At 50.9% G+C, this 69,442-nt stretch overlaps 2 protein-coding genes across 2 annotated transcripts; one reads left to right on the forward strand and one right to left on the reverse strand.

Annotated features, from left to right (window-relative positions):
- The first annotated feature begins 1,641 nt into the window (after positions 1–1,641).
- RMND5A (required for meiotic nuclear division 5 homolog A) lies at positions 1,642–38,126 on the forward strand. Its single transcript, XM_081264434.1, has 9 exons — positions 1,642–3,055; positions 11,682–11,824; positions 22,684–22,818; positions 24,128–24,228; positions 27,896–28,062; positions 28,639–28,804; positions 31,159–31,261; positions 32,744–32,898; positions 34,028–38,126. Exons 1-9 carry the CDS (start codon positions 2,914–2,916, stop codon positions 34,089–34,091), a joined length of 1,176 nt encoding a protein of 391 aa, XP_081120560.1. The 5' UTR covers positions 1,642–2,913; the 3' UTR covers positions 34,092–38,126.
- Positions 38,127–40,079: 1,953 nt separating this feature from the next.
- Positions 40,080–45,532, reverse strand: CD8A (CD8 subunit alpha). Its single transcript, XM_081264676.1, has 6 exons — positions 45,213–45,532; positions 44,702–45,064; positions 43,885–43,995; positions 43,564–43,674; positions 43,068–43,098; positions 40,080–41,078 (listed from the first exon to the last, which is right to left on the reverse strand). Exons 1-6 carry the CDS (start codon positions 45,259–45,261, stop codon positions 41,027–41,029), a joined length of 717 nt encoding a protein of 238 aa, XP_081120802.1. The 5' UTR covers positions 45,262–45,532; the 3' UTR covers positions 40,080–41,026.
- Positions 45,533–69,442: the final 23,910 nt, after the last annotated feature.

Raw genomic sequence — 69,442 nt, forward strand, 5'->3', positions numbered from 1 at the left:
TACTGGAGTACTGGAGTGAGTTTTTTGGTGTGTTTTATTTATTTATTTGGTTGCATGGTACAAATAGAAGTTAAATTTCTAATAAAAATAAATAATAATAATAAAATAATAAAAATTAAAAATAATTTTGCAGTTGCTCTAAAAACTAAATCTGCCCCACCTTGTTTCTAAAGATCCTTCTCTAAGGATAAAGCAATTATGCACTGGGTGGGAAGGGCCACTGCAAACTAAAGAGGGAACAGAAAAGTCTCTGCCCATACAAGTACTATTTTTATCTCTTTTCTGAATTAAATTTGAAGCCTAGACTACTTTAATTTGTTTATTCTCTTTCTTTTAGCAAGTACATAAGACTTTTTTCTTCTCTGTTGATTACATCACAAGACAAAAGAGAAGTCAGCCCTGATCTGGGAGCTGGTAATGTAGTTGAATAAACAAGGTACAAACAGGAAAACTAGAAATACGGGGGTGGTATGCACGAATGCATCAGACTATCTCATATCTCATATAGCAAACACAGGGCTGGTGACATTGGTGGGGTTGTGGTTTGGCTCAGCACAGTATCAAACCACAGAGCCATGGAAATGTCATTCTGTGCTGATTAACAAAGTGGCCATCCAGTATTGAAAATGTGGTTAGTACAATTAGGAAGTGAAATTTACCTTCAATTTTAATTTAGATAGCTTCATGTGGCTGATGCCTGTTGTACTGAACAGTGTGGTCCTAGTTCTAGAAGGTGTCAATAGTTAAATAAGGCTTGTCCTGTTACAAGAAAGGGAAGGTCTGAAAGCTGAAAATTGGTATTCCAGGAGAAAAGGCATGACTCAGCGGTACTCACTCCCGGGGTCACTGACTGCTGGTGCCTGGGGAGGAACTGTGCTGGGTTATCACACTGGGCACTTGAAGCTGTTGATACGGAAGAGTCTTGGATTATTTCTGCTCAGCGGACAATAATAGCCCTTTCCTTGTGCCACGCATTATGTTGAATGCCTTACATACATTATTTAATCACTGCAAGAACTTTTGAGGGGATGGGGAGACTAGGGTGACTTGAGTTTATGGGGGAGATTCTTGGAGGAAAGGGAGGAACAAATATAGACTTGCCAGAGCAGTTTGAGAGTGAAAGGACCAAGGAAGAGAAAAACAGCTTGAGGAAAGTTGAGTGAAGGGACCCCTACACCTAGGGTCAGACTCTTTCAGCCTGAAAGGGGGAAGAACCTAGTACGAGAGGAAGAGTGTGCGAGAGGGAGGAGTGAGCAGGAATGAAATGCAGTAGGGCCCCAGGGTGGTCCCGGGAGAGGGGAATCCTGTTCCTTTAGGTATATGAGAACTTTCACAAAACTGATAGTAGAATTTTTTTTTTTTCAAAGAGTGGCAAGATTGTAGGAACTGATGATTTTTTATCTCAGTGAAGCAGGAATAAGGGCCACCTGCCAAGAGAGAGGGGAGAAAACAAAATGGGACACACGGGGAGGAGAAAGATCTGCAACAGCGCCAGTCGGGCTTGTCCTAATAATAACCACCACCTTCACCCTGTGACTCCCACCGACGGTCACGTGCACCGCCTGATTCAGTCCAAGAATCCCGTGAACAATTCATCAAATTATTTCCAAATCATAGAAAAGGAAATTAAGGCTCAACAAGTTTACCACCTTGGTTAAAAAAAAAAAAAAGTCACCGCCGTGACACCAGCACCTTAGTAGGAAGGGATCTGCCTTCACACTGTAGTTGAAGCCGTGCAGACAAGGCACGAAGAGGAAAGGTGGCACTGCGCAGGCAAGAGCACACCCGGCGGCTGGGGGCACGAGAGGGGGGGAGGTACGAGGGCTCCGTCAACGGGAGCTGGGAGCTAAGGAGACGTTCAGGAGTCCTCCCGCCTCAGGCACCGGCGGGTGCACGGGCTCTGAGAACTGGGCCAGCCCGGCGGTCCCGGGAGTCCAGGACTCTGCGCGCTCGAGCTGCGTGCACCGGGGCTCGGGCCGCGCTGGCGACACTCGGGAAACGCCGGGCAAGGCCTGGCGCTCCGCCCCGCGGTCACCTGGCAGCAGCGCCTCTAGGACGCAGGCTGGGGAGGGCGGCCGAGTGCCGTGTCGCCAGCGCCCGGAAGGCCAGCAGCGGCCCTGCTCACCGTGCCGCTGACCGCCGGCCCGGGACCCCGGCCCGAGACCCCGGGCAGCCGGGCTCGGTTTTCCACCTTGCGTTGCTGGTCCTTCTATCAAAACCCCGGAACGTCGGACCCTCTTCCCTCCAGAGCGCCGAGGAGACGAGAAGCACTGCGGATAGAGCGAAGCTACAGAAGCAGCGCTCTGGACGCCTGCCGTGAGGCCCGCGGGGCTTCCCCAAGACAACCGGGGCTCTCCCGTCACCCCTCCAACAGCGAGCCCGTTGGTTCGGCCCTCGACCCGGATTGGCTGGGGGATCACGCCGCGGCCGGCGATTGGAGAACACTGGCTTCCGGCCTCTCCCACGCCCATTGGCTCGTCCCCCGGAGCGCTGGGGCCCCGCCCTTGTTTACGCAGCGCGCAGCCGCCTCGCCCTCCTCGCACGGACTTTGAGGCGGTATCCCCGGCGGCTGGGCCAATCGTGGCTCGCGCGCCTCCGCGCCACCCCGCACGCCCGCGTGGTACGGCCCGCGCTCCCCCGCGGCGTGGTACCGCCCTCCGCCCCTCCCCCTCAGGTCGCGGGCCTGGTGCCGCCGGGAGGACCGGGTCGGCGGCGGCTCCCGGAAAACAAAACAATCGCGGCGCCGCGGGTCTGAGCGCGGCGAGCTGGGCCGGGACGCGGCGAAGGGCTGGGCGCCATGGGGCGGGCGCGCGCGGGGCTGCCCCGGCGCCGTGGCTAGCGCGCCGCCTCCGCGCCGGGCCTCCGGGACGCGCGCGGGAGCCTCGCGGCCGGCCGCCGCGGACGCCGCCCGGCATGGAGCAGTGCGTGACGGTGGAGCGCGAGCTGGAGAAGGTGCTGCTCAAGTTCTCGGGCTACGCGCAGCTGTGCGAGCGCGGCCTGGAGGAGCTCATCGACTACGCTGGCGGCCTCAAGCGCGAGATCCTGCAGAGCCACGGTAAGGCCCGCGCCCGCTTCCGCGTCCGCGCTCCGCCGCGGGGCGGCCCAGTGACCTCGGGCCTCCGCCGTCCGGCCTCCCGAGGCCCCGACCTGCCTCCCGCGGCCCGCGGCCTTGTGCGGGTCGCGGCCTTTGGTTGTCCTCGGCCTCCCGAGGTCCCGGGCCGGCCTCCCTCCCGGGCTTTCTGTTGGAAGCCAGCTTCGTCCCCAGTTGGTGCTCAGAACGGCCTCCTGCAACTTAGCGACTGCGGGCAGAGCCGCTTTTCTGACTCGTCGCTGGCGGGTCCCTAGCAGACCGCCGAGGCGACCCGCGTCCGCATCCCCGGAGCAGCCTCCAGGGGAGCGAGGAGCGAATTGCAGCAGGAACTGCGGTCACTCGCTTTATCCGGCCCAGTCCGTACCTGTTTTCCTTCCAGAAGTCGGGTTTTCTGTAGGAGGCATTTTGCCAAGATCGCTTCGCTGTCGCCCTGCGCCCCAGGACAGCCTTGCCGAGTTGACTTGGGGAGCGTTTGTTGGGGCTTTACAGTAATGAGGAGGCCTGGCTCCTGGTCGGTGTAGCCCTGGAGATGACCCCTTCCAAGCGGCAGTGCAGGACTTTCGTCTAGGGGTTTCTCAGGAGCCCGAGCCCTTCCCCGCCTGTGGGCTCCTGCAACTTGTAAGCACAGAAGCCACTTGTGAACTTTGAGAAAGAGCTTGGGCTGAAATGCTAACGCCGCAAGACCACCGAGGCAGAACACGGTGCTCGCCATGGGCAAGCCGACTGGGCTCTGTCAGTGGAAGAAAGGCGGCTGCGTTGGTGTTGAACCTGGCACAGATAGGAAGTAGGGCGTGGGAGGGAAGACGGGTGCGTTTGGTTTGGGACACAAGAGAGGGAGGAGAGGATTTAATGAGGATTGTCAGTGGATAGACACAGGTCTAGGGCTGCTTTTCCATGTCATTTCTAAGGGGACAACAGGTGATCACTTAAGATGCCTGGAGCCACAGCCTGGAACCTGCCCCTGGAGGGTGGAAGGCCAAGGCAGAGAGCTCAGAAATGGAAAGGGGCCAGGCTAAGGAGAAGAGAGGTTGCTTTGCTGTCATTGGCTGTTTGGGAGCTGGTGACCCTTGCAGTTTTGTGGAGTTCTTAGAACCAGCTGGATACCTGGGGGTTAAGAAGAAGTTATAGTGGTTGGGGAAAGGAAGCTCAAGGCTGCTTCTGTTCAGTCCTTGAAGCCCCCTCCCCTGGAAATCACCTCTTGTGGAAGGTTCAAAGGAAGGCGCCAGTGATGGAAAAGAATGAATGAAGGGCCCAGATTTGGAGAAGTGGAGGGAATATTTCCTCTTTCCAGACCAGATTAGCAGTGCAGGGTTAGGGTAGGCCGGATTTAAGAGGGAAAGGATGGAAAGTAAAGAACCTTCCATGAGAGAGGAGATGTTGCAGGGGGGATGTGATTATGAGATTTGTTTTAGGGAATTGAGGGCCAGTACCAGGTAAAATTACTGAGGCAGGAATTTGTTTTAGACCTCTCTACTTGGAATAAAAAGTTAATTTCAGAAATTCATTCCAGAGATAAAGATGTCTGGAGTTGAAGTAAGTCTTTACATGTTTAATTTGAAGTACCTAAAATTGGACTGTCTGACATTTAAAAACTGAGCCTGCGGCTCCCGTCCTCTGTGCAGTTCCTCATACACTGTGAGTCTGCTTTCCTTGTGACAGTCCTTGGTCTTGTTTTCTGCCCCAGGACCACTGTTTGTCTGTACCGTCTAGTTTAGCTGTTAAGCATCAACTTTATTGTGCGTGCCTGGTTTCGTGACACACTGCTTTGGGTCTTTAATGACCTCTCTGGGTCTCAGCGCCCATCTGGGAACCTACCATTTTGTTCTGAAAGGTTAGAACTTGAACGTCAGTTGTGTTCTTTCACTTGGCAGATTTACCAGCTATTATTTTACTCCCCAAACTTTTTTTGTTTCCAGGGTATACCGCCTCTACGAAAAAAGCTGGTTCTGCTTGGGCCTTTTTTTTCCCTCTGAGTAGGGATCTTTTGATCAGCTGCTGTGTCCTGGGTGCTGAGGTCACTCTGAGGCAGCCTTAGGCTTCAGTGGGCCACTTTAGTTTATCAGGGACAGAAAGAAATAATCATACTGGGGATTGAAGACTGGGACACTTTACCACTGAGCTACACCCTCAACCCTTTTAAGCAGGTTTTTTTTTTTTTTTTTTAAATGTTGAGACAGGGTCTCACTAAGTTGCCTAGACTGGCCTTGAACTCATCATCCTCCTTCCTCAGCCTCCTGAGGCCCTGGAGTGATGACTGGTGTGTGTAACTACACCTGGCTGGCCTAGACTTTTAAGAAGAACCAGCCTGAGAGTCTTAGCCCTTATCTCCTAGATTTCTTAATCCTCTGGAAACTGATAGCAGGGGCATGCACCTTGGGCACTGCTGACCTTGGGCACTGCCTAGGTCAGCACTCCCTGAACGTTTAAGTGAGTCTAAATGTCACCATTCCCTCCTTTTGTTTTTGTTTTTGTCTTGACTTTATTTTGTTTATTTTAGAGGATTAACACTTTTAAAGGTGTGGGACAACAAAATTTTCCTCCTTCCTAGCCTTCTTATTGATGCCTGATTTCTTTTGACTTTTTAAAATTTTTCCTTAAAAAACTGCTCTGGATTGAATTGTGGAGTAAAGCCATCTGAAGTCTGAGTTTTCATTTGGGCACCCTTAGAATCATGCTCCCAAATAGATTTTTTTTTTGTTTACTGCATCAGAACTGCTTTCCATTTTGCTTTTTATTGAATTCTCTCCATTTTGTGAGAGTGGAGTTGTTTTCAGTAACTCAGAGCTAAATGCAGTGTATGTAATATTTATAAACTAAGATATTTTAGTTGTTTTCTGCCTCCAGTATAGTCATAAAAACGTTAAGCCAGGTGTAGGATATTTCTGGGGAATCTGACTGTTTCTACTGGAATAGTCTAGTCCTAGGTAGTGAAGTTGTCAGGCTTTTTACACTGAGTCCCCGTCATGGTCCTGGGTGTCAACAGCACCTACTCGTGCTGGGTCCCGCTGCTGTACAGCTTGCTTTCCAGTGTGCTGGGCTCCTCCCAGGGCCTGGCCCTTGTCAGCCTGCAATCCCGTGGTCTGGGCTCACAATCTTGTGTCAGTGTAGCTGTTCGAGGCCCTCCCCAACCACCGAATTGTGAAAATTAGGACAGGCAGAAAATTAAAAGAGTAAATATCCAGTAGCAGTTAGGGAGAGAAAGCTGTCTATCCTGAGAACTTCTTCGTAGAATCAGGGGGCCAGAATAGGGAGTGGGTCTTGTCACGCAGTTGAACACCTGTTGTCTTAAGCCTTGTGGTCAGCAGGGAAGAAAATGGGACAAGCAGACGTCCACAATGCAGAACGACATGGAGAGTTACTTTTAAAAACCAAGGGACAATGGGAAGTGTATGATCTTCAGCTTTGTGGCATCCAGACACCCCCTTTTTAAAAAATACCTTTATTTTATTTATTTCTATGTGGTGCTGAGGATAGAACCCAGCACCTTGCATGTACTAGGTGAGGCTCTTCTACAGCTGAGCCTGGACCCAGCCCTGACGCCCTTGAACATGTTCAGTGTCACGCGCTCCTGAATGACTCAGGATGTCCTTTTATAGGACTGCGTGGTACTGGTGTTGAGGTGTATTTCATTGTCTCTTCGATATACCTTGGGAGGCTTTTCTTTTACAAACAAACTGACTCAAAAGTGTCGAGTTTGAATACAAGACAATGGGTTCCAGAGGTGTGTGGGGTGTTATTGAAAGAGAGGGGAAGCTTGGGGTGGGGGAGGGGAGGACCCTTTGTTTGTGTCTTATTTGGAAATTGGTGTATGAGTGTTTGTCCATGCAAAGAATCCTTGGAGTTTTCTACTTGGCGATTCCGTTGGCAGATGGACACAGCACTGTTTTCCATTCTTTTGGTGTTTGGTGTTGGTAGTCGCAGTTTCCAGTGCTGGCCAAGAGTGTGCAGCATATCATTTATTGTTTTTATGTTCATCTGGTAACTAGTTACTGAATGTCCTTGGCCCTGTCCTCCAGGGGCTGACAGAGACTTGAGGTTCTATAGAAAGGGGCGTGAGGACACCACCTTCTCACGACGGGTGTGGTCTGTCCATCAGCTCTGGGTTGGTTAGGCAGGTCTTGTGGGATGAGGAAGCTGGTCTTGCCTGCGGAGGTGGGGGTAGCCTTGACTCATCCCAAGTGTCTATCAGGTCAGACCTTGTTCCTGGAACCCAGATTGGCTCCAGGCAGAGGGATGGAGGCAGAGATGCCAAGTCTGTAACCCTGCTATTAGCCATGCTTGGAACCTTTGCAAGCCAAAGCAGAGTCTTAATGCCTGTCACAGTCCCCCAACCCATCTCTTGTCCATTCCAGTCTGGTTGTGCAGGCTTTGTGGCCAGTGATAATCAGTCTTTGAGTAATGGTTGCTTCAAACAAAAAGGGTCAGATGCTTAGGCTTTAAAGTAGAACTGTCCATGTCAGTTTTAAACAGAATACAAAAGGGAGTCCAAGTCTGAAGATACCCAACTCAGTAAGTCCTGTGGGGGCGGGTTCTCGCTTCTTACAAGGCCCCTGGGTATGGACCACTAAAGAGCACACACTGAGATCAGAAAAGGGAGTCGTTCTCTTGTTTCTGTCTAGATAGAGGGCCCTGGTCTGCCTGGGTCCCTTCTGGAGGTGCTGGTCGGGGGCTCCTAGGGCTGGTGTAGGTGCACGTCCTTAGTCACATTTAGAATGGCCGCGGTCTTTCCCCTCTAACTGTCCATGCGTGACTGCTGTGGGTTGGCTTTTCTTCTACCTCCTATTAGTACATCTTTGGTCCTGCTGCCCGGCTGGCTGTTAAGGACCACATGGACCAAGACCTCTGTACTGGCCAACAGCTAGCCCACTCCTTCCTGCTGATGAGGCCAGCCGGGACTCCTCAGGGGTTACTTTCGGGGACTTGGAGGAGCCTCTGCTCCTGCAGCCCTGTCCTCTACCAGGGATGGCCAGGGCCTTGCGGACCACTGGTGGCTTCTTTGGGAAGCAGCAGGGACATTGTCCTGTTCAGTGACCCTCCGCTTCACAGATTGGGCACTGGTTGGCTTCTGTTCTCTGGGGTCCTTGTGTTCCCCCGTATCAGTAGACCAGGTGCCATGGCTCTAAGGATCTTCTCGTGGAGGTGTGACCTATTGGCCATGCAGTTCACCTTATAGAGGAGTGAGCTGGAGGTTCTGTTGGGTTTGCAGTGTTGTGCCTGCGTGCCTGTGACCTGGCTCCCCATGCTCGGCACACGGACTGCTCTGCACCCCCCGCCTGCCGCGTCTCTGGGTCAGCCCATGCTGGACACTCTCCCATAAGAAGAACCATGCTGTACGGGGCATTTAGTGTCTGGCTTATCTCGCTTACCTTAACGGCACGCTCCCCCGTGTTTCCTACCACTGGCCGCTGTCTGTCCCACACTTGCTGCATGGCCATCCTGTGCGGTTGCCGGTTTGCGTGCAGGGCCCTGGCCACCCGTGCACGAGCCCACTGTTTTCAGTCCCCCAGCCTGAGGGAAGTGGAGCCAGGCGTTGACCCTGGCTTTCTGAGGAGGAGCCTGCCTGCTGTCTCATTTCCTTGGGGACGCCTGGTGTCTTCTCAGTTAAGCCATCCTGTGGGTGTGGAGGAGTACCTGTTTGATTTGCCTAATGATTACTATCTTCAAGCACCTGTTCACATGCTTATTGGTCATTTATGTGTCTAATTTGGAAAAATGTCTATTCAGATCTTTTGCCCATTTTTAAATTGAATTGATGGTCACATTATGTCAGGTTGTAAGAGGTTTTTACTTTATTCTGGATATGTTAACGTGATTTGCAGGTATCTTCTCTCATTCTGTGAGTTATCTTTTCACTTAAGTGTGAAACACAAAATTTGTGTTTTTTGTTTATTTCTTACATACATGGCAATAGTGGAATGCATTACGTTCATAGTTAACCGTTCACAGCATGATTTTTCGTAACTCTGTATAAAGTATATACACACAGACACACACACACATATATACATACACAGCAGGAGTTCACAGGGTGAGGTTCATGGAGAGGCTCAGCTCGGTGTTGCCCGCTTAGGCACAGCAGAAGTGAGCAGCCGAGGCAGAGCGGCAGGTCCCTTCTGCCCTGGAGGATGCACTGAGCACCTTTTAGACACGTTTTGAGATTTTCCTGAGGTCCCAGGTCTTCCTTAGCCAAGTTGTGTGACGACAGGTTGGAAGTGCCTGATACAGACTGTCCCTGATGTGCCCTGGAGCTCCCGGCTTGCATGTCCACCTAATCCACTGGGCCCTGTGGACTTTCTAGCTGTTAGTCCTTCTATCCTCATTGCAGACAGCACTGTCTTGGCTAAAGATCTTGGGGCCATCTGAGAGCCCCCGACCCTCATAGTCAGTGGGAAACCCTCTGCCAGGTGCTGCAGGTCCCTGAGTTCCACCACGCCTTGTCTCACTGATCTGTTCCTGTGTCCTACACGATGACCGTTCTGGACCTTCACCTTAGCTTTTGTACTTCTCTGCCCAGAACCTTGCAGTGGATCTCCCTTTGGCTTAAAATGAAAGTCAGTCTTTTTTAACTTTTTAAAATTCTTTTTAGTTATACATGACAGTCATAACAGTAGAATGTTTTTGACATATCAAACATACATGGAGTATAACTTCCCATTTTTCATTGTGGTTGTACATGATGTGGAGTTAACTGGTCGTGTTTTCATATAAGCACATAGGAAGGTGATGTTCCATTCGTTCTACTATCTTTCCTATTCTCATCCCCTCCCTTCCCTTCATGTCCTTTGTCTAATCCATTGAACTATCGCCTCCCCCACCAATGGTGTGTTAGCTTCTGCATATCAGAGACAACATTCAGCCTTTGGTTTTGGGGGATTGGCTTATTTCACTTAGCATGATATTCTCCAGTTCCACCCATATACTGGCAAATGCCATAATCTCATTCTTCTTTATGGCTGAGTAATACTCCATTGTGTATACACACCACATTTTCTTCATCCATTCACCTGTTGACCCCATGGTTTCTCCAGCCACCTCTGTTTTCCTTTGCCAAACATTTACTCGAGACACTCTGGTGTCTTTGCTGTTCTTCAGCGGGTCAGGGTTTATTTCTGCCCCTCGTCCTGGGATGCTCTTCCCCAGGGTTGCCATGTGGCACATTCTTCTCCTTCTCCTAAGTCTTCACTCAGATGTCATCGTGTCAGTGGGGCCTGCTGTCCATTTCCCCTGTTTTTGCAGTTGATTGAATTCACACCCTCCCTCTCCCACTCTGGCCCCTCCACTACATGTGTCATTTTTTGATCACGCGTGGTTTGCTTGTCGCGCTGTTTGGTAAGTTCTAGGGCATGGCTATCTGGTTATTTAGTGGGTGTGCACAGTGCATGTTTGTGAAGTGAAGAGACTCCAGGGCTCTGTGTTCTTAAGACTTGCTCTTTTTCAGATTCTCGGGCCCTACCTGGTGAGTCAGAAACTTGGGGAGTGGGACAGCTGTTTTAACTAGGTCGCTGGGTGACTCTGATGTAAACCAAGTTCAGAACCATGGGGTGGAATGTGGGTCGAGGTCCAGAGCCAGGCCTGGTGCTCTCTGGGGATGTGAGATATGGCGGAGTGATGGTCAGACTGGATTGGTTTGCTCTGTCTCCCTCTTCCTCCCCTTTTCCTGCCCGAGGAACCACCTGGAGGCAGGGAGCACAGGGCAAGAGGCCATGGCTTCAGAGACGTGTCGGGGTCCAGAGAGCCAGTGGGAGGACTTGGGGCCAGGTGTAGAGGCACCATGGCTCAGCTCCATCACAGTAGGAGGCTACTGAGCAGAACTGGCAAAGGGGCCAGGAGGGTGCCTCCGGGGTCCTCTCCTAGTGCATGCACTCAGGACATGCTGAACTCCTGCAAGGGACTCCGGACCAGCACCAGGTGTTACCTGCAAGGGAAGCTCCGGGCAAGCTTAGTGCCAGGGTTCATTGAGGGAGGGTCGTGCATTTGTATGGAATAAAAAGCATTTAAACTAAATCATCTAAGAAATTCAGTGACAACCAAAAGGGTTTTTTTTTTTTTTTTTGTATTGGGATTGAATCCAGGGACACTCAACCACTGAGCCATATCTCCAGCCCCCTTTTTATATTTTATTTAGAGACACAGTCTTGCTGAGTTGCTTAGGACCTTGCTGAGGTCCTTTGAACTTGCAATTCTCCTGCCTCAGCCTTCTGAGCAGCTAGAATTGTAGGCCTGCCTGACCACAGCCAGCCAAAACCAAAAGGTTTCCAGGATGCCTTGAACATTTTCACTGAGTTGAATAAGTAAATTTATTCACTTAGACATAATTTTCTGAAAAATAATACTGCCTTGGTGGTGGTGTTCAGTTTGTGCTGACGTTGATCAAAGAAGTGGTTTATTTCATATTAAAATTTTCTTATTCCCAGAGAGTGCTTTCGTGGTGTTTACTTGAAACACTAACATCTATGAATGTGTCCCTCTGCCTGGAAGCAGATCCCGACTTCTCTTTATCTTCCTCCACCTCTGCTGTTCCGAGGGTCTCCTTGAAACCTGCTCTCTATGGGTCTGCTTTGGGGAGTAATCTGCCTTTCTTGTTTTACAGGCCAAGATGCTGAATTATCAGGGACACTGTCACTTGTTTTGACTCAGTGCTGTAAAAGAATAAAGGATACTGTTCAAAAACTGGCCTCAGACCACAAAGATATCCACAGCAGTGTTTCTCGGGTTGGAAAAGCCATCGATAAGGTATGGTACCGAGGGGCACCGGTGCTCTTCAGCTTTCTCTGTTGGTACTTGCTACCGTAAACTTTCCCAGATTGTTTTATGTGATTCCTCTGTCTTTGCTTTTGGTAACTTTGCTGAACTGGTTTTACTGTTGTTCTTACTGAAGGGCCTTGTTGCTGTTATTTTATTTATTTATTTATTTTAGTTGTAGATGGGCACAGACCTTTATTTATTTTTATGTGGTGCTAAGGATGGAACCCAGTGCCTCACACAGGCTAGGTGAGCTCTCTACACTGAGCCCCAGCCCCAGTCCCTGTTGCTGTTATTTTCAAAATGAAAATAAAATCAAAACAAACCCCCTCTCCTTTTATGGCTCTGTTTTACCGTTTGCCTGTTGGGCAGGGCCTGGATACCAAGGCCGCCTTGTTCTGAGCACCTTATCCCAGGGGCCGGGAGGAGCCTCCTGTGGCCAGGGTGCCTGCTCCAGCTTCATCTGCTGTGGGTGATGAGCTGTGTCCTCAGGTCTGTCCTTCCTAGTGCTCCTGACCCTGTGTTCCTGTGGGCATGCTGGTTGCTTTTCTTTAGTGTTGCCTTTTTTGGGGGGTCCTGAGGATTAGACCCAGGGGTGCTTTACCACTGAGCTGTGTTCCAGCCCTGATTTTTTTCTGAGACAGGGTTGCTAGCATTCCTGGTGCCTTGATAAGTTGTTGAGGCTGGCCTTGAATTTGCAGTCCTCCTGCCTCCATCCCCCGGTGGTGGGGTGACAGGCGTGGCCCCCAGGCTGGCTCAGTGTTGCCTTCAGGGGACAGAGGGAGCTGGTTGCCAGCCAGCAGGACTCTTTTTGTTGGGTGGCTTTCTCTGAGGGGCGTCTTGAGTTCGCAGTCTGCACTGAGGGGGGGGCTCAGAAGCTGCTGGTGTTCTCAGCACTAGACCAGTCTTCCTTGGTGTTCCCCGTCATGATGGGGCCTCAGGAGGGTCGTCCAGGGTCACCACCTGGTAACCATGACCGCTTCAGCCACTGGGAGAGCGCAACAGGTCATGGGTCCTCCTGTTCACATAGCATGTTGGGAAGGGCAGGAAGAATGGGAGGGGGGTGTTCTTCCTAGCAGAGGTATGGTATCTGCTGAGCTGTAGAGTCGCCCAATCTGTGTGTGCACCAGTGAGAACTGTGACGCAGAACTGGGTGCTGCGGATCTAGAGACTGGCGTCCAGCTGGGGGCCAGCTGTTGGAGTGACTGCCTGCAGCAGTACTGAAAGGCTGGGTTGAGGTGTCTCAGAGCTGTTCTTTACCCGGAGGGTTGGAGGGGTACGATGGGGCTGTGCATGCCTGAGCTCAGGGACTTGCTTTGGCCGTGCCTACAGAGGCATCCCTGGCCTGTCAGAGTACTCTCACCATGGCCATTGTGTGGTAAGGGCTTGGACTCAGCAGGTTCCAGACACATGGCTGGGTCAGTGATGGTAGTCACTGGCAAGGGCTGGGAAGGCAGTGAGTATCCTCTGCAGCCTTTTTGAGGTTGTGAGGCCTGTTTGGTAACTCCTAGGTGGTGCACACAGCTTTGGCATCAGACCTGCCTGGACTGTGGCGTTGGAATTCTTCGGTTGGTACCTGAAGTGTCTGTTGGTGTGTTAGCATAAGGCTTATGGGAATGAAAGTAAGGCATGTGAGGGTTGGTCTTAAATCATTTGTAGGTCTTAAATCATTTCCAGGGCATTAACTCCTGATGGTGTTAAGAAGCTTCAGATTTTGGTGGCTGATAGTGACCAAGGCATGCTAGTGATTCTGATGGCTCAAAGCACAGAGAAAACCCTAGGAGGTTCCTGGGGACATCTGCATGACCACCAGGCTGGCTGCTGGACAGCAGAACCAGAAGGCGCCCTTATGGTCAGAAGAGCTGATCCTTCCAAGTAGCCAATCAGAGCTGGTGTCTGGAAAGAGGCCCCTGATTCTGGAATCAGTGGGGATGATCTCAGGAGCCACACCTGATGTGTGTGGACTTCCAACCCCCAGGACTGGGAATGGCCAGGCAAGTGAGGCTCCAGGTGTGATTCCTGCAAGGGCTGGGAAGGCAGTGAGTATCCTCTGCAGCCTTTTTGGGGGACCTGTCCTGTCCGTTGCCTAGTTCAGGTGTTGTCCTATTGAAATGATCGGAGCACGGTTGTTCTTACCTGCTTGCACTGGTGCCTCTCTGAGCTGTCTTCTGGTCTGTACGACACCCATGAGGTTGTTGGTAGCAAAGCGTTTAGATGTGCCTGGTGACATTTAGATGTGCCTGGTGACGAGAACGGAAGTCCCTCTCTGCGCACCAGGGGACACATTTGAAGTGGTCGACTGCGTTCCCATTTTTTGAGGGGCGGGTGTTTGAGGCAGTGTTCCTGAACATAATCTGCTCTTCCTCCTTTGAGAACTTTTTTTTGCATGTACTTGGAAATTATAGGGACTTTTTCAAGTAGCTGTAATTCTTTTACAGTTCTTTCAGACTTGCTCCATGTTCCTCTAAATGCAACTTCTAGGTGGCCTGGGTTCTTCTCATCTATCACACATCACCTTTTTTCCTTTAATGTCTGTAGTTGCAGATGGACACAGTACCTTCAGTATGTGTTCTTTTTTTTTTTTTTTTTTTAAAGAGTGAGAGAGGGGAGAGAGAGAGAGAGAGAGAATTTTTAATATTTATTTTTTAGTTCTCGGCAGACACAACAAATCTTTGTTGGTATGTGGTGCTGAGGATCGAACCCAGGCCACACGCATGCCAGGCGAGCGCGCTACTGCTTGAGCCACATCCCCAGCCCAGTATGTGTTCTTATGCGGTGCTGAGGATGGAACCCAGTGCCTCACGGTGCCCCCGCTCCAGCCCGTCTGGAACTCTGGATTTAGCGGGTGCTCTCAGGGGCGCTGGAGGTTGGTCCAGACGCGCAAAGGGGGGCCTGCTCCTCCTTTCAGGGCGCTCTTCCCTGTGTTCCTGATCCTGTCTGGCTTGGCTGAGGGGGAAGTTGTCTCCCTCCCGAAGCTTCTGCATGCAGGGGGAATTCTGTGTAGGCCTTGTCACCGGAGACTCCCCGGGCTCTCGCTCAAGCCTGTTAGTTTGTGCAGCTGGACAGCTGTTGTGAAGGCCAGGTGGACCTTGAATTGGTGATGAGCCGAAGCCATGTGGCCTGAGGCTGGTGGCAGACTGGTCCAGGACCTGCAGACAGGCCATAGTGCCATCCAGCAGCTTAGGAGGGCCCCACCCTCTCCAGATGACAGGCGGGAGGCTGGGGCTCTCCCTTGAGCAGGCTGGCCTTTGTTTCTTAAAGCATATTGATAGTAACCAGTCTAAAGTGAAAATTACACTGTTAAACTCTGCCAGTGGCCAGGAAGTCAGGAAGAATTTCTAGATTTGAAGAGTAGGGACCTGTGACAGCTTAGAGGAGAGAAAGTGTGGCCCTTGAGAAGGGCTTGGAGCAGCTGTGCATGAGGTGTGCAGGAGCATGGGGGTGTAAGGGAGGCCCAGGCTGTGGGTCACCTCCGTGCCCACCCCAGCCTCCCTGCTCAGGCCGTGGGCTGGAGTGGTGGTCTCTCCTTCTCCGGACTGGCTTCCAAGGCCAGCCCCCCGCCAGAAGCTGCTGTGGTCATGTGGTCTCTGGGCTAGGGCTCTTCTCTGCCTGAGCAGGCTGCTGGGGGAAGGAACTAGGGAGTAATTTTTTGACATGCTAAATGGTAATTTTTTCCTTTAATATTTTAAGGCTTCTTGGGTATTTAAGTTCTCTAGTTCTTCTCCAAATGTAAGCAAAAAAGAAGTCTGTGGTGTTAGCCAAGACATTTTATAGGTTTTAGGTTATCATGAACCTAAAAAATTGTGGGGCTGGGGTTGTGGCTCAGCACTAGGGCGCTCGCCTAGCACATGCAAGGCCCTGGGTTCAACCCTCAGCACCACATAAAAATAAACAAGTAAAGGTATTGTGTCCAACTACAACTAAAAAATAAATAAATAATTTTTTGAAGAGTTCTGCTTTAACATGTTGACTGTTTCATATGCCCATAGTATGAGCATTATTATAAATAAAGAATATCAGCCCTTGGATTCCATGACAATACTTGTAAAAGCAATATGTTGGACTGTTTTTAACTGCCTTCCCTGTTTGTAGATAATCTAGAATTCTGTCCTGTTTAGGGCACTTATTCACTATTTTAAATTTGTCACTGGCTTTTTATTTCCTAAGAAAAGCCAATAAAAATAGTTACTGCTGCAGACTTCCAGGTATGTATTTATGTGATAAAATAATAATACTAGGATGTCAAAGTGTCTAAAATCCGCGGTGTGGTGAAAAGCTAAAGCAGTGTGTCCATGTAGGGTTTCGGGCTGGCCTGGCTGTGTGCACTTGAGTGCTTTTCGCACACACCAGGCACTGGAGAACTTTGAGGGCGTATGGGAAGGAAGGGCTCTTGGGCCATCTAGGCCCATCTAGGGCTTGTGGAGTGTCCGACTGGGAAGGGGGGTGTCATTCAGAGCAGCAGTGGGGGTGACCTTCAGGACTGAGAAGGGACAGAACAGTGCCTAAGCATGCACAGCTTGGCTTGATGGGGGCTGCTCCTACTAGGGGTAGGGATACCTCAGGCTGGGGGACGGCAGATGGTGGAAAGCCCAGCAGGTGTGGGTTTGATCCAACAGGAGACCAGAGGAAAAGAGAGTGAACTGTGAAAGCAGTTGAGGACTGGAAAGAAGGAGTGATCAGCGGCAGGGAGAAGGCGGCCATCACGCCCCAGGGTGGGCCGCGCTGCACAGGCTGGACCAGGAAAGCAGTGTGTTTTACTGGAGAATCAGCATGGCCAGGGCAGAGCCGCTCCTGTTGGAGGAGGGAAGTAATTATCAAAAAATGAAACTCCATGGTTTGAGCAGTTCTCTGCCGCTAGGTGGAGCAGCTAGCTCGTGGAGCATGTGCTGAGGGGTTGAGACTGCAGGGGCAGCCGTGTCCAGGGTGAGAGGCGTGTATTTAAGGTGTCTAGGGTAAGCAGTCTGGATGAGGGATGAAAGCTGCAGGGTACCAGTGTCCAGGGTGAGAGGCATGTGTTTAAGGTGACCGGTGAGCAGTCTGGAGCTGCCTTCGCGTAGGCGTGACTGGGTGTGAGGGGGTGGTGGCGTGTAGCTATAATCTCAGTGACTCAGAAGATGAGGAAGGAGGATTGCAAGTTTGAAGCCAGCTTCAGCAACTTTGTCAAAATAAAAAGGGCTGGGGATGTGGCTCAGTGGTAAACCATCTCTGGGTTCTGTCTCCAGTAGCAAAATAGTTAAATCAACCATTCTCCCCAAAAATACAATCCAAGAAAATGAACGACACTGTGTGAACTTTGACAAGGCGTTTAGTAACTTGTGGAAATTTGTGATCGAGATGAAGACACTGCTTTTCAGATCATGCAGTCTGAGCATGCGCTGCCTTGGTCCCCGTGCCTGCTGGCTGGCCACTGTGCTTGTTCTGAGGACAGAACTGCCCCAGCCAGCTTGGCACCTGCTTGTGCCGTGGGGTGGGCACTCTGGCTCCCTCCCCCGGCCTTTGCATTGGGCTTTTTTTTTTATTTATTTTTATTGTTGGTTGTTCAAAACATTACATATATATTTTTTAAATTTGCATTAGGCTTTTGAGGAGGGAGGGGCTGGGAATATGAGCCTCAGTGTGGTGGGTGAGTAGCCCTGGAAAGAATCTGGTCTGCGCTGGGCAGCAGCCCTGGTGCCAGGAGACGGGCGAAGAGGCTCCCAGGCTCCCAGACGGTTGCCCTCCTGCCTGCCCCCTCCTTCAAATTTAGTGTATTTGGGCAAAAGGACTTGTGTGGTAGAAACCAGGTGCCCTGACAGGGACCAGAGCCGGGCTCTGTGACCCTTTCTGGCCTGAGCCTCTGTGTCAGACAGAGTGGTGTGCCCTTTCCATCTGAAAGCCGTCCTGCCCCAGGTCACACTGTGTTGATGGCGCCAGGCTTTGGGTCTGGGAGTTTGCTTGTTACTCTTGCTCCAGACACAGGTGCATGATGTGGGCACCTGTTTAAGTGTGGAGCAGGCCTGGGGGAGAGCTGCAGCTCTGCAGCCAGTTGGACTGCAGGTCAGAGAGTCCCCCTGGACCCCGAGGCCCACTTTGCCTGCTGCTGAAGGTGTGGGGCTGTGCCTGGCTGGGCACTGTTCCAGTTGGGCGAAGGGAAGACCTTGCACCCATTGGGCCACGCCCGCTGATAGTCTGCAGTTATATTTAAATGACTTGAAGTTAGTGAGTTTGTTGTTATACTTCTGTTATTAAATGCTTTAGTAAGTCTTTATGTTTCTAATTGAGACTCTTAAATTAAGCATAGCATCAGAAAATTTGAGGGCCAGGCCCAGCTCTCAGATCCCACAGCTGGGTGGGAGACAGGGAGAGAGGGTGTCGTGTACATCGTTCAACTTAATCTTCAGCACTCTGTAAGGTGGGGGTGATTGTCCCTGGATGTAAGTGTGAAAACTGAGACTTGGGTTGAGTCCCCTGCCCAGGTCACAGAGCTAGAGAACAAGCTGTGAAGAGCTGGGTGCCCTGAGGACCTTCACGCAGCTCGCCTCCTCTGCCTCTAGCCTAAGAGGGATGTTGCTTGGGGGAGGTAACAAATAGTCTCTCAAATGCACTTCCCTGGTCAGTTCAGATACAGAGCCAGTGGGGAGGCGACCAGGCCAGGGGTAAAAGGGAGCAGACGCCAGGCTGTGACGGGTGCGGGCCTGGTGCTGCGCAGGGCTCTGGGCACAGGCAGGATGAAGGAGCATTTTAAGGATTTTTAAAAATCCTTTACATTGTTTTTTTGTGGTGCTGGGGATCTTAAAAGCTCCGAATGGTTTTGTACATTGCTGTGCTCTGTTTAAGAAGCCAGTGCTTATCAGTGTGAATCTACCATGTCTTTGAAAAAGTAGAGGAGAATGTAGACTATCTAAGAAGGTGGCTGAGCTTCTAGAGGAGTTCTCTGGGAATCACCGAGGATGAAACAGCTCATCCTCAGTGATGAGCTGTTTCATCGGGGACCAGGGCCTCATCTGGGCTCCACTGGGTTTTGCTGCATTTCTCCTGTAGGGTTTCCAGTCGGCCCAGACGCCGGCAGTTCCTGTTTTCTCACTTCTCATTTACTCCTGATGCTGCCGGGCTGGAAGCCCCTCTTCTAGAATCCGACAGGTGAAATGAAGGGGTGTTGTCTAGTTGTGCTTGTCCTCTGACCATCCATCTCGGTGGCTGAGAGTCTCTTTGCAGATCCCCTTGGCATTGCCCCTTCTGTGAATCTCATGCTCTTTCCATTTTCCCCATGGGTGATTTGCCTTGGTCACCATTAGGAGCTGTGTGTTTGTTTTTTGGCTCCTGGATGCTGACCTTCCGTTGGTTGGGTGTGAAGTAGCTGTTGTCTTCATCTGTGGAGACCAGGGTTTTACCCAGGTCTTGCTCTGCTAAGAGTCTTCGCAGGTCCTTCTCGTCGCCAGGCAAGATGGAAGACGGTTCCTTGTTGATGTACCAGTCACACATTGTTAGGTCCACGTACCCACCACGGCGTTCTTTGGGGTGGATGGGAAGTTTGAGGAAAAGTAACGAGCAGAGGGTTGGTACTTACATAGGATTTAAAACGAATGCATTAGAGGGTTGGTACTTAGGATTTAAAACAAATGCTGGGTCTTACCACAGTACCCTGGCTGTTCAGTAATTGCGACTTTACAAAGCATACTTGAGAAGTGGATTGGTTCTTGATTGTAACCAGTGAAAGCCAGTCTGGACATGTTTGAGTTGTGGCTAGGTTGTGGGCCTCCTTTCCTGGCGATGTTTTAGTGGAGCGGCCTGGGCCTCCTGTGCCTCAGCTCAGGGTGGTGTGTTCTGGATTTCTTTTCCCAAGCCATAACAGCCTCTGCAGAGGGACACACCCTTGGATGTGTGCTTTTTAAATTTTTGGTTCTTACTTGAGTCTTAACCTGACCATTTAAGAACATTGTGCCAGACTTTGCTGTGTTTTAAAAATGTGAAAGGAAAAAATATAACAAAACAGAAGATGCTAGTAACAGCAGGTATTCTCAGCGTCGGCCACCTCCTGACGGGTCTGCGGTGCTGCTGGTTTCCTTGGCAGCCTGGCAGATGAGTCCGGTCACCTAGCAACGGTGCAGGACGCGTTGCCCGCCTGACGCCACTCTGGGAGCCTGCATTTGGAGCAGAAGTGGGAGCTGTGGGCTCTCGGCTGCTTCCAATGATCTTGGCTTCAGTTTTTTTTAATATCTATTTTTTAGTTGTAGTTGGACACAGTAACTGTATTTATTTATATGTGGTGCTGAGGATCAAACCCAGGGCCTTGCACATGCTAGGCAAGCACTTTACCGCTGAGCCACAGTCCCAGCCTGAGACGATGATTCTTTTGTCTGATGTGAGCAGATGCTGTCACAGGAGCTGTCGAGGTCCCGACTTGGTTCATGCTGCCGTGTAAAGCTGTGTCTTAGGAAGGGATTCTTCTGAAGTTGCTTTCTTTCCTGAGGAAAAAGTACTGGACATGTTTGTTGGGGGCCGATGAGGCTGAGGAATAATCGTTAAGTGAGCAGTGGAAACCTGTAGGTTGTGTTTGGGTTGAATCCGTTTAACAAGTTAGCAAGGGAGCTTAGTCTTGAGGGTTCTCGTCTGGAGCACTGAGGGAAGAGTCCTGAGTTTACGGTCAGCTCTGCCCTCTTTAGAGACCCAGGCCTGTCCTGTATTCATTGATTGCCTCTTTGTGAGTAAAGCATGAGAGTGCATAATAGCACACATTACCCTCTGGGCAGTATGATCAGGAGGGCCAGAATGTGCAGTGTGTTAGTCATCAGAAGAAAGGTAGTCCAACTTGCTTAAGAGTATTGATGAACTGTTGTGCAGTCAACTCTCATCAGGCAGAGTCTGATAAGCAGAAGTGAGACTCCAGCGTCTTACACAAGCCATGTTTCCAGGTGTTATGGAACAGTTCCGTGTACACATGGACACCACTGCTTCAGCATCGAGGTACTTGGTAGTATTTCTGTTGTTTAGGTTTGGTATTAGGCCAAGAAAGATGTCTGTAATCAGAGAGAATAAAAATTCAGACTGACAGTAATTTTAGTGATTCTAAAAACAGGGTAGAGAGCTCTTTAGGGGGAAGAAAAATGTGCTAAATTTTGGAGAGGAGCGCTCTTCTGCATTGTGGCAATTATAAACAGTGGGCTGTTTGTGGTGGCATTGCCAGTTACTTCCTACCTGTTCTCATCTTGTCAGCCTGTATTTGAGCATTGTAATTTCACTTACACCTAAAGATCTTGTCTAATTGAATTTATATGCTTTTTTAAAAAAGCAAGTTCTAGAGGCTTATTAGGGGGTAGTGCCTATGACAAAGGCAACTTTCAGACCATGGTGTAGATTTGCTTCTCCTTCAGAGAGTTCAGCTCGCTGTCCTTCTGTCCCACAACGCACTTGAGCAGTTCTTGCAGAACCAGGCTGCCCGCCACAGGACGGGTTCTCCTTCCTCTGAGAGTGTCTGTCTGTCCTCTTCACTCCTGAAGGCCGCACCCGCTGGTGCAGAACTCTGGGATACTGCTCTGCTCTTCTGGAGTCTGAAAGATGTTGTCTCTGTCCTTTATGGACTCTGGTTTCTGTGGTGGTGGCAGAAGTCTGTGATCACTGGAGTCATTCGCTGCTTTCTCTAGCTGCTTGCAGGTTCTGTTGAGTTTTGGTTTTCAGTCCTTAAGTTTCAGAGGTGGAATGAGAGGTGTCTGGGTAGGATTTCTGTGAACCTGTCCTCTGGAGTTCTTGGGCCTTTTCATCGGGAGGTTTGGTCTGCGCACTTGGGCTATTCTCCAGCTCTCCTTTCCACAGCACCGTTTCTCCTCTCCTTTGGCTCAGTGATGACACGACTGTTAGCTCTTGTATTTTCCCACCAGTTGTTGAGGCTGTGTTCATTTTTTTTTTTTTTTTAATCTTGTTTTCTGTTCCGATTGGGTGGTTTCCAATGACCTTCACTGACATTTTGTGCTGCGATTTTGTTCTATTTGAATCTATCCAGTGAGTTTTTATTCTGTTCACTGTATCTTTAGTTCTTCCGTTTGCCTCAAGAGTGTGGCCCTTATTATTCTTAGACCATTTTTGTAATGGTCTGAAGTCCTGGTGACTCCAGCATCTCTGTCACTTTGGCGTTGGTGTCTGTTGGTCACCTCCTGTTGTATGTGTGGAGATGTTCTTGGCTCTTTGTATGCACACGGTTTCACGTTGTGCCCTGGGTATTTCAGTCATCGTTCTTCAGTGCTCTGAAGTGGCAGCCAGGCACTGTGATGTGCCTCTGTGATTCCTACGACTCAGGAGGCTGAAGCAGAAGGATCACAAGCTGGAGGCAGCCTGGGCAACTTAGTGAGACCCTGGTTCAAAATAAAATATAAAAAGGACTGGGCTTGTGGCTCAGTGGTAGAGTGCACCTAGATTCAATCTCTGGTAATCAAAAAGGAAAAATGGTGGAGAACTTTGATTTATTAGTGGTTGAGCTGGTTGGGTTCAGGCCACAAGTCCTGATGGGCGTTCTGGGTTATAGTGTCAGTGTCAGTTTCGTTTTGTGTTCACTAAGTATGTGCCTGACAGTCGCCAGTCTGCCTTAGTGTTGTTGTCAGGGTCTCCAGTGTGCTGCTCAGACCTGGGCGTGCTCGCTGCATGGCAAGCCCGGAAGCTCCAGCTCCCGTCTCCCCGTGCCTTTGCTAGCGGGGGTGTGAATTGTTAGCAGTCTCAGAAGAGTGACGAGTGTTAGAAAGAGGCCGGGGGAGAGTGCCTTCTGCGGTGGTGTCTAATAAGTTAGGATTGGTACTTACTGGGAAACTTTAGAGGGGAGCGGAGACCATTTTTGGTGGGTGGGTGAATTGGTCAGGACTCATGACCCCCTTTTCTTTTCCCAGAATTTCGATTCTGACATCAGCAGTGTGGGGATCGACGGCTGCTGGCAGGCCGACAGCCAGCGGCTCCTCAATGAGGTCATGGTGGAGCACTTCTTCCGGCAGGGGATGCTGGACGTGGCCGAGGAGCTCTGCCAGGTATCAGCGTGTCCACGGGGGAGCCCCTGGGTGGTGCTGTTTGCAGAGTGGGGGTCGAGTCTTCTGCAGGCTGTTGATAGATTTTAAAATGAGGCTGGACCTCATTTTACAGGTAAATCTTTTTTTTTTTTTTTTTTTTTTTTTTAGTGGTGCTAATCTTAGTCCTAAAACTCACGGCCTCCATTCTTCCCCCCCTCTTGCCCAGAACACTGGTCCCAGGCCCTGAGCCAAGGGATCAATAGAGACTGCTTTCCCTAGTCCTCTGTAGCTAGGGAGATTGTGCAGCAGAGAGGCGGCCTGGACAGAAGCATGGCTTGTTTCCTCATCTGGCCCCGCTTAATGATGTTTATCAAACGAATTCCAAAGTAAAGTTTACTTCGGGTGCATGATGTTTGCCCTTTCTCTCTATTAGAGGTGAGCCTTGGCTCTTGGGATGGTTCACCAGTGCCCTGCCGTCCCAAGTCCCAACAGCAGCCGCTGCCTGGGTTGAGGACTCCTCAGGCCCCCCCCTGCGTTTCCTGCTCTCTGAGCCCCAGGAAGTGGGGACTGTTGTTGGAAGTCTGCAGATGAGGGGCTGAGGTGTGCAGATGGGGGGCCAAGGTCTGCAGATGGTGGGCTGGGGTCTGCAGATGCGGGGTGGGGGGCGAGGCCTGGAGAAAGAGGGAGCTTGCCCAGGGCGGGACAGGGTCTTGGTGAGGGACTGGGAACTGTGGTAGGCCCCCATGTGTTGTCTCCCTCTGTTTAGAGAAATGAAGGGTCAACAGGACTGAGTAACTTAAAGCCAGTCTACAAACTGAACTATAAGCCTTTTCTATTTTAAACAATTCAAATAAATGATAACTCGAATCTTTCTCTGAACCTTTTGGGATTTTGTTTGTGTGTCTATAAATTTCTTATAGTAAATTATATCATTGAGGATTAAGTTTATTTTCAAATAATAAAGACCCTAGCAACAGTGGCTTAGAAAAACATGAAGTTTGTTTTCCTTATGCAGAGTGGGAGGCAGTGAGGAGTGCACAGCATGTGTTCCGCCTTCCCTGAAGCTCCCAGGCCTCGTGACCTAGCTGCTTCTCAGTTGTCCTCAGCCCTCGAGGGTGGCAGCTACTCCTCCAGCACTGCTGTCTCACAGCCTCCTTCCTGTGAAGCCACAGGTGCCCCTTGCAGCACGGTGGGCAGAGTGACAGCCACCATTAGTCTCCACCATGGAGACACCTGTCCCAGGAGCTGTCAGCTATCTGTGATCTGGAGTATACTCATTACGCTGCTTTCATCCTGATTCCTGCTAACAAACGCTCTTTCTGTTTTTCAGGAATCTGGTCTTTCTGTAGACCCAAGTCAGAAAGAACCGTTTGTGGAGTTAAATCGGATATTAGAAGCTTTAAAAGTCAGAGTTCTGAGACCTGCCCTGGAGTGAGTTACTGAATTTGCCTTATTTTGGATACTTTGAAAGAACTGTAAGAAAATTAAATTAGAAAGCACTTTAGACATGTTTAGATGTGTTTGTCTTACCTGGGGTAGACGTCAGAGAGATCTGTGGAGAGTTTGTTCTTTTAGCCAGTGAAATACGGGGATGTAGAATAGGAACGTGCTCAGCTGGTCTGAACTGTGTGAGAGGTTCCCTGGGTCCTTGGTGCTCCACCCTCTGTGGGACCCCTTCTGACGACCCCCCTTGCTCAGGCTGTGTGACAGGATGTTTGAGCCCCCACAGGGTGCTGGACTCTGGGCCAGCCTTCTGGGGAGGTGTCCTGGGACAGAGTGACCATGGAGAGTGCAGACGTTGGGTCACGGAGCTCTGTTCACGACTACTGTACCTCTTGATGCTCCTTTAAGAACTGGTCACTGACAGGAATTATCTGAGGAAGTTACGGTGCTTTTCTGGAGCAGTGCCAGCAGACTTTTCAATAAAGGGGCCAATAACCGATGTTGTAGGTGTTGAAGGCTGAGCTTGGCTTCCTGTCACCTGCTCTTCCTTGTTTTATTCTACAGCCCTGTAATTAGAAAGTAGCCAGTGTGATGGCCCTCACCTGTAATCCCAGCAAATTGGGAGGCTGAGGCAGAAAGATCTCTAGTCTGAGGCCAGACTGGGCAACTGAGTGAGACCTTGTCTCAAAATCAGACTTACAGAGGGCTGTAGGTGTAGCTCAGTGGTAGAGTACCCCTGGGTCTGAAAGTGACGCCGGCCAGTGCTGCAGGACATGGCCCGACCGGCTGGGGAGCGTGCGGAGCCTGCCTCAGGGCCCTCCAGGCCCCGCAGAGCGGGAGCTGCTCCTTCCTAAGTGGAGCATTTACTTCTACTTTGGGCTGGAGACTTTTAAAAGACAAATTCCAGTCTGACATTCAGGCCACAGTGCCGAAGTCAGTTTCCCTGTTGAGAAGACACCACTGCAGGAATGTTAGAGCGTCACTGCCAATGACAGATGGCCCAGCTGGCTCGGGTGTCAGTGTGAGTTGACAGCGTTGTGCTACCTGGGGAGGCAGCTAATGCATGTGACAATGCTGCTTGGAACCTGCACCAGATTCCAGAAGTGGACGTGAAAGGGCATCGATTGGAGGAGCAAAGCAGGGCCAGGTGGATGAGCTGGCCAGAGGCAGTGCAGGGCGTGGCTGTGAGACGCAGCCTCTGCCTACTGTCCAGTCAACTGTGGCCCAGGAATTGAGGTTAAGAAGTCCCAACATGAGTCCACGGGTACAATTCTGGGGATTGGGAGGATCCTGACCAGAAAGAGGTAAAAGTGGATCACATCATCCTTAGCTTAGGAAGAACACTTTGCTAGGAAGGGAGAAGCTTAGAAGTCCCTTTGCTTTGCAGACCCCAGTCTTACAAGTATTCAGAAGTAACAACACGAAGAAGCCTTTCAGAGTAGACTGACTTGACCAAGAGGCCAGGGGCTGGGGACGTGGCCAGTGGTCCAGTGTTGCCCAGTGGTCAGTGTGAGGCCCTGGGTTTATTCCCCAGCACTGGGGAATACGGTGTAGACCTGGTTGTGTGAGTGTTGGGTTTTGTGATGTTGTTTTTGAAATGGGTTTCTATTTAGTTTTCTAAACATTTCTTAAAGAGCAGAGGGAGGATTTAACATTCCCTTTATTCTGATTATTTGTTGGTGACATAATTTGAAAATGTATAAACAAATTCAAATAGTAAATTAGGAATTACATTATCTAAATGTCTCAGCAAGTTTCGAAAAAGATTTGCATGTTGATAGCTTGAAAAGCTTGAATTACTTTTAGGAAAAATAGTCTGTAGTTACTGTTAGTGAAGAAATCTTACTTAGACATGAGCTTACCAAGGTACTACTTTCTCAAACGTAAAGGTAACATTTCACGGTAGAGACACCAGTACAGACTGTTCAGGAACCCGTGGTCCTGGGTGGGCCCCGTGCTGGGCTGACAGTGCATGTGGCTGTCAGGCTGTACCGCAGCAGTTGATGATAAAGCTGGAAATCCACTGTCCAAGGAACTACTGCTAAAGTTCCTGGTAACTAGAGCCAGGCATGGTGCTGCACGCCTGTAATCCCAGCAGATGGGGAGGCTGAGGCAGGAGGATCAAAAGTTCAGGGCCGGTCTCAGCAACCTTGGGAGACCTTGTCTCAAATTAAATAATTTAAAAAAAGAGGGGTGGGGGGAGGCAACTCTGGGGTAGACATGTGCCTAGGATGTGCAGGGCCCTGGGTTCAATCCTTGACACCACAGCGGGGGTGGGGTTGCTAGCTAAAAGTTACTTTTTCCTCCTTTAACATGGTATCATGAACATTTTCCTGTGAAAATGAGGTTATTTTCTTTTGTGAACTGCTTATTTATGGGCTTTGCCTTTTTTCTGGTGGCTTTCATTCTTATTAAAATTCATAGTTGCTGTCCAGCTCCCTTGCTTGACTTTCTAACCTCCTGCACGTGTAGACCCCGATCAGAGAGAGGGGAGAGGGTGTTCATGCTTGCAGGAGTTGAGGGTGTGGAGTGAGCTTTGGCTGAGTGACCTTATGTGGATGTGGTGCTGTCCCCATCAGGGACAGACAGGAAGGAGGCCACCCCAGCCAGCACACTGGTGCTCGTGCTGGGGGCTAGTGTTCACAGAGGACAGCTGCTGGGAGGGCCAGGTTGGTGCCCAGGATCCTAGTGGTAAGTGAATAGGTACTTCCAAGATCCAGACCGTTAATGCTTAAAACCCAGTTTGACTTTGAAGCCAGAAGCTTTGTGATGTGGGTCACCTGCAGGTCACTGAGAAGTGCCTGTGCAGACCTTGGGAAGGGTGGTCTGGGTGGTCCAGTGTGAGTCCTGTCCGCTGACCGTGAAGAATTTGGAACATTGATCTCTGGTGTTTTGTGGAGTTAACACAGATTTTGATTCATACTCAGTTCAGATTGCATTGACTGATGAATTGGGTCAGGTGGGGAGTATTTGTCCAGCTGAAAATCAAATCAAAGAATATGATACCAGCTGCTTCTATCCTCTGGTGTGTTTGGGGAGTCAGACTGTGAACAAGCGGCTGGGGTCCTTCTCTGCGTGTGGCCACCCTGCTGTCATGGTGGTCCCAGTGCAGGGGTTATTAGGCTGTTTGTGCCTTGAGGTGTAGGTCGCCCCATTGGACAGCTCAGAACTGGGTACTCTTCTTTCCCTTGGTGACACCAGGTCTGCACAGGTCTCTTGGGCATGGGAAGATCACACTATCTGTGTAGTGTTAGTTCCTAAGGTGTGGGGAGGACCCTGGGACAAATGCCTGCCTGCTGCTGTTAGTCCCAGGGTGAGTGGCAACTTCTTTAGCTAATGAAAGTGGAAGTTCAGGAGTAAGTGGTTCCTTGGTCTGTCAGCAGGCCATCTTCACAGGGAAAGAGGATCCAGGCATGGAGGGAGGATTTCCTGGGGATCCCTGCTCACACCCAGATGCCTCTTTGATGACGTGGTCCTTGTCCTGGTGGGAAACTTGCTGTGATCATCCAGCTTAACCTCCTCCTCTGGCCTTTGGTGCGGGCGGTGCTGCCCCAGCCTTCCACCAGGGGGCAGCCAGACACGCCACGCTAGCTTTCAGGCAGCTTGGTGGCAGCTCCCCATGTTCCTGACCATCTCGACTCTGCTCTTTCCTCAGGTGGGCAGTGTCAAACCGAGAAATGCTCATAGCGCAGAACAGCTCCCTGGAGTTCAAGCTGCACCGACTCTACTTCATTAGCTTGTTGATGGGTGGAACCACAAATCAGCGAGAGGCATTGCAGTATGCTAAAAATTTTCAGCCATTTGCCCTAAATCATCAAAAAGGTGAGTCTTGAGCCAGGTGTTCTCCGTGTTTGGAACAGGTCTGTTGTCACCACTGGAGCAGAAGGGATGGTCTCCATGAGGTCTAGTGTATGCATTTGCTAATAAACTAAAAGGATTGCAGATGAGAGTTACTTCTTCAAAAAAGCTTCAGCTGACTCCAGTGAGACTGAACATTCCACCATCTGCAGGGGCAACTCCGGGAGGCAGGGCAGCTGGGGATCCCACAGCCTGGGGAGACGGGGAGTAGCAGCTGTGTGCTCGCCCTCCTCCTGTCCACCTCACCTGGCCTCACTGCCCATGTACAGAGCTGGAGACAGCCATTGCTCCCTGTGTATGGCTTGAGAGTTCCGGCTGCCTGCGCTCAGGACATGTGGCGGCTCCTTTACGACGTCGAAGTCACTCTTGGGGAGTGATATTATGCCATGCCTGTGTGGGAGCAGGAGTTGGGCTGCAGGTTGGGCTCTGCGGCCAGGCCCAGCCGTGGGCCTCATGTTGTTTCTGGCGGGGTTAGCTGGGTGGCTGCCCTTGCCTCAGCCTGTTGCCCGCACCTGCAGACTGCAGCACTTTCTCGTTTAGACATTCAGGTGTTGATGGGTAGCCTCGTGTACCTGAGACAAGGGATCGAGAACTCGCCGTATGTGCACCTGCTTGACGCAAACCAGTGGGCCGACATCTGTGACATCTTCACACGGGACGCCTGTGCCCTCCTGGGGCTCTCCGTGGAGTCCCCTCTCAGTGTCAGGTATGGAGGAGCTATGTGCTGCCCCCTCAGGCAGCCCCTTCGGCTTGTCGTGGTGACTGGAGCCGAGGGGCTGAGCCATTCGACAGGGGTGTGGCTTTAGGCAGCAGTTTCCAGAATGGAGTGGGAACCTCGGGGGTCTCTTCCACTGCTGAGGTTTGCGCAGATCATACAGAAACGGTGGTGGGTTACCTGGGGACAGTCTAGCCACGCGCAGGCTGAGAGGTGCTGGCCATACTTAGTGCACTTGACCACACGTTGAGGGTGGTCCGTCTGACTCAGTCCCGACTTTGAGCGCACATCTGCTCAGCGTTCTGGGTGGTGGACTGGGAAGGTGGCATAAAGCACTTGAGCTTCCTGCCTCCCTGTGTGCAGTTGGAGTTAGAGAACCACTAACTGCCAGGGCTGTGGCTCACGGTACCTCTCTTGCCTGGCACTGGGTTTGATCCCCAGCACCGCATAAAAATAACAACAACAACAACAGAAAAAGGAAAAAAGAATCCTTTAAAAGAAAAAAAGAATCACTGACAACCACTGTTCCTTACACTCTCCAAGTGAGTGCAGGAGGCCTGTGTGTCCAAGATAACAGCGAACAGTGTCTTTGCCATGATGTAAAGTTGAGGACTTGAAGCTGGATTAGAAAGTCTCCAATACTAGTGCCCTTGGCATGAGCTCCCCAGCTCCCCAGCACAGAGGCTGTTGGGGTGCAGGCGGTGTTAACAAGAGTTTGGGGACATTATGTAATGGAGCTAGGCATTGGGAAGGTCGTAATTAGCATGATGTTAGGAAAATCACGCACAGGTAGACGCGTCATTCAGAGTGTGAAGGACCAGTAGATTTCAGGGCAGCAGAGTACAGAACCCTCAGGGGTCAGCTTCCAGATTCCACTTTGCAGCCACCCTGAGAAGCCTGCTGAGCTTTCGTATTGTGCTGAAGAGTAGCCAGGTATCTGGAAAGGCAGTCAGGTGCTGTATATTGGGACTTCCTGCAGCAGGCGGCCTCCTTCTGGGGGCAGGCTGCAGAGCGGGAGTGGGAGAGCGGAGCTGTCTGCTCAGCACACCCTCCGGCTGGAGGAGCAGGTGTTGTCGTGAGGGCGTTACTCATCATGAGGTAGGGTGAAGTTGTTAAGTGAATAAGTTCCTTTCATTTGTTTTAAATTCTAATACATTAAATCATAGATGTTATCCACAAAAGCCAGACCTCTTTGAGATCCTTCATATTTAAGCCTGTAAAAGCATCCTGAAACCAAAGTTGAAGGACCTGTTTTAATAACACTTCAGCTGTCTGTTCACTTAATTCAACAGGGTTTGAGCCCCTGGTATGTGCCAGCCCCTGGGTGCAGGCTGGGCACCATGCCACTGCCTTCCATTCCCTGGGCTCCATGCTGGCACAGGAGACGGGTAGTGTCTCTGGCCCTGGTGCCTGTGGTGCTGCTGTCCGTTGGGGTCCCCTGAGCAGGTGCTAAAGTGGGGTGTGCACAGGAAGTTGACTGGGTTGGCATGCGAGGAAGGTGTGTCAATGCCTGCGCCCCAGGAGCCTGGGCTGCGGTGGCCGCAGGAGTGTCTTAAGTTGACAGGCTTCTTCATGAGAGGAGCCTGGGATGACTAGGGACAGCCCTGAGAAGGGACTCTGAGGTCTGAGAAGTGGTGCTTCCACCCAGAAGGGGCTCCAGGTCTAGGAGGAGCCTCGGAAGAAAAAGTGCCACTAGTGACTGTTCAGCAGAGCCTCTTCAGTCGGGTCTTGGCAAGCGTGACAACTTGCTGTGACCAAGAGTGTGCTGTAAAGGCTCCCAATTGGCTGAGCTTCCTCTAGGAAGCTTTTCCAGGGAAGTGAATGATAGTGTCCTGGGCGAGTGGGAGGGAGAGAGCAGGAGAGGCCAGGGGGGCCAAGTGGACGTCCCTCCCCCTTGAAGCAGAGGCCGAGATATGCGATTGGAGGGCGAGGCCCTCGGTTCCTGTCCCGACTGGCCCTCTCTGACTGGACGCTTCCCACCTTTCTTGACCCTCCCTCAGCATGGGTGCCAGTGCTGCTTCCTCTTCTCGTGGACGGAAGCTTTGTTTCTCTAGGCATTGAGAAAACTGGGGCCCTTTCAGAAAATGAGAATTTTAAAATAGTAAATGTAAGGCTTCATTTCCCCTATGTTGATGAGGTGGGGTCTGTTCTTGGACAGGGCTGGTTCTCAGTGGCTGTGGGAGACACACAGTGAGTCGGGAGGTGGGAGAAAGGCAGGTACTTATAGTGGGAGAGGCTGGGCTTGGCCCTGGCAGGTGGAGGCTCTGTGTGCTGTCCAGTGGCCAGGGCCTAGGTCTCCCAGGACCAGCCCAGCACCTGCAGCTGACGTTCCTCCCCACCCCAAGCTTCTCGGCGGGCTGCGTGGCGCTGCCAGCGCTGATCAACATCAAGGCGGTGATCGAGCAGAGGCAGTGCACCGGCGTGTGGAACCAGAAGGACGAGCTCCCGGTGAGTGCCGCTTGTGGGCGCTGACTGCCCTCCTGGAGGGGCTGCAGGTTCCAGGGGTGTTAAATGTCCATTTTGCCTTTCAACTGGGAAATACTGCTGTGGCCATCTGACAGTTGTTGGTTTTTTTAAAAATGTCTATGGGGCTGTAGGTCAGTGGCAGAGCCCTCGATGAGCGTGTGCGAGGCCCTAGGTTTGCTCCCCAGCACTGTGGAAAATAAAGTGTAAATGAAAAATGGAGATGAGGACCACGACAGAATGACCAGCAGCATGCGCACCAGGCCATGCCTCTGTCCAGCCACCTCAGCCCCAGACCCAGCGTATGCAGAGGAGGGGATGGGCAGCTGTGGTGCAGCTTCAGCATAGGCCTAGGGTGTCGCGGCTGCTTCCTCGACAGTCGGCACCAAGGGTGGCCTGAACTTGTCCTTCCTTCCCGGTGGTGTCCAGACCCTGCAGGGACCTAAAATGTGCATCGTGCCTTTCTGCGGGGCCTGCTCTCCAGCTAGCCCACGGGCCTGTTGATTGCCCAGCTGCTTAAAGGCTTGTGATTAGAAGCACAGACGCCTTCCAGTCCCTGTGCTCAGAGAGCGAGAGGGCAGGGCTGAGCCTGCTCATGCTGCAGCCTCCCAGCTAGGCCAGTGCCCACACAGCAGAGCAGCCTGGACTGGGACCAGAGGCTGCCCAGGGCTGGACAGGCACTGGAGGGGGGCCTGTGGGTCCCGTTCCGTGGGCAGCCTTCTCCGGGCAGCCTTGCAGGGCTCTGCAGCCTCCATCAGGGGCCTGTTGCTTTGTTCAATGCTCCGCAGCTGTTTTTGTTTCTTTTTCCAGTACCTGGCATGGAACCCAGGGATGCTCTACCACGGAGCCGCATCCCCAACCCTTTTTAGTTTTTGAGTCGGGCTCTCACTAAGTTGCTGAGGCAAGACTTGAACTTGGAATCATTCTGCCTCAGCCTCCCAAGTCGCTGGGGTTACACATGACTGCCACCACACCTAGCTGATTTCAGTTTTTATGATTTGTTTAATTTCAACAGAGAGAAAAGCACAGATGTCATGGGTTAATGTGCGGTCACAGAATGTTCATTTGAATCTTCCTTAACGTCCTGTTTCAGGCAGTTTCTCTGGACCATTACAAAATGTGGGAAACTTGGTCTGAAGTGAGAAGTAAGCTGTGTGTAGATTGTCCTTAAAAGTCACCACTTTGCATTTTATCATCTGGCTAAGTGTGCCGGGCTTCTGGGGGCTGTGCTTCTTCTCCTGATGGGTTTTCAAGAGTGTTTAGGATGGGGATGTGCTCAGAGGTGGAGTGCTGTAGACAGTCTAGACTGACTCCTCAGACCGCCTGCCTGAGTCCCCTACTGGAGGAGGTTCCCCCAAGAACAGGGGTCTGACGGAGTGCCTGGGAGTGCCTGCTGCTCAGTGATATGTTGATGCGTAGATGGCTTTCTGAACCGTAACTCGCTCTGGTTTCTTTCTCTTTGAGCAGATTGAAGTGGACCTTGGTAAAAAGTGCTGGTATCACTCTATATTTGCCTGTCCCATCCTTCGTCAGCAAACAACAGATAGCAATCCACCCATGAAGTTGGTCTGTGGTCACATTATATCAAGAGACGCCCTGAACAAGATGTTTAATGGTAGCAAGTAAGTGTCCAGCGTTGGATGTGACTGTGGAAGTCTCTTGGAACTTGGGATGATGAGAAGGACTAGGGTACATGAGTGGAGCTAGATTTAGGAATAGATTTTTTCACTGTTTGGTAGAATGGGTAGGTTTTATCTTTTGTCAGTCTGTTTGGTGCATTTGTGGATTTGGCGAGTAGATTTCTAGGCACAATCCTCAATCCTGAGATTTTTGGGTGGGTGGTGCATCTCCCCAGCCCCTTTTCATGCTGGTCTGCTGCTGTGGTTGAGCGCTATGCCCCTCTCCCTAGCCCGTTGTCTTAGAGATTTTTTATGTCCTATTGATAGAGCCCTCTTTTGGTTAGACCTATGTACTCCACCCTGTGGAAACAGGTGTCTGGCCAGGTTCCTCCTGGTGACTTTTTATAGAGTGTCACAGTGAGTTCCCTTCTCCATGTGTGATGTGTAAGTCCTCACAATTGGAAATGTGGATCCAATTAAAAAACAGAGCCAGAAGCCAGTCTCAGGGGCCTCTTGACTGCCCGGGCAGCTGTATTTTCTTTCTTTGTGTCAATTAGACCCTTGATGGTGAGGTCCTTCTTTCATGGGAGGCCCTGGCTGGAGAGCTGCTCGTGCGCCTCCCAGACTGCCCAGCAACCCCCAGGGTGGCGTCTGTGGCAGCCAGAAGCCTGCCAGCTAGTTGGTCTTGGCACAGACTGTCTGAGTCCCTGGGCCACTGCGAGGCCTGCAGACAGCTTCTGGTGAGCGTGGCTCTGGGCTTGCGGTCCACACATGTGGAAGTCATGACAGGAGCCTAAAGACCTTTGGAGAAGAGAAACTGAACCACTCTGAAACCCCAGAAGCAACTTTAGAGGACTACCTTGTTTAAAACAATTTTCACCCTTTGCCACTGAAGAAGACCTTGGGGGTTAAGGTCTGGTTGACGTTGTGACCCTTCAAAGCTCAGCACTTATAGGAAGGGAGAGTGAGGTCACCCTGCAAGCCAGAGTGGGTGGCGTGGGTGGCTGGGTCTCCTAGGCTGGTAGCACACCTGCAGGGCGTCCGTGATCGCCCGGCATTTTCTGCAGGAGGTGGAATGAAGTGCTCATACTGTTCCTGCTCCTTGACTCCGTCTTTTCTGTCTTGTTTTCAGATTAAAATGTCCATATTGCCCAATGGAACAAAGTCCAGGAGATGCCAAACAGATATTTTTCTGAAGAAATGAATTTAGTTTGCAATTTGTAAGTGAAACTGAATTGTGGGTCATTCAGAAGAGAGTGTCCGTTGAGTCGGCTGACCAAGGACTCCCGTGTCATGCAGCGAGTGCTCTGGAAACTGCCCAGCGCTGCACTCGAGGGAGCCTGCGGCCAGCCATCGAGGGCCACCCCTGGCTTCTTGCCTCTGGTCTGCGTTTTTGATCAGCACCTACACCAGCAGTTGCATTCAGTGCAGGTTTTGTACTTCATTATATGGTGATTTTTTACTTCTAAGCAGAAACAGAAACCACCCTCTCCACCACGCGTTTAATGTCCTCCTTCTTTTACTTTGTCATTTTCTTGATAATTGTCAGCCTTGAGAATGTTTGTGAAAAAGCTTTCTTTCCTGTTATAAATACATGATTAGTTGGAATTCTTCAGAGAAAGGTTGGCAGATTGAATTGTGGTTGTAAACCTATCTTTGCCTTTTTTTTTTTTTTGCTGAAGGAGAGCGGCTGTGACAAGAGTCCACGCTTGCCCTCCCATGTTTCCCTCCTCTCCAGCTCTGGCTGAGGAGGTGGCACACTGCCACGGGGCTCCTTTTGGCCCCAGCGGGTGCCTGTGTAAAATACCGGCATGAATTCAGCAGGCTAGTGTGAGAAGTCTTCTGCTAGAACAGAGTGGGAGGAATATTATTATTTTTTTTAAACTTTAATTGCTAAGAGGTGCTTGTTTTAAAAATGTGTTCAATAAAATGAAATTCTGAAGTTAGAAGTGTGCTCTTGGTCTGGGTGGCCCTGTCCTTTGGAGTCTGCCCTCAGGACTGGCCGCCTGTCACCTGCTGTTCCCGACAGCCAGCTAGTGTGGTGCTGTGTGGGCGTGTGCAGGACAGCTCTGCACACCATCCCTGGAAGGGAAGCAGCCTGTTCCAGTGCTGATGCAGCAGCTGCCTGCCCCTCCCTGTGGTCCCCTCCAGCAGGTGGATTACCATTCTGTCGGGCCTCTCCCCTGCAGGGGCAGCATCTTGTTGACTGTGACTCTGTGGTTCAGGTGGATGTAGATGGTGACCACTTCTCTTGTGAGGTGTCTTCATGTACAGCACTGTCAGGGAGAGCCACGTGCAAGGTCCTTCTCTGTAGAGGAACTGCATGGAGAAGAATTCCCTCATGAGAAGAGTGTCGTGTGGAGTTCACCAGGAGTTGGCCAACTTGGCTTCATCCCACGAAGCTGGACACCAACGCAGGAGTACTTACGAGAAAATACAGAAAGATGACCACAGAAGCAGAGCAGGACGTGGTGCTTTGTGTCATCAGCTGCGCATGGACTGATGAGGGAGGGAGACAGCAGATTTGGACTGGGAGCACTGGGGTCTGTCTGTGGAGGAGACTGCAGGAGAGCCTGTGTGGCCGCCCTGGGGCCCAGTTTGCGTCGATGGCCACCACGGCTGGGTAGGTCAGCCAGGAGTCACTGGTGCCCGGCCGCGTGGCCTGCAGCGGTCTCGTGTCACTTGGGAAGGCTCTTCACAGCCGCTCTGCAGCAGCAGCCAGCAGCCTCTCTCTGGGGCAAGGAGGTGGAGAGAGCGGGTGCTGCCGGTGTCACTGCTTGGCCAGGAGACTCTCCTATGAGTCACATTCTGAGGTGTCTTCTTTTATGATGGTTTTCTCTCTAGGCCAGAAATTTACTTTATTTGCAACTTATTCTCCTCTTTCCACCTTCGACTCCTACACAGCACTTGGGCTTCACGTGGGGTTTGGGTGACATGTGTCCTAGAGGCTGGTGGCAAGTTCTGGGCAGTGAGCCTCTTTACACAGTTTGCTTGGGCCACTTGTAAGGGCAAAGGCCAGAGCTCTGCCTTGTCCCCTCGTAGTGCAGGGAGTCCTTGTGACAGCTTCCTGTGCAGCCCGTGAAACTGAAAAGGACGTGTGTTAATGAGCATTTGACTTGACGGCTTCCCGAGGCTAGGCCTGAGTCCACCGCCTTGGGCGGGGCAAGGCCCGGTCTGCAGCTCTCTCCATCTGACAGTTCACACAAAAACTGTCTCCTGACCTTATTTAAGTGTAGACTCAAACCTCCTTGGTGACTTCGTGTGCAGGAGAGGGACTCGGAAGAGGCCAGACCTTAACCAAAGAGGCTGCGGTACAGCACCTGTCCTGCTCCAGCAGCGCCGTCCCAACACCTCCCCGGGCAGAGGATGCCACCCGTCTCCTGCCTCCACTGGCCGAAAGGCGGGGTGTTCACAGCCACACTGGTGGTGGAGGCGGAGAGCAGTTCCAGAATGGTTCCCAAGGTTTTCTCAGAGCCTTTTCCACTGGCCAGCGGGGAGCAGTCCTTGGACTGTGCTCAACTGGCAGAAGCCCACCAGAGAGTCAGATTGCCAGCCGGAGCCTCTGTCCAGGAGACTCTGCACAGGGCTCAGGTTGGTCTCCATCCTTTCCCCTGTGTGTGATCATCACAGATGTCATTTCTGTTTCCTGGGTGATCATATGAAACTTCTAATACATAAATTAACGGGTATTGGTGCCTCTTTATTTTAAAATGCTGAAGAGCCACCTCATATTCATAGGTGTGTATTTGTGAATGTGTGAGCACTTAACTGAAAATAGGAAGGCTGTGAGCAGGTCTTGTCTCAGCAGCAGACTGGACAGACCCTAGCAGCACTCCAGGTCATGTAGGAGGGGTCCTCTCTCCGGCTCGTCCCACAGGTGGCGCAGATCCAGCTCGGTGGTCTCACTCTGAGTCATCTCCACCTCCACCGTCTCACCTGGGGGTGGTAGAAACTGCAGAGGCCAAGAGCTCCTGGTCATCTGCACTGGACGGGCTGCTCAGGAGAGCACAAGTATGGCCTCTGGCCAGTCAGCTTCGTCAGCAGACTAGGTCATCTTCAGGGAAGGTGTGGAGACCTGGTTTGGGCAGCTTCATCGCTAGGATGGGCAAGGTGAAGACAAACCAAATACCTTTTGTCACTCGATTGCGTGTGCGCTGCCTGTTGTGGCGTCACACAGGGCTGGGGGCATGGTGCTGGCAGCCTGGCCAGGTGGAGCGCGAGTTCCCAGCTCACACTTCATGGATTCCGTGGGACTGTAGTTGAGTAGATACCAAAAATAGAGTGACAGATGTATTTTAATAGCAGATGAGGCAGTTAGTTTTAGGGTGAATTTTCCACTGTTGGTTTTACTTTAAGATGTAATAAGAAAAATAAAATTTGGTTTTTAAGGTGTTTTTAAGCTGCAGTTGTGAACTGTAGTGGGCACATGCTTCCTTTACTTCCAAAGAGGCAGGGCGGCCAGAGCTGGCTGGCAGCCCGGGCTCCTCCGAACTGGGTGAGGATGTGCATGGGCTTCCTGAGCAGCAGCCAGCCTCCTCCAGCACAGCTACTGGGGCCACTGGGGCCTGATCTTCTCTTTGGGACCCGGTGGGAGTGAATGTACTAGGGCCAGGAGGGGCTGGAGGTGGGTGGGAGCGAGCGGCTGTGGGCTCCATCCAGATGCTGGCGCTGGCGGGTAGGCGCTGGGTATGCTTTGCTCATGACCGCGTGTGTGCGTGGGGTCCCCTCCTTTGTGCTTTCTAAATTTACACTAAAAGGATTCATCAAATCGTTTGTTCAGATGGCTCAGGATCATATTTCTTTGCTTACCCTGTGCTCTTGGGTTCTATAGTATTTCTATAATTATGTAATGAGAATAGTGTTGCACTGTAATCTATCATATAGAGCTCTACGTATGGACGATTCTGATCTGTTTTCTAAGAGATGTATCCTGTTTGCAAAGGCACGATAAAGTTGCATCTTATAGATTATAGGCAATAAACCCAACTTAACACACACCATACTCATTCTCTGTTCATTTGATTTTGGAAAAAGTTGAGTATATCTAGTAGTTTCAGGGATTTCATTTAACTTAAAAAAAATTCTGATATATTTAATTTATAAATTTTAGACTGATATAATAAGAGTTTTGGAAAATTATAAGAAATGCTTTGTGATGTGTGTATTCCTATGTAAAACACATGGCTTCTCCTGTGTATATTTTTAAAAATTAAAGAAATGCACATTTAAAAGTGGTTTTGTGGATGGTTTTGTGGACGAGGCAGGAGGGTGTGAGACAAGAACAGCGCCGCTCAGTCAGGAAAGGTCACTGTCACTGCCTCCCTGGCTCTGCCACCATCAGTGTGAGGGCAGGAGGTGCCTGGGCGCATCCTGGGTTCCGCAGCTGGATGCTCTGTGTCCTGGGTGCTGTGCTGGCCCTGCCCAGGCTGGTCGGAGGGCAGCAGCCCGTGAAGGAAAGAGGAGCCATTTCTGTCCTCCCTGACAGCTTAGGTGGCAGAGGCCAAGAGTTGGTTTGTGCTCCTTTTGCTCATCTTTTTAGGGACAGATGAAGTCATGTCTGAGACTTTAAAAATATTCCTCCTATGGGGATCGCGTGGGTCCCACCCACTCGTGCTGGGAGCCAGCGGCCCAGGTGGTGGGGAAGAGGCCAGCGGGTCCCTCTCCCCGGGCTGCTCTCAGGAGGGCTGCTGAGGTCCCCACTGGGAAGGGCACCGTTGCCCTTGGGAGGGACGTGGAAACAGGAGAGCCAGGTGGCTGAGTGGACAGCACGCAGTGGGCATGACAGACAGGAGGAGCCGGCCACTCCTGGGTTCCAGCACAGGTCTATAGTCTGCTCACTGCGTCCAGCGCTGCTCCAGGCAGTGGGTTTGGGTGAACTACCGTCTTCCTCTTCCTGAGGCCAGGACTGTTAGGATTCCCATTTTCCCAGAGTTATCAAGAAATGAAGTCACTTGCCAGAGAACCTGCGGGTGCTGCCCCTGGCCTCTCCCGAGTCACTGCTACTGGGCTGCCTCTGTGGTCCTCAGACCACCCCGTGCAGGGGGGTTTACCCCCAGGCCCTGGGGCTGCTGGTGGGTGGGCAGATGGCTGCCCCATCACCACCACAGCGAGGCTGAGGGTTTCCAAGGCCGGGCAGGCTCTTTAACGCAGTGTTAAAGCCAGAGAGACAAAGGACAGTTTCCTCGCTGATCTTTCCCTTCCACAAAAATGATATTGTTTAAAAAATGAGTATTTGTCAAATGAGCTGTGTCAAGGCTAGATCCTGGCCCAAGAAACAAGTCATTTCAGGGTCCAAAAAAAGAAAGAAAACCATGTCGTAGGCATCTGTCCCGTGGATTTGTATGATCTGCTTCAAGCCTGCAACTGGCAAGTAGGATGCTGGGCCTGAGGCTGGCAGCCTGGGACCAGTGGGTGCTCTGCCTGCAGGACACAGGGTGGATGATCTGGCCACCTCGGGCCCTGAGCCTAGATCCACAGCCTGCCTAGGTGTGCCTTAGGCAGCGTGGCCTGCAGAGAGGCCTCCTGTTTTCTCTCTGGTCAGGTGTGGGGTATTTTTAAGTTCTAAATGGTTATTTACCATTTTACTTGAAGTAGGCCTCTTTGTTTATTTGGAGTACCAGGGAAAGAACCTGGGGCCTCAGGCATGCTAGGTAGGTGCCCCACCACGGAGCTGCACTCCAGCCCAGCAGTGAAATCCTTTTAATAGAAGGTATTAAAAAAAAAAAAAAAAAAAAAGCCAGGTGTGGTTGTGGTGGCGCACGCCTGTAATCCCAGTGTCTCCAAGGTCGTGGAAGGCAGGCCGGAGCAGAGGGCAGGTGGGCTCCTGCCGGGATGCCCTGAGCGGCACCCTGAAGACCTGTGTGCTCACTTCACACGCATGTTAACTCAACACAAAATGGAGATTTGGTGATAGCTCTTGTGTGTTATCAAGGAAGAATAAGAGGAAGGAATGGGGTGAAGCAAGAGGTGGCTAATCCCCCCTTTGTTAGGGATGGAATCAGCTAATCCCTGTCCATGTATGTCATGGAAGCCCAGGCGGAGGTGGGTCTGACCTGGTAACACCTCTAGGTGTGCAGAATCCCAGCAGAGCCCCTATCAGAGTGGAGAATCAGGAAAGTAAGTGTGGCGCGGCCGAAAGAGGGGAGCTGGTTAGCTGCTCAAGGCCACCATGAATGTTTATTAACCAAGGGAAGAAAATGCATCAGTGTGAGCAGTGGATAGACCGGGTCAGTCTCCCACCTGTAGGGTTGAGCTTGATACGCAACTTGAGGGCAGCAATTGGGCTCTGAGCCTCCTCACCGCCTTCTGTCTCATCCTCCCCTCTGCTGGCTTCGGGGAGGCCAGGGAATGTGCTGGAGCTCTCCAGGGACCTTTCAAAGTATGAGAAGTCATCAGGGATTCCAGGAACATGTTCCACTGTGGTACCTCAAACTAGAGATTCTGCTCAACTCCAAGCCTCACCCTCGGTTGAGGAAAGGCTGGGACGGCCATTTTGCTTCCACATTGGAATTTTCTTCTGAGACGGATCCATTTCCAGGACTGCTTGTCCTTCAGCTTTGCTGTGGGCACCTGTGCTGTCTACACAGCGGTGCAAAGTGGAGTCCAGCTGCCTTGGGAGCTGCTACAGGCAGATGCTCTGGCCTCCCTGAGGCTCAGGGCCTAGCCGCATGCACCTCACAGGGCCTGAGAAATGCTCGATCCCTGAGGTCTGGGACAGGCACCACATGGTGTGGGGGACAGCCCTTGTGGCAGTAGGGCTCCCTCCAGCTCAGGCCCCAGCCTTGGCCCCTGTGCCACTCTGACTGGGTTGCTCCCAGCTGGGCTCAGCCTCTGAGAAGTGGTGGGGAGAGGCTGAGACGGTGAGTACCAGTGGCCCAGCTCTGCTGCCCTGGGCTCTTGGCCCCCCACAGGAACATAACACAACTGGCTCTTGTGACGTTCCGGAGACAAAGCTTTGTGTGAAGCCAAGTGAATACATACAGGACCCAGGACCCTTCCCACCCTGCCCACTACCAAAATGAGAACACACACAGGAAGGAACACCAGGGGCCCAGAAGAGGAGGCCGTGTGGTCTAGCGGGCGCAGTCTCAGGTTGGAGTCTATAGTGGCTGTTGTGTGGCCCAGTGCCATGTCAGACGGATCTCTCTGAAAGGCCCGGCTTGCCTCCTGCTCTGATGACGGGTCTGAAAGAGAGGTGGTGGCTGTCACTGTAGCAAGAGCCCTTCAGTCCAGCATCTGGCCGTGACCAGCCCCCCAGCCCTTGGCCATGTACCAAGTGCTGCTCTGGCTCCATCTGGTTTGACCCCCACAACCATGCTGGGGTGGCACTGGGTGGGAGAGGTGGGAGAAACTGCCAAGGCCACACAACCAGAGTCCAGCTGCGTGGAGCCTTTGTCAAGGTCCCCAGGAAGGTAGGAGGAGGCTCCTCCCCCATGCCAGCCATTGCCACCCACTGACCTGCCCCTCATCCAAGGCTCACAGGGGCAAGGAGTGTTGGCCACATAGAGTGGCCTGAGCCAGAGTGCCTGCGACAACCTAAACTTGACATCACACTACATGTTCTCTCAGTACTGGCCGGTGACTCTCGGTGCCATGCCTGTCGAAGCCCAGCTGCCCTGGGCCATCACTGAGATGGGAATGTGGCTGTGTGAATTCCTCAGATGTGTTTGATCTTTTGGGTTAGGGTTAGGGTTAGGCAGGATTGTATTTTTTGATTCCTTTCAAAAATAAGAGTTTTCAGAAAAGAGATTGAGGGATTCTCTTGGAGAAACTCCCAACTGCACTCCAAGTAATAAAAATCCTTAGTTTTTAGAGCTCTGACCTTGGTATATATAATATACACATTGGAAGTTAATTACATTTCCATTAATGTGTAAGGTGCTGAATTTGGATTTCTGCAAAGAAATACCAAGGAGAATAAAATGCAAACCCAAGGTGTAAAATGGGGAATAGTTTTGCCTACTGAAAGGAACTGGTATACGCTGCAGTTGGTTAGCATTAACATTCAGTGCCCTCCAACCCCCGCCAGCCCTCAAATGTCCCAAGCTTCAATTTCCTCATCTGTAAAACGAAGGTTATAGTGAAAGATCATCTTGAAACTTCACATTTAAAAAAAAACACACAGTTGCCTCTCATATCCACTAGGGTTGGTTCTAGGACCCCACCCCACCCCCACTTGGATACCAAAGCCCTCGGGTCCCTCATAGAAAAAGGCATAGTATTTGCATAGAGCCTTACACACCCCACTGCCTGGATCACCTCTAGATTCCTCAGCGTAAATGCCAGTTAAATATCACACTGCAAGGCTAGGAAGTGATGGCCAGAAGAACCCCTCTCTGTTTGGCAGAGACACGTTTCACAATTTTTTTTTTTCAGTAAAAGGTTGGCTGAGATGTGGAATTGGAGTGTGCAGAGGCTGGCCCTCTCAGTCCTCAGCTGAATGGTCAGCTGTGGTCATCGGAGTGTACTCCTGCCTCGCTGCTTAGAGTGGGTTTCCTAACCTCAGGGCTGTGATCTGAGTTGAGACCCTGGTATCAGCCATCCGTGGCTGCTGTGAAGATGGGGGGGTTCGGAGCATGGCTCCCATCAGGCCTGCTTGAGCTGGAGCGCGCTGTGGGGAGAGCACCTGGGCTGCCCTGCCCTCAGGCGAAGGAGCGAAGGAGTGCAGACACTGGGCTTCTTAAAAACTTTTTTTCTGATCATTTAAAAATGATGGGAGTGGAACTGGATGGGGCTGTCACTTGACCTGCAAGAGAGTTAATCCCTGGCCTCTGACCCCCTTTCCTCCAGTCCCTGGCAGCAAATCAAGGCCCTGCTTTGACACAGGGAAATTAGGAACCAAGGTTATTTGTTTTGTTTGGAAGATAAACGATTAACTTTCCCTCAAAAAACTAGACCAGCTAAGGGGCAGGGGGCCATCTTAACAATAAAATCCAGACAGAATCATGTAGAAAAAGAGGAGCTCAGTTATTTGAGGGGCCAGGAAGAATTAGTGGAAGCCCTCGGGTGGGTTTTTGGCTCTCAATTAAACAGAGATTTACTGGAGCAGCTCTGCTCTCCCTGAGACAGACGAGCTGACTCCCTGCCCCAGGACACCACTGCCAGGACCTCTCTCTGGGACAGCATTTCACCATCTGTCATCTGGAAGCCAGGACCAGGGTTAAGAGACTCACCTGGGGCATTTGCAAACACGCCTTCGTTTCCCTAGATAAGGAAAAATAAGGGAAAGTGAGTGTCCAGCGGATCCAGACGCCCTCCTTGCTATTTGAGGTTGGTGGCTCAGGAGCCTGTCTTTCTACTCTCCTGAGCGCTCAGCACACTGAAGCCTCTTCAGACCTGAGCGAGTGACCCTAGGGGATGGGGTGGTAGGGAGGCGCCAAGGGTTCCAGGTTTCTCTCCCAGCCCTCCAGGGCACAGGGCTGGAGTGTGGGGGTCCCCTGCCGCCTGCAGTTTGCATTCAGTGCCGGCCGGGGTCAACTGGGCGGGGAATGCTTCCCAACAACCTCCTGGAGGGCGGGAAGGGGCGGGGACACCTCCCTGCGTCCTACCTCAGGGAAGGAATGTCCCTGCCCGGTCCTGGCAGCCACTGGGAGTTCCAGAAATTCGAACTCCACCCCGGTTTCGGTGGGTGTGGGGCCGAACCCCGGCGTGGTGATTCCGGGGACTTACGGTGGTGACAGATGACGGTGATGACCAGTGATAACAGAAGGACCGCGCAGGTCCCAGCCAAGGGCGCCCAGATGTAGATGTCACAGGCGAAGTCCAGCCACCTGGTGTCCGCTGACAACACCCGAGACGCCCACGTTTAGGAAGAGGCCCGGGCCTCCCATCCTTCCTCGCCCGCCCGCCACCCTGAACTCTTCTCCCCTCCAGGACGCGGTTTCCCCACATTTGGACCGCCCAGGGGATCAGGGTCGTCCCAGGCCATGCCTCCTTCTGCGGTCCTTTACACCTCTGGCCCACCCAGGCCCCAGCACCCGCTGACCTCACCTGCACCACCCGTCGCGGGCCGGCAAGTCTCGGGGCGCACGGACCCAGGCAGCAGCCTGGTGGGGGGCGTCGTGGTAGGTAGTCGCGGCGCGGGCGTCGGGGAGGGCTCCGCTGCGGGAGGAGCAACGGGGTGGTTGGGGCCGACTGGGCTGTGCATGCACCGCGCCGGCGGTTTCCCTTCTCCCCATGGGAGGGCCTCCTCTCGGTTTCCCCTGGGGCAAGGGAGGAGGGTCCCCTGGACGCGCGCTGACCAGTGGCGGCCAATGCGGTGGCCTGACATTGGCGGCTCTGTGAGCGGGACCAAGACCGCGATGCGGGAGCGTGCGCTCCAGCAGCACCGCCAGGCTCGCTAGCAACCTGTGAGTCCGGCTAACAACCGGGTTCTGCTGCCAGCAAGCACAGGTGCAGGGGTTTAAGACACTTGCCCAGGGCCACACAAGCGATGGTCGGTGGCACCAAAGCCGCCTCCAGCCGGCGCAGCGGCCCACGCCTATGATCCCCGCCGCTGGGAGGCTGAGGCAGGAGGATCGTGAGTTCAAAGCCAGCCTCAGCAACAGTGAGGTCCTAAGCAACTCAGTGAGACCCTGTCTCTACATAAAATGCAAAATAGGGCTGGGGTGTGGCTCAGTGGTTGAGTGCCCTGAGTTGGATCCTCCATACATTAAAAAAAAAAAAAGTCACCTCTGGTCCCCACCTAGCACACCTTAGCCTCAGTTTCCCCGCCTGTGTAATGGGAACCGCAACAAAGTAGCCCCCAGGAGTGCTCAGAGGTGACCCCAAGCCCCATGCCAAGAGGCGCCACGCCCCACGCCCAGACCTGGCAGGAAGACGGGCACCAAGGGACTGAAGGATATCTCCGAATTGACCACCACCGAGCAGAAGTAGTATCCTTGGTGCTCCTTGCGGAAACTGTTCAGGGTGAGGGTGTAGCTGTCTCTGGATTTCGTGCCCGTGAACAGTTGCGGGTCCAGTTTCTCCGCCAGCTTGGTCCGGTGGGTGGAGATGTACAGGAGGAAGGTGGGCCTGGCGTCCACGCCCGGCGGCTGGTAGAGCCACGAGCAGCTCTGGGCCCCGCTGGCCGTCATCACCTCGCAGCGCAGGTCCAGCCGCCGGCCGATTTCCGCGTCCACCCTCGGCGGCTGCATTCGGAACTGGATGGACCCAAGGGCGACGGCGGCGCCTGCAGTGGAAGCAGCGGGGGGCAGCAGCGGGGCTGAGCAGGTGGCCCGCGCCCCTGCCCTCACCCTGCCGCACCCTGCCGGCCTCCCGGCCCCACGGCCCCGGCCCTGTCGGCCTCGCACCGCTGCCCGCCCTGGGCCCGCGCTCACCGAGCAGCAGCGCCAGCGGCAGCAGCCACGAGGTCCCCTGCGAGGCCATGGCGCGATCCCTGCGCGGTGGGCTGCGGCGCTCAGGAACCGCGGGGCGAGGACGGGGAAGTTTGCCCTTGGACCGGCCTCAGAGCCTGACTTCGCACTGGAGGATGTGATGTCACCCGAAGCCCCCACCGAGGAGATCGGCCTCCTTTTCGCGGTTGTCACCTTCCCGCCTGGCGAGGGGGCTGGGAGCTGTGATAGGGCCAGAAAAATAGCCTCAGGGAGCATCATAGGACAGCTGAAAACTGGGTTTAAGGGTGAGGACAAAGTTTGAAAACGGCCCTTGGAACAGCCTCTTGTGCGAGTGACAGACGATAAGGGGAAATTAAAACTTTCAGGAAACAGGCGGAGCGGTCGGCGGAGGAGTGTCCACTGCACCCTCATTAGAGGCTTGTGTCTCCTTGGGGCTGAGGAGGGGAATGCCTGCCTCGTGAGAAATGGGGCAGGGGACGTTCTGGGGGAACTGCCTTGAGGCACCTAGCAGGGAAGCATTAGGAGCACTGGTGTCCTTTGGTGACCAGGCCTCTGGACTGTTTCTCCAGCGAGGAGGACTTACCAGGCAGTAGTCTCCACTCCAGACCCTGTGTGTGGAGGGGTCCTCTAGCCCCCCTGCTATGAAGGTCATTCCCTAAGTGGGATCTGACACTGTCACTCTGGTGGCATCCTATGACCTGCACTGCTGGGTGCTGGCTCCTCCCAGCCCTGCCCTCCCCACCTGGCCTGCCTTCCCATGCTCCTGCTCTGCAGCCTCACAGGATCAGGGTCCCCTAGGCTCTGCTCCTCTGGGCATGGCCCTGGCTGCTGCTTCTGCCTGGGAAGCTCTTCTCTTGGCCCTGGGACCAGCTCCCAGGCTGTCTGATGGGACTTGACTCTGGGTGCTGGCAGGGACTTTGTGTGGCCTGGGTGAATGTGGGGAGGAGGCATTCTTCCCTACTCCTCCCTGGCCTGCTCTTCTCTCCCAGTTTCTGCAGGGCTTGGGGGTCTTCTCAGGGAGCCCCCCACTGTGCTGCCCCTCCAGCTGCTGTTGGATTCCAGAGGCCAGCCACTGGCAGGCCATTCCACTTGCCTGCCTTGCCTGAGGACCTGTGCCTAGTATCTCGATGTGCCCTCTGTTCCCCATTGTCATGTCACAGCTGCCCTGAGCTGTTTGCTCCCCTGCTGGGGCCAGATTGAAGCAAACACGGGCCAATAGGCTTTTAATTTTTTAAGTTATTGTTATTACTTATTTATTTTTTGCAGTGCTGGGATGGAAACCAGGGCCACATGCTACCCAAGTGCTGTACCACTTAGCTACAGCCCCAGCCCCTGGCTGGGCTTTTAAAAAATTTTATTTTAATTACTTTGATTTCAGTGTCTCCCCTCCTCAAAGTATCCAAAGTGCTTACTCTAACATGGAGCATGTTCTATTTGGAAATGCTTTTAAAGTGTGTTTTAAGTTACAAGAGTAATATATTCTTAAGAAACTTTGTGGCTCAGCAGTAGAGCACTCACCTCGCACATGCAAGACCCTGGGTTGAATCCTCACCACCACATAAAAATAAATAAATAAGTGAAATAAAGGTATTGTGTCCAACTATAACTAAAAAATAAATATAAAAAAAAACTTCAGACAACACAAAAATGACTACAAAGTCTCCAGAGAAAACCACTGTTACATTTGAGTGTATCCTTTAGATGTTATCTGTGCACAGACAGATGTTTATATCGCATGTTAAATTTGCAACTTACTTTTCTTTTATATATGTGTGTGTGTGTGTGTGTGTGTGTGTGTGTGTGTGTGTGTGTGTTGTAGATGGACAAAGTACCTTTCTTTATTTTCATGATGTGCTGAGTATTCAACCCAGTGCCTTCCACAGCAAGGCAATGCTCTACTGCTGAGCTACAGGCTCAGCCCAGCAACTTCCTTTTCTTATTACACTAGAAGGAAAGCTTTTTGTGCCAGCAGTTATGGGTCTACCCCATTCTTGATTTCTTATTTTTTGGTAATGGGGATTGAACCCAGGCGTGCTCCACCACTGAGTTACATCCTCCATCCTTTCTTTTTTTAATTTTAAGACAGGGTCTTGCTAAATTATCCAAGCTGAACTTGAACTTCTGATCCTCCTGCTTCAGCCTCTCAAGTTGATGGGTTGACAGACCTGCACCACTGCACCTGGCCAGCCCTTTCTTTTAAGTGGGTGCATTTTATGTAGGTGTTCCTAATTTGGTTCTCCTTTTTTAGAGGGGGGTAGGGTGGGGTACCTGATTGAACTCAGGGGCCTTCGACCGCTGAGCCACATCCCCAGCCCTATTTTGTATTTTATTTAGAGACAGAGTCTCACTGAGGTGCTTAGAGCCTCACTTTTGCTGAGGCTGGCTTTGAACTTTTGATCCTCCTGCCTCAGGCTTCTGAGCCACTGGGATTACAAGCATGTGCCACGGTGCCCAGGTTTGGTTCTCCTTTTAATGGGCAGTTAGGTGGTTTGAAGTCACTATTCTGGCATGCTGAGGGCCATTGCCAAGTAGGAAATTTCCTTGCCAGCGTACCCCATGTTAATTTCGCTGTTGACATTGCATGTTAGGTGACCCTGCCCAAGGACGAGGGTGGATCCAGGATTAGGGTGTATCCTGCAGTTTGAGGAAGTATCCCAATCCTTGGGTTTAGGGCGTTCCCGGTTTAAGACAAGGCGTTCCCAGTTTAAGACCTTGGATTTTAGGGAAGTTCGATGTTGAATCAACTAGCCCTGAAAATGGATGGCGCTGGAGCGTCGGGCCCATACCCGGCCGTCGCTGGCAGTCGGACACGCAGTTTTATCCGGTAAAGCGAATGATTAGAGGTCTTGGGGCCGAAACGATCTCAACCTATCCTCAAACTGCAGGATACACCCTAATCCTGGATCCACCCTCGTCCTTGGGCAGGGTCACCTAACATGCAATGTCAACAGCGAAATTAACATGGGGTACGCTGGCAAGGAAATTTCCTACTTGGCAATGGCCCTCAGCACTGGCAAGGCTGGGGTAGATGTAGTATACCCATGTCATCAAGGACTTACACCAGGAGATGCAGCATTTTCAAAGGGAAGCAAAACCTTTGCAAGGACTTGTGCAGGTGTGTGTGTGTGTGTGTGTGTGTGTGTGTGTGTGTGTGTGTCTCCCTGGCTGTGCAGACACAGTGCTGTCCCTGTGGCGCACATGGATGAGAGGACAGGCCCCGATTAACAGGGCAAGCTTTGCTTTAGCTGGAAGGTCCCCCTGTGCCTGGTCGATGCTGTCATTGCAGGAGTGTCATTTGGCCCTTGTGGCTACAGGATGCAGTCATAAAGGTGGAAAAAGGGTGCTTGGATAGGGAGAGCCTTTCCCAACTAGGGGAGACTCCAGTCAACCTCCAGATGTTTGGATCTTGGGAACCACCTCCCTACCGGGTGCTGGTTGGATTTTTGGGTGCACAGCTCCAAACAGTCATTGAATTTTGGTGTCCCGGAAGTCATCTGTAGCTGGCTTGGGGCCCTCCAGCCCTGAGCGGAGGAGTGGCAGCTGTGGGGGTGGCAGCCCCTTAGTGCAGAGCACCGTGGGCTGGGGGGTGCCAAGGCAGTGTTCAACCCCACCAAGGAGGCTTCTGACCCCAATGATATTTTTCACAGAGGGGGGTGGATTCCAGATGTAACCACAGCAACATCCGCTCACAGCAGACAGAGAGCAGGTGCTTGCACGGGTTGGAGATGCTTGCTTTGAGTGGGCCAGGTGTGCAGAGGGCTTGCTGGGGCCTGCCATCCCGGCCAGGTGAGCTCCTGCAGTGCTCCCTGTGGTACCCAAAGGGGTGGCGAGAAGAAATGGGAATGACCGCGCTCTGCCACAGAGCCCCTTGTTTCTTAAAACACGCAGAGAGAGAAAGTAGCTAATAACCAGGAGGCACGCCTTTTGTTATTTTCGAGGTATTTGCTTTTAAAATGTGGAAATGAAACAATTTTAGTTCACCTGGATTGAAACACATCCAGATGCACAGCTGGACAGAGGAGCCCTGGAAAAGCATCACGACTCCTGGGAGGGGCTGCAGGGGCGACCGGAGCTAGTGGTGAAGCGCCCTGTCTCCTCCTGCTGATTGGGGGCCATGGAGACACCGAAGTCACCCTGTTTACAGCAGGAGCAGTCACTTGAAGCCCTAAAGGCGTCAGGGCCTTGCTCTTCACCAGTCCCTGCTGCTATGGATTCAAACTCACTTCTGGTTTCCTCCACCCAGGACCTGCATCTCCCCTGGATCTTGGCAGTGGTCTCCCAACTGGCCGACGTGGCTTCTGCTGTGGTCCCTTCTCATGAAAACCTCACACTTGCCCCTGGGTCGGCCCCCGGAGCTCTGGGTCTGCAGGAGCGCATCTGGTGAGCCTGGGTGCTGCCTGGGAGGCCCTGGGTGCGGGCCCCACCGCTCTGCTCTCCTCTTCTCCTCCCCCAGATTCAGCACTGCTCCATTTCTCTTCTTCTAAGCTTTTATCTATTTATTTCCAGTAATGGGGATTGAACCCAGGGCCTCACTCACTGTTTTAATAATATGAAATACAAGTACAAAATATTGTACAAGTATATTTTTCACTACATGGAGATGGAATAATATATTTTTGTGTTTTTGCCAGAATCAGTATCATCCAGTACTTTCCACTGTACCAATGGCTTTCCCCAGGGATTATTTTTACTATTCATATACAGTTTTATTATTATGAATAAAAAAGCTCACAACTTTTTAAAATCATTGCATATATTCAAGATGCTTTGGAGAACTGTTATGAAATACAGAATCACTTTAGCTCATGAGCTTTAAAATGGGTAATATTATTTCACATCAGCCAAGATCTCCCTTATATTAGCATTGCAAAGACAAAAATGTTTTTTTGACACAGGTCTCTCTAAGTTTCCCAGGCTGGCCTCAAACATGTGATCCTCCTGCCTCAGTCTCCGGAGCATCTGGGCTCACAGGCTGTGCCTCCCTGCACTCCTCAGAGGGACCTGCTCCTATCCTATCAGGCCATTCAAGGCACTCTCCCTCCACCCAGAGCCTTCTCTGCTGCGCATTGTGCCCTCCAGGACTCTGCTCAGGCCGCTCCTTCCTGTGGCCAGCCTGGTGTCCTCCCACTCCACAGTAGTATGGACTCCATCGTCCACTGTGTCACCTGCACCTGGGGCGTTCTGGGTGGGACACAGTGGTTTGGCTCTAGCCACCCACCAGCCCTGGCCTTGAGGAGGAGGCCTGCTTCACCTTGTTCACACCGGGCGCCTTGCCTACACTAGGCCTTCAAGGAATGCTTGGCATGCAGGAGCACAGCAAAGGCGAAGGCAGGGTACCACAGACCAAAGGAGGCAGAGTGGTCAGGAAAGGCTGTGTAGGTGTGGCTAGGCTCAAGGACAAGTGACACTTAGGAAAGAGGCGGGTTAGAAGGAGGCTTTTGATTTCTGGTCAGTCTTGGGCCAATACCATGCTTAACACAGTCCCGCAAGGTTCAGAGTAAAAGCAGGAGGGAGGGGACAAGGTGGCTCCCTCAAAAGCAAGGCGACTTCTTGGTGGGTGGAGGGCTGGGACCGGGGCTGGACTCAGGGCTGGCTTCCTGGGCTCCATTTTTGAGCCAACATTCTTGGGTTTGGCTTTCCAGAGTCCCTTCCTGGGATGCAGAGGCACCGAGGGCCTTGTGGTTTAGGCAGGAGCTCATGTGTGAGACGGAGCAGGAAGGCTCATAAGTGAAGTGACCAGATGATGAGAGGTGTGACCACTCAGTGGATTGATCCACTGACATGGGTCAACTGGGTGGAAACTGTAGGCAGGTGGGGGGTGGCTGGAGGAGGTGGGTCACTGGAAGCATGCCCTTGGGCTTTATATTGTCCCTCAGTCTGTACTCCTGGTGGCCTGGTCCTGAGGTGCTTTCCTCCACTGTGCCCTTGTGCCATGACATCCTGTATTATCTCGCCCAGAGCCATGCAGTTGGGTGACCATGGATTGAACCTCTGAAACCATGACCCAAAGTAAACTTTCCCCTTCTAAATTACTCTTGTCAGGGCTCTTGGTCACGGGGACAAAAACGCTGACTAAAACAAAGTGTGACTTCTCAGCTACCAGCGTCCCAAGTGCTTCCCTTGTAGGGAAGCTGCAGACAGGCTTTCTCTGAAATGGGAGCTTGGGTCTGCATTTCTTCTGATCAAAAGGCTCGCAGTCACAGTCACCATATGGGGCTTGCTTTGGTGGAGGGTTCTGGAAACCCCCTCATCAATAAAACAAAACAAAAATCAAGAGGAGGGAGTACAAAGAGAAGAAGAAACTTTAAAATATTTTACTTAAGACCCTGCACACACACTCCACATTCAAAGTGTGTATGAGACCGGGGCTGGGACTGGGGCTGGCTGGGGCTGGCTTCCTGGGCTCCTTCCTGGGCTCAACAATTAGGATGTACATTTGCTTCCAAAGAAATACAAATTATGGAACAATCTGAAAACAGCTTAAAATAAAGAGAGCAAGAACATGCTGAAAACTCAGATTCAGAACAGTTGAAGAGGATAAATACTAGAGGTGGGAAATGAAAACCCTAGACCTAAGCTAGGACAGTCTCTAAATTGGACCTAGTTGAAGGGACAATTAGTGAACTAGAAGCTAGCCTTGAGGAGCTCACAGGATGCAACGCAGAGAGACACCCCCACAGTTTGCAAAGCTGCTGAAATGTGATTGGGACAGTGAAATGTTTACTATGATCCTAGAAAAGGAGAATAAAGGGAATGTGGAGAAAGAATATTGGAAGAGACCATGGCTAAAAAAGTTTCATAGGCACTGGGGTTGTAGCTCCGTGATAGAGCACCTGCCTGGCATGTGTGAGGCACGGGGTTCCATCCTCAGCACCACATAAAAATAAACAAATAAAGATATTGGGTCCAGATACAAATAAAAAAATATTAAAAAAAAGTTTCACAATTGAAGACCTATGTGCCCAGGTGGAATAAACCATCAGAGTGCCAAGCAGGGACAATAAACCATGTCCCTCTGTCTCCATACCTACAGAGTGAACTGGGAGGCACTGAGAGGAAGGCATCCCGGGGAGCCAGGCAGATGTTTGAAATATGCTTGGGGAACCATTAGCGGGTGGCGTGGGTGGCCAGAGAGTAAGCTGGGCTGTGCTGGGGTCACCATCGTCTGGGTTCCTCCTGTGCTGGACTGACGCTGACAGACAGCGTCCTCCCCTCCCTCGGGCTGCCACAGGCTCGCTGTGGGCACATAAGTTGGAGACACTGGTGCAGATCCCGGATCTCCAGAACATGGGCACAAGTGTCCCAAACACCACTGAAGGGCCTGACCCGAGGGGCGGAGCCAGCAGGACAGGGGAGGAGTCTTGGGGGGTGTAATTTAAGTTGTGGAAGAACATGTAAAGAAGGAGGGGGGGCAGGAAGAGAGGAGGGAAGAGGATCTGGAACCTTCCGGGGAAGCTCACATTTAAGGAGTGGGAAGAAGACGCGGGCACAGGAACCAGGCAGGGCCTTCAGAGTGGAGGAGATGCTGTGGGCCTGGATTTGCCCTGGCCAGCACAGGACACCCATTCCCACATGTTGTGGGCTGATGGTGGGGAGAGGGCAGGGAGGGTGGGGACAGGGGAGGGAGGGTGGGGAGGGGTCGGGTTTTCCTGTCTCTTACCCTTCACTTACTGAAATGTCTTACCGTTCACTCTTTTTAAAGTTGTCTTTTTTTGGTACCAGAGATTGAACCCAGGGATGTTTGACCACTGAGCCACCTCCCAGCCCCCCCCCCCTTTTTTTTTGTTTTGAGACAGGGTCTCACTAAGTTGCTGAGGCTGATTTTGAGCTTGAGATCCTCTTGCCTCAGCCTCTGAGCCGCTGGGATTACAGGCTTGTGTCACCGTGCCTTGCACACATTTTTAAAAAGTTTTTAAAGCCTTTGAACACGGTAGAGAATATAAGACAGCCCCGTGCCCACTCCGCAGAGCTTCAAAGTGCTAGTGTTTGTGATATTCCTTCAGAGGAACCCTGCAGATGCGCACAGTTGTACCCTCCCAGGCCCACCCCTTCTCCTCCACAGAAGCCAAATTTGGGCCTTAATCTATCAATTATGAGAATAGGATGTTCACTTTCCAACTATGACTGGGTTTTTCTCTCACAGTAATTCTGTCTTCTTCCGTTGCCTTATTATTTTGAAGTTTTGTTATTAGATGGACTATCTTCTGGAGGAACTGCCCTCTGTCCCTATGAGATGTCCCTCTCTATCTCTGGGAACATTCTGCTTTAAAATCTACTTTCATATTCATATGCAAGATTTATAAAAATCATATATACATATGCATATATAAGTATATTTAATTTTATTTTTTTCTAACTGGGGATCAGCCCAGGGTCTCACAGGTCTCTACCACCCTTCTACACCCCCCAACCCCACCCTCTCTGTATGAATACTTGTATTACATACATATGTATGTGTGCATTGAATATATGACCTTATTCTGCGTTTCAATATACAGGAATGTCATCCCATTGGATGTCCTTGAATCTGACCTCATGAACTTGATCATACAGATATATTTTACTTATCTTTTTAAATATTTATTTTTTAGTTTTAGGTGGATACAATATCTTTATTTTACATTTATGTGGTGCTGAGGATGGAACCCAGTGCCTCACGCATGTCAGGCGAGTGCTCTACCACTGAGCCCCTGCCCCTGCCCCTCATACAGATTTTATTTTAAATGCTGTGTCATAGTATTTTCTTGTGCATGGTTTAAGGTTCAGTGGCTCTCAGATCCAGGTGCTTGTGCCATGGAGGAGCGTGGCCATCCTGGAGGACAGGCCTAATCTTAAGGGATGGGCCTTGGGCTTTTCAGCTGCTGTGGTGTTTTTTTTCCAAGATGGATCTGCCCAAGAACAGGAGCCGGGTCAGGCTTTCTGCTGGTCATCCCTCCTGGCCTGGCCTTTCATGGCTCTTCTTCCATTTTAAAACAGAAAGGTGGACCCTCCTGGGCTTTGCTGTGGTATCACACACCCCAAGGTTAAACCCCACTGGCGCACCAATCAAAGTGATACACCTGGGAAATTGCAACTCACTGTCCAGCACTCAAGAACCGGCAGAGAGTGCCCTTCTCTTTGGCAGAGTCTCAGAGATCCTGAGGCAGAGTGCCTGGGGCAGGCTCTGGGCCTCATAGCCCCACCACTGTCCACAGATCTCCATCTGCTCTCTACAGCTCTCCACCCTCTTCACCCACTCTCCACCCTCTCCACCCTCTCCACCCACTCTCCACCCTTGCCACTCTCTCCACCCACTCTCCACCCACTCTCTACACTCTCTACACTCTCCACCCTCTCCACCCACTCTCCACCCCCTCCACTGCTCTCCACCCTCTCCACCCTCTCTACCTTCTCTCCACCCTCTCCATCCTCTTCATCCTCCTCACCCTCTCCACCCACTCTCCACCCTCTCCACCCACTCTCCACCCATTCTCCACCCACTCCCCTCCCACTCTCCACCCTCTCCACCCCCTCCACCCTCTCCACCCCTCTCCATCCCTCTCCACCACTCTCCACCCCTCTCCACCTGCTCTCCACCTCAGACCTACATTTCAGAGGTGAAGCATCTTTGTGGGCTGTACAACTACACGTCCATTGGACTGTAAGAGGAGCCAAGCTTCTTTTTCAGCAGAAAGTCAATCTGACTTGCTGATCTGTTGGACATGGAGGACTGGCTTTTCTAGTGAAGTCAAGCAGTATTTTTGTATCCCATGAGTCAAATGAGCTAAATCTTGAGCTTCAAGATTTTCATGAAAATAAAGTTTAAACCTATGATACAATAAGAGCATTTTATCCAAATGTTGTGTGTGTTGAAATTTGATTTGAAATTCAATTTAAAATATTCCTAGTTCCCCCAACAGCTGCTGAGCTCAACACTTTAGGCATTTAGGTGAAAGGACAGTATCACTGACCCTATGTGGTAGGCTCTGGGGAAGCCCCGTCCAGTCAGCATCCAGGAAACAGGACAGGAAGTGGCTCTGGAGGTGGTAATAAGCCACATTCAGGCCAGCAGTGGCCAAGTTTTCGTTTTCCACAAAGCTAAACGAAGCCCTGTTGGGGCTGGAATTGACATGGAACTGTGACCCTGAGTTCACTGAGTGCTGCCCCCAGCACCTCAGGATGTGACCTTGCCACAGGAGAGAGGGTCTCTGGAGAGGGTCCCAGGGATTCTCAGAGGAGAGGGACTCGGCTCAGACCAGCAAGGCTCTTGACATACGTGGTGGAAGAGAAGTTCAGCAGGAGACAGACGAGGCCTGGCAGAGGCTTTTCCAGGAGGTGGTGCACACCAAGGGGGATGTGGGCCTTCTCAGAGTGAGCAGCCCTGCCCTGGGCTGGGGCCCAGGCTTCCGGGGAGCCAGGTGGAGCTGCCCAACTTGGAGCTTGGTGTTTCCCTCATTTTACAAGAGCTTGGGCCCAGCTTGCTGCTCAGGATTACAACTGTGCTGTCTGCATCTCAACAGCTGTGGGCAGTTCCTTTCAGATTTGGTATTTGTCTCTCTTTATCCTAAATCCCCATCTTAACCTCCAGTAGAGGACAGGTTATCAAGTCCACAGGAGGTCACTAGGACGGGCCCTAACCCAACCTAACTGGTGTCCTTGTGGAGAGGAGGAATCTGGATGCAGACACACTGGGAGAAGCCCTCTGGAAACAGCACAGGACTGGGCCAGATCTCTACAGCCAGGAGTGCCAGAGGCCAGTGGCTCACCAGCACCAGAGCCTTCTCACAATCCCAGGGCAAGCTCACCCCTCACCCCCTGATCCCAACCTTCTGTCATCCAGAACTGGGGGCAATGCATTTCTGTTGTTTAAGCCACCTGACTTGGGGTACTTTGTTATAGCAGCCCAGCAAAACAGTACAGCAATTGGCAGAGCATTGGTATTGCCATTTCAAGGAACGGAACAGCTAACAGATTGGTGACTCTGTTGTAATAAAACACATATTTCTTTATGGAAACCAGATTTCTCAGTGCTTACATCACATGACAAAAAGGGAAAATGTGTGATTCTAGATTCTGTCTCATTCTAGAATAAGTGATATTTTCCTATGGCTTCATGAACTAACTGGGCCCTATTTCATTAAGAGCTGAGGTCCCCTCCTGGAAAACTATTTTTAAAACAAAACTTTCTTAATCGGAGGTAATTGTAACTGATACACAGTTATAAAAAACAATAAAAGGGGTACCATGGTGCAGGCCTGTAATCCCAGTGTCTCAGGAGGATTCCAGGTTCAAGCCAGCCTCAGCAACCTAGCAAGACTCTGTTTCAAAAAAAAAAAAAAAAAAAAAAAAAAAGGCTGGGATGTAAAGTGCCCCTGAGTAAAATCCCCAATACTAAAAATTTTTTAAATTAAAAAAAAAAAAAAGAATACAGAGAGATCTTGTACCTCTACCTTGTATCCCTCAATGATCACATCTTGCATAATCTTAATATGATATCATGAGAGGTTACCTTTTATGCCTGATGATTTTCAAGATTTATAATTTATTTTTATTTTGAATAATCATGCACTACAAATGGTTGTAATGAAGACACTAAATGTGTTTTTAACACTTAGAAATTATGGTAACAGGAAATTGAAATTTACATACTTTTTGTGCAGAGAAGTGTCATCAGAAGATCTCAAATGTATGGAGGAGGCAAGATAGAACTAACTCATCAGTTCAAGGAGGAAACAAGAGTAATAAAAATTTGTTAAAGAAGAACTTGTTTTTATATTTTAAAAATGGGTGATGGTTGAAATAGAATTGATATAGTATTTACATGGCATTTGACATAATTAAAAAGGATGATATAAAGTTTTGAATTTAAAAATAAATATCTACATTGGAAATTATCCTTTTTTACAATGATGAAACATCTTTAATGTCAAGCTAAAAATGAGTAAAAGAGGCTGGGGCTGTAGCTCAGTGGTAGAGCCCTTGCCTAGCATGTACAAGGCCCTGGACTCAATCCCCAGTACCCCCCCCCCCAAAATGAAATGAATTGAAAAATAAATAAAAGTGAAGAAGTGTGGAGAGCAGTGACTTAGATCATGGTCTTTGACTCTCAGAGCTGCGGCTGTGCTTTGCTCTGGGAACTTCCTGTGTAAAGGTGCAGCATGAGATTGCCCAGGAGCTATGGTAATGCCCTGCTGAGGAACTTCTGTGAAAAGGTACAGAACAACAACTGTCTTGACCTTGATCCCAGAGGCCAGCTGCAGGAGATAGATAATTCTGAGCATAACAAGATAACCATGGTATCTTGCAAGTGCTGCAAACTTCAAGCCTGCCTGCTCTGCAGAAACTCTGGACAATGTGCGTTTGGGGTTCAGCAGGGTAATAACAGGATGTTTCCAGCACTGCAACAGTAGAATAGCTACAAAAAATGTTTCTAGTTCTGTAACTTTTTAGTGAACAAACAACAATGTGCTCTAACTTCTTGATTGTGAGATCCTATATATAACAAAAGTGCTGAGCTAGTTCTGGCCACTGCTCCTTCATCTGAGGTGGGTATCCCACTGGGTCCCAGATTTGTCTCTGTGTTTGTGTGTCTTTCTTAATTCCTCATTGCCCCTTGCTGGTTTTTAGGGTTTGGTTGTGCAGGTCATGTGTTGATTAGAGTCAAGGACAAGACTTGCCCTTGGCTATCAACCTGAAGAAGGGGTGTTCTGAGAAGTCTGTCACCTTGGAAAGCAGGACTCATTTCAAAGAGCTTCTCTTCAGCTCCAAAGCTCTGGACATTTCCACAGTGCTGGTGGGGACATGCCCACACCAGCTGCAGGCCCATGTGCATTCCCCTCAGGCTTTGTGGTACTGGCTTGGTCGGTCTATTCAGCTCTGCTAACCTGGCAGATAAGCACGGGCATGTCCTGTGTGAGCCAGCATGTCCCTTGTCATGATTGAGGCTGTCTTTCTGCAGACTTGCTGGCTCCTGGGCTGTGCTGCTCTGCCAGATGCCTGTTGTATCCTTCCCACCACCCGTTGGGGGCAACAGGATTTAAGCAACGTCCACCCTGCCCTGCCTTCCAGAACATACTTCACTTAAAACATGAATTTTGTGGATGCTTAGAGAGCCTGTTCCTTTCCAACAATTGCTAACCACCAATTTCCCCAACCAAATGGGTCTCAACTCTTTGGAGGATGTCCTGAGACCTGTCAGTTGAAGCTCACAAAAACACTGAGCCAAAAGTTCCTCCCTTTCCTTCATTTCCTTCCCTCCCTCCCTCCCTCTCTCCTCCTCTCCTTCCTTCCTCTTCTCATTCACTCATTACTCTGCTTTGCTGGTGGAAACAGTCCGTTGTCTTTAAACAGTCTACTCACAATGGAAACTTGAAGGAGTCGGTGGAAAGTTTTCTTCTTACAGAAGTAGGTTAGTTTATCTGAGTGCTGGTCCAGGGTCCCTGGGGGAACCTCAACTCAACCAGAAACCTTTTCACTCCCACGTCTTACAAACCATCCCTGCTGGTGACAGGCCCACTGGGGACCCGAGCAGCTCTGGCCACCTGTGGGGCGAGCTGTGGAAGCCAGCGATGGAAACTGCTGGGGGAGGACTGGGTTTCCTCAGCTGCCCACCCGAGTCCGAGGGCCCGGCCAAGGCTCCGTTCTGCAGCTGGGACCCCGGACGTTGATGGAACTTTCCTCCTCCGGAAAGAGGGGTGTGCGGGTGGGGAGGGGTCGCGTGCAGACCTGGCGAGGGGAGCCTTAAGGGCAAGCGGGAGCAGAGCTTTCCCGCGCCCTTCCGGTGGCTGGGTCCCTCTGGCCTCCTCCCTTCCTCTTCTGCCTTCTCAGGATGGTTTGCACTTTCCCAGTTTAGCAGGAGAGGAGGGAGCTGCCCTCTGGCACCTCCGACGCTAAAATCAACCTTTGCAAGGTTGCTGCGGGTGGTGGCGGCTGGGCCCTGACTGGCGTCTCCCGGTGCCCTACGGCCAGTCTCTTCCGACGGGCTGGAGGACGGTGTGCCGCGTGCTGTGGCGAGGAGCTTGGGGGCTCTGGGTTGTGGGTGCCGCGGTCCTGCGTGTCCGCCGGCGGCTGGCCGGTTCTGCAGGTCCTGGCGCTGAGGGGGTCTCCGCTGGATTCGAGGTGCAGCTGCGCGGAGGCGAGCCAGGGCCCACCCGGAGCAGGGGGTGAGATGCGGGGGGGGGGGGGACACACTGGCGGCCAGGGCCGCACCTGGACCAGCAGGGTAGCGGCGGCAGCGGCAGCGGAGAGGAGCCCAGGAGGGCGAGCGGCCAGCCGCCTGGAGGACCGCATGGCCTGTGGGGCGCAGCAGCCCCGCGGCAGAGGTGGGCCGGTCCCGCGGCTGGCGAGGGACGCGGCTGTCCCTCTCCGGCCCGTCCGCCTGAGCCTCGGGGCCAGCCTTGGGGTGCGGAGCATCACCCCACCTCCGGGCAGTCCCCGACGAATCCCTCCTTGGCGCACAGCAAGCTCGGCGCGGAGTCGCCAGCGCGGCTCCGGCTCCTGCTCCGGGAAAGCGCAGCTGCCGCGGGCGCGGACATCAGGGCCGTGGGAGGTAGGAATAGGGTTCAGGGTGTGGGGACTGGCCGAGGGAGGGACCCTGGGGTCCCCGGCGGGGTGGGGGAAGGAGAGGAAAGATCTAGGAGTTGGAAGTAAACTCGGAAGACCAGCCTCGCCTTCTTCACCAAACGGGGAACCTGGCCTGGGCTGGTGAGCCTCCTGCTCCGGGCATCCCGGGCGAGGGCAGGGGCGCTCGCCACCCACGCGCTGGCTCATCCCGGCCCTGCAGGAGGCGACGTCGCTCTAGTTGGCAGGTTCTGGAGCGGGGGAGGAGGGGATGACTCGGATTCAGTCGCTCAGGATCTCGCGTAGGGACCCAGGTGCACGTTTCTACCCGCCGGGGGCGGCCGGCGGCACCTTCCCCTAGATCCTTCGGCCTCGCCCGCCATCCCTTCTTATGCTCCTGTTCTGTTACAGGTCACCTGTTCTGTTACAGGCCCTCAGAACCCGACTTATCTTTGGCGACCCAGATTCAGTAGTGGCGTGGCCGGGGTGGCAGGTGGACTTTGCATGTTACAAGGGACGGAATTTCTGGTCGGCGGCGGTGGAGTGGCCTTGGCCCGGGCCAAGAGGTCACAGGGTGTGACCTGAACGGTGAATAGGAGTCCTCAAATCCGAGACCTCTCTTCTTGGGGTCAGGAGAGGAGTTTTTCCAACTCTCCTCTCCTCTGAGAGAGAGAGAGAGAGAGAGAGAGAGAGAGAGAGAGAGAGAGAGAGAAAGGGAGAGAGAGAAAGAGAGAGGAAAGGCCCTGGAGTGGAGATCCCGGGGTTCCGGCGCCCAGGGCCCCACCTGGGCTGACTTGGCGAGATCTGCGGGCCCCCAGCGCAGGGTGCCCGGGGCAGGTGGAGCGCTAGGTCCAGGGGGTCCCCCTCGGATGGCAGCAGAGGAAGATCTGAGCTGCCGCCAGCCGTGCGCAGGCGGAGCTGGACGCGGGGTGGGGGGTGGCCCGGGGCTCCAGGCTGGCAGGTGAGGGTTCCGGCTCACCTGGAGGCGCGCGCCCCCGCCGGCCCTGGAGGTGCGGGAACCAGGGGTCGCCGTCAGCGCAGGCCCTGCCCTCCACCGCCGAGGCGCGCGCGTCCTTAGACTGGAGCTACAAGAATCCTCCTCTCCCTGTGGTCGGCAGGAGTCCTGAGCGACCACATACAGCAGCGAACCAGGGCCCTCTCTGCCTCGGGCTTATCAATTAACATTTAGCCTAAAGAAAAGTTTTCCCTTTCTTTTTTAGCTTAAAAGTATTTTAGAGAATAAAAATATTGTAGAGAATTTAAAAAATCACTCCTAGTGTCAACATGGAATTTTAATGTTTTTACTGTATATTTTAAGAATTCTGTTTGTTTTTTAAAAAATTTTTTTTCCAGTTGTAGTTGGACACATACCTTTATTTTATTTATTTTTATGTGGTGCTGAGGATGGAACTCGGCCTCCTCGCACATGCTACGTGAGCGCTCTACCACTGAGCCACAGCCCCAGGCCCTCCTGTTTGGTTTTGTTCTGTACTGCTTCATTATTTCCCATAATTGTCACTAAATTTCTAGCCTGCTTACTTGCTTCTTTTTCCTTTTTTTGTATGGGGATTGAACCCAGGGGCACTTAAGCACTGTGTCACATCCCAGCACATTTTTATTTTGAGACAGGGTCTTGCTAAGTTGCTTGGAGCCTTGCTAAGTTACTGAGGCTGGATTTGAACTTGTGATCCTCCTGGCTCAGCCTCCCTAGCCACTGGGATTACGGGTGTGGGTCATGCCTGGCCCCAGCTTGCTTTGAAAAATGATTAAATCATATTTCAGACAATTTCTCTATGACATGCCCTTCCTGAATCATACCTGCTAGCTGCATGACTTTGCACTCTGTTTTGTCCAGCTAGTTGGGCATTTAGGTGGGGTCTGCATTTTCATTTTGAAGTAGCATGTAATTTTGATTTTTATTTCTTAGTTATGCTACAAGTTTGTAAAAGGTGTTTACAGTTTTTTTCAAGTGGACAGGTATTTACCCTTCTCTTTGTTTAAAATTTTTTTACTCTGCAGTTTGAGAATGTGATTGTATTTCTGCCTTTTGGATTTGAGTTTTGATTGATGGTTGATTTGTGTGTGTGTGAGTGTGAGTGTGTGTGTGTGTGTGTGTTAGTTACAGGGTATTGACCCCAGGGGTGCTCTATCACTGAACCACATCCCCAACCTTTTTATTTTTTATTTTGAGAGAGGGTCCTGCTGAGTTGCCCAGGCTGGCCTCAAACTTGCAATCCTCCTGCCTCAGTCTCTGGAATTACAGGTGAGCACCACCAAGCCCATTTGTAAATAACCTTAGGCATAGTTTTGCACAAAATTCCATAAATTTATTAACCATAACTATTATATCTTTACTTTTTGTATACTTCATCTGTCAATTGGATTTTCTGTTTCTTCTAATTTCTAAGTTTGTGCTTTCTGTATTTTAAAAGTGATATTATGAATGTAAAAATGCTGTTGAGATGATAAATAAGGAACCATACCAGCATATACATCTTTTTATGCATTCTGAATTATTTCTCTTGGTCGAGATTTTCAAAAGGAAGTGAGCTTTCAAGTCAAGTTGTCCTTTTAAGGATTTGACAAATGTGTACATGAGAATGCATGTTTAACTAAACTCCACTCAGCAACAGGAATTAGACACACGTACACGTATACTCTCTATATATACATATATGTATATACATATTTGTCAGTGTTATATTTGAGAAAGGCAAGAAATGAGATACTTTTTTTTTTTTGGTTTACCATTTACAAATCTTTCACATACATTCTCATTTGACCCTCCCAACAACCCTGTGAGGTAGACAGCACAGACATTCTTCTCAATTAACAGATGAGGAAAGTGAATCTAAAAGCAGTTAACTGATGTGCCCAAGGTTCTATAATGAAGATAAAATGAATTGAAAATTAGAAAAATACTTTGAAGGGAAAAACCACAATATAATTATACCCAACATTGCCCATGATATATGGCTCATTCCTCTTACTCCAGTTTGTGCATGAACCAGAATTTTATATTACTTCTATGCTCAACTAAGCAATTAAGTAAGGCAGGTAATAGTGTGATCCTGTTTAAAATTATATAAATTATAATCAGGGTAACTGCACTATTAAGCAAATTGAAAAACAGGCTAATGTGCAACTAGGACCCAATAAAGCACACAGCAATCAAGGCAACATTATCAGATAGGGCATGATTGCATAGAGGGAAAACGTGGTGTCAGAGTTAAACTGGCACACACCCAGTTATCTAAGGTGAAGTGGAGGCAAAGAAGAGTTATTTGTTCTGCATTATGTAAATAAGAGAAGATGATTCGTGGGAACCCATGCAAAAGCATCTTGTCACACAGATCTCTCCAGCTGCCTAAAGAGAATATAAACACGGTCATCTTCATTATTGAGAATGATTCTATCTATGCTTATATCCAGACTAAACCAAGGAATACCTCCAAGCTAATCTATCCTATTCAGCACTCTTCTTCTCCTGAGGTGGTTCATACTGAACAAGCTTTAATTTCAGTTTTTTATTTTCTTCTACATTAGCTTCATATTTTTCTTTCATTTCTGCCCATTCTAAGCCAGGCAACTCTATTTCTGGATTTTCTGGGGTAGCAGCTCTTAAGTGATGCTTTAAAAAATCCAAAGCACTATTAGGTTTCTCTGGTTCTTCATCTAAGGCTACGAACACCTTGGTCAGCATGTCCAGCACCCCTGACTTCTCCAAGTACTTCCAGAACTGCTCACACTTCAAGTCGGTGGCTTTGTAAAGGGCCTATAGTGACAGCGGCTGCTGCGTAGCTGGTGGCTGGCGGGCTCCGAGGAACACTGCTCACGAGATACTCTTTAAATGTAAGAATTTATTTTTGCAGCTGACCTCATTTTTCCCCTGTAGGTCTGACAACTAGTTGAATTTTCATTTTCAGATGTGGATTGTTAGTTCTTGTCCTTCTGTGCTCATGTTTTCTTTTTGTGTGTGATTGTGTTTTCTATGTTTTAAACCAGTGAACTTAATTTTGGCCAGCTCTTATGTTGTAGAAATTGTGTTTCTGTTTTTCTACCACAAAACACCTCACTGAGGAAGAAAACTCACCCCTCCAAGCCTGACGTTCACCCAGCCAGCCCCTCTGCTGCTCTCCCAGGACAGGGGTCCCTTCAGCAAGATACACTACCTGCAGGTCCTATGCAGCCCCAAACTCTACAGCTTGGGGACTTTAAAAAAAAACACATTTTTTTAAAAGTGCATTTTGGCTGAAATATAGGAAAACTGGTGTCCAGTGAGATGACGTGGGTTCTTGATAGAGACATTCCTACTTTGAGGTCTCTCAGAGAGGGCTGGTGAGCAAGGAGGGGGCTTGGGGCTGGGACCTTTGGCCTTTGGCCCTGTATGCATCCAGGAGTGGTCAGGCCATATAAAGGGCCCCTTCAGAGTCCCTGCTGTCCATGGGGTCAAAAGGGACTACCTCTCTCTTGTTTCTGACACAGGGAATCCGTGTCCTCTCTTCCTGGTGAGCCTGACTGGAGGTTTACTTATCTTTTAGCTTTATTTTCAGAGCCAACTTTTTTTTCTTTGATTTTCTCTATATTTCCTGTTTTCAATTTCAAAGATTCTGTTCTAATTTTCAGTATTTTTTTTCCTGCCTGCTTTAGGTTTAAATTGCTCTTCTTTCTCCTGTTTCTCAAAGGAGAAGTTTAGATGGTTGATTTTAGGTCTTCTCTTTGTATCTTTTTTGTGTGTGTTGGCACTGGCCCACTAGGCACGTGCTCTTCCACTGAGCTACACCCCCAGATCTTCTTTTTAAAAAAAAAAAAAAAAAAAAAACCAAAAGCATTTAATGCTGTGGATTTCCCTCTACATATTACTTTGCTGCATCCCATAAATTTTGAAAAGTTGCTTTTCCATTTTCATTGAGATCAAACTATTTGCAAGTTCTTCTGAGGTTCCTTTTTCTCCCGTGTGTGTTATTGAGAAGGATGTTGTTTGATCTTTGATCCTGTGGAGACTTTTGCAGGTGTGTGATTTCTGTTGTTAATTCTCGTGTGGCCTGAGCCCTTTGCATGATTTCTGTTCATTTAACTCTGTCAGCTGATCTCAGGGTGCAGAGTGTGGTCTCCTTAGGGGGATGTTCTCCGTGAGCTTGTGAAGAACCTGTCCCCACTCCTGCTGTGTGGAGGAGTCTGTCCATGAGACCCACTGAGCCCTGGTCCGTCCAGGTCAGTCAGACCAGTACTCATTTTCTGTCTGCAGGATTGGTCGGTGACGGGAGAAGGGTGTTGACAGACCTTACAGTAGGTGTGGATCTCATTCTCCCTGCATCTCTGTCTTTCTTGCCTCCAGCGAGAGACCCTGCTGTTAGGGATGCCTGGTGAGGGGCCTTGTGTCCACTCTTCTCAGTGTGGCCACCAGGGTCTTTCTGCCTCCTTTTACAGCCTGTCTGAGTCTTTATACTTAAAGTGGGTTTCTTGTATGGTTAGGTCTTGTTTTTTTATCCTCTGACAATCTCTTGTCTTGAGGTGTATATTTAAACCATTCACAAAGTGATTTTTTATACACTGGTAAATATCTACTGTGTTTGTAAATAATCTCTCGGGGTTAGCCTCTCTGTGTCTTTCCCTCTTGCCTCATCCACTGAGAGAATTACTTATCAGTGTTTTCCCAGGGATGTCCTGAGCGGTCAGCCGGCATCTTGTCTAGCTGTATGTGCAGCAAACACACTTCCTGCTGGGGGCAGTGGCCATACCTGTCGTCCCAGCTGCTTGGGAGACTGAGGCAGAAGGACCACAGGTTCAAGGCCAGCTTGGGCAACTTAGTGAGACCATGCTTCAAGATAAAAATAATTTTAAAAAGGGCTGGGGCAGAGTGCTTGCCTAGCATGTGCAAGGTTGGGATCCAATCCCAGTATCACAGAAACAAAACAAAACAAGATAAATGCTTCCTCATACCTGGGTGAGAACCCGGTGTCCAACACTGGGGCAGTACAAGTTTAAATCGTGGCCCACTGGCCTGGAGGAGTGCCACGCAGCAGGTAAAAGGGCCAGTACATGTGTATGTCCAGAAATAGAACAAACCCTAAGAGATATTGCTAAGTGGTTCACAGGCCAACATGCACGTTACGATTCTTTCACATCAAGACCGTGTGTGTGCTTGTGTAACACAAAGGAGAACCTCTGGCACCGTGGAAACTGGTGTGCTGATGGTGGATTTGGGAAAGCGAAGAAGTATTAGTTACATTTCTTTAAGACAAGAAGTGTATTCATATATTCACGAATGTGTGAATGCTTGTTTTTTAAACAAGCATTTTTAAAATGAAAGGCTTAAAATTGCGTTCCCTCAGGAGAGAACATCTGCATGGCTTAGGAACCTTCTGGAACCTTGTCATGGGCTCATCTGCTGTAGGCCCACAGGGACCAACACCAGTGTAGGGCCACGATGTCTCCAGCAGCAGCCAGTCTCAGCTGTGTCCCTCCAGACTCCCAGACTCTGGGCACAGTGATTCCAGGTGGACAGTCTTGGCCAGAAGGTGGACACTGAGGCTCACAGGACAGGGGCCATGGCTGGCCAGGGTAAAGCTGGAGCCCCCAGAACTTGGGGGGCAGAGGTAGCCGAGTGATGGAGTGTGTTGGTGGCCTGTGGGGAGGCATGCTGGTGAGGGTGGCTGGTGTGTCCCTGGGCTGCTTGCTCAGGATTTCCAGAGGCCCATGGGCCTGGGGGCTTTCACGAGATTGGAACAGGCTGCAATTTACAGGCAGGGCTTAAGGACACAGGGGCATTGAGAGTGTCCCCATGCGTCCTCATGGGCCTGGGGGCTTTCACGGGGTTGGAACAGGCTGCAATTTCCAGGCAGTGTTTAAGGACCCAGGGGCATTGCCCCATGAGGGCTCCAGGCAGCCTGCTGGTTATTTTCCAGGAATGACTGGCTTTTCTGCGACTCTATTGGCCAATTAGACGTTGTGTCAACTGAAAGGAGCCAGGGCTGGAGCCCTCAGTGGCCTTAGGTAACAATGAGATCCAAACCCATTCGATTCATGACCTTGAAGCCCACTCTTTCTGTTTCTCCTGGAGATGAGGAGCCCACGCATGCAGAAGCTCTGGTTGCAGTTATGCCCCAGGTAAGCAAGGGCATCCCACCTGAGGGAGGCGGGCCTTCCCCATGCCCTTGGGCCTCCCCCATGACCTTGGGCCTCTATTACCAAGATTACTTGGTAATTTCAGTAGTGTGCAACTAAATCCCCTGGCACTTGGAATCAAGAATGTGTGGGCACGTGGCTGCATGAGACCTCAGGAACACCCCCAAGCTTTGCAAATTTCCCCCAGCAGAGTGGGGGTGTGGGGTGGCCTCTGTCAGCCTTCAATGGAAGAGAAGCAGGCTCCGCTGCGTGTCAGGGAGTTTGTCCCCAAGGCCTGTCCCTGCTGAGCATGGTGTGATGGAGAGCTGTTATTTCCCTCTCCAGTCTACAGGTCCCATGAATTCAAAGTGATTTCCAGGTTTTCTTGGGAGGTGGCCAGGCAGGTCAGTGGGGGAGTTAATCACGGGCTCTGTGACCATTGTCAAAATTCAGCTCTAGCTGGGCGTCGTGACACACACCTGTAATCCCAATGACTCGGGAGGCTGAGGCAGGAGGATTGTGAGTTCAAACCCAGCCTCAGCAACTTAGCAAGGCCCTAAGCAACTCAGTGAGACCCTGTCTCTAAATAAAATACAAAAAAGGGCTGGGGATGTGGTTTAGTGGTTAAGCACCTCCAGGGTTCAATCAACTCTTATCTCAAATAATCCTTGGTAACTAAATGCAGAAAGCAAAGTTGTAAAATGTGTTTTGGGGAAAAATGATGTTTTAAAGACATGGGGTGAGGCTAAATTTCTTTGATCAAGACATAAAAGCACAAACCACAGAAGTGTGATAATATATTATTATATTAAAAAAATGAACTCCACAGTACAGGCCTAGGGGTACAGCTCAGTAGTAGAGTGCTTGCCCAGCAGACACAAACTCCTGGGTTCCATTGCTAGTGCCACACATACACATGTGTGTAGGACAAAAATCAGTACAAATTTAAAAGACAAGTCTCAAGTTTGAAAAAATATTTGCACAAAAACAATAAAGAATCATTATCCACCTATATACAACTTACAAATTAACAAGATAAAGACAATTAACAATAAGCAAGGAACATAAGCTAGCCAATATCCAAACAAAAGACTCTAAACTTTAATTAGTGAAATGCAAATTAAAACAACTGATACTTCTTCATAGTCAGCTTAGTAAAAACGAATAAGTCCCTGACACCAAACAGAGTGAGGATATGGCCAAAGAAGAACTTGAATGCATAGTTGGTGGGAGCACGAATTGGTGGCACCATCTGGACAGCCTGGCCATCTCTAGGAGAAATGGAGATGCCTGGCCCTAGCACTTCTAATTTAGTACTCAGAGACACTTCTATGTAGGAGAATGTTCATGAAAATATGAACAGCAGAAATTGGAAACTCATGGTAACAAAAATCGGAGACGACCTAGTATCCAATAACCGAGGAATGGAAAAACTCCCTGGTGATAAGTGAAACGCGCCACCATGAATGAGCTGTACAGTCATCAAGTGTACCCAGCAACATGATGTGGAATGAAACCAACAAATTTCAAAAGCACATGCACAGTTGATATTATTTATAAAAAATAAAGACACATGCAAAGCAAAGCTCTATATCATTGTTGTGTCGTTATTTCTAGACACATACTTACATAACCAAAAGATCACAAGTGGGAAGAGAGGGGAGCCTGATGGCAGAACCAACAAACTCCGACCAGTGGGCAGACAGGAGGCTGGAGCCCTTGGTGAAGGAAAGGTCTGGACACCAGCATTTTGAAATAAAAGAAAGAAGCAAATTAAGTAAAATGTTAAATTTGCTACCTTGGACAAACATATTGTGTTCAGTACTTTTCTTTATGTTTGACATATTTCATGGTATAAAAAAAAATGTCCTGTGTGGGTCAGTGGAGTGGATACCTACACGCAGAATCCATGGTCTGAGCCTTGGAGAAGTCCCTGGAACCCCAAGGTCAGTACGTCTCCCAGCCTCGAGTGGAGGCAGATCCAGGCTAGTTCAAGACGGCTAGTGACATTGTCCTGTAGTGACAGTGGTCCGAGCAGCATCCCCTGCTGCTGGGCTGCCGGCACTCCGCAGTGCTGTGTCATGAGCGCCCAGGTAGGGCTAGGTGTTCTCCTTACCCCTGTTTGGCATTTGCGGCTCAGAAGGGTCTGCTCACTGGCCCAGGTCACACAGGCAGCCAGGTCTGCCAGGCGCGGCCCTACCGGCCAGGCCATCCAGTGCTCTGACCACTTCCTGCTAGCCTCCTTCTTCTCCCTCTTGCTCACCTATCTGGCCTTACCTGCTGTGAGTTATGGATGTTCCTGAAAGGGCCAACTAGACTTTTTTGCCCCACCCCCAAATAACCCAGTAGCTCCAAGTTTTTGCTTGCTTTTTTTTTTTTTTTTTAATAAGGCTACACGGGCCTTCTCGGGTTTTTCTCCAAACTCACCAGGCTTGCTGCTCCTGAAGGTCTCCAGGACTGGCTGGGCCCTCTCTGAACCTGTCAGGGAGCAGGTGAGGGGTTTGGAATCAGGCCGCCTGGGACTGAATCCCAGCTCTCCAATTTATTAATGCTCAGCATGCCCTGAG

Source organism: Spermophilus citellus (genome assembly GCF_964194105.1).
Source record: "Spermophilus citellus genome assembly, chromosome: 13".
NCBI classification, from domain to species: Eukaryota; Metazoa; Chordata; class Mammalia; order Rodentia; family Sciuridae; genus Spermophilus; species Spermophilus citellus.

What these genes read in the sequence shown, in the direction of transcription:
- CD8A (XM_081264676.1), bottom strand. Translation starts at nt 45,261, where the DNA reads ATGGCCTCGCAGGGGACCTCGTGGCTGCTGCCGCTGGCGCTGCTGCTC. An exon ending in CACCGTCATCTGTCACCACC is followed by an intron (nt 43,099 to 43,563) that starts GTAAGTCCCCGG and finishes TTCCTTATCTAG; the next exon opens with GGAAACGAAGGCGTGTTTGC. An exon ending in CGTGTTTGCAAATGCCCCAG is followed by an intron (nt 41,079 to 43,067) that starts GTGAGTCTCTTA and finishes CCTCTCTTTCAG; the next exon opens with ACCCGTCATCAGAGCAGGAG.
- RMND5A (XM_081264434.1), top strand. Translation starts at nt 2,914, where the DNA reads ATGGAGCAGTGCGTGACGGTGGAGCGCGAGCTGGAGAAGGTGCTGCTC. An exon ending in TGGCCGAGGAGCTCTGCCAG is followed by an intron (nt 22,819 to 24,127) that starts GTATCAGCGTGT and finishes TCTGTTTTTCAG; the next exon opens with GAATCTGGTCTTTCTGTAGA. An exon ending in AAGATGTTTAATGGTAGCAA is followed by an intron (nt 32,899 to 34,027) that starts GTAAGTGTCCAG and finishes TCTTGTTTTCAG; the next exon opens with ATTAAAATGTCCATATTGCC.